This window comes from Camelus bactrianus, chromosome 11 (genome assembly GCF_048773025.1).
Source record: "Camelus bactrianus isolate YW-2024 breed Bactrian camel chromosome 11, ASM4877302v1, whole genome shotgun sequence".
Taxonomy (NCBI): domain Eukaryota; kingdom Metazoa; phylum Chordata; class Mammalia; order Artiodactyla; family Camelidae; genus Camelus; species Camelus bactrianus.
This window is the reverse complement of record NC_133549.1, coordinates 2,365,150-2,437,238: the sequence shown is the minus strand read 5'-3', so window position 1 is coordinate 2,437,238 and position 72,089 is coordinate 2,365,150.

Genomic DNA, 72,089 nt, shown 5'->3' with positions numbered 1-72,089 from the left:
TTGGAGCTAGTACCTCCCCATATATATGTATGGAGTGTAGTTTGCAACTGAAAAGGAACTTTGTGTTCCCAACAATCTAGTTGAAGGACGGCTTTCACACACACTTATCTCTCAGAACTGAGCATGTGGAGAGACGTTCGTTCATCTAGCACAAAGGGAACGGGTTGCAGGAGAAACTTTTACTCTAGTTTCTCAGTGTGTTTCCTAGTGCCGGTTTGAAGTTCCTGCAGTTTTCACTGTAAAACCGAGTTGGAGCTAGTACCTCCCCATATATATGTATGGAGTGTAGTTTGCAACTGAAAAGGAACTTTGTGTTCCCAACAATCTAGTTGAAGGACGGCTTTCACACACACTTATCTCTCAGAACTGAGCATGTGGAGAGACGTTCGTTCATGTAGCACAAAGGGAACGGGTTGCAGGAGAAACTTTTACTCTAGTTTTTCAGTGTGTTTCCTAGTGCCGGTTTGAATTTCCTGCAGTTTTCACTGTAAAACCGAGTTGGAGCTAGTACCTCCCCATATACATGTATGGAGTGTAGTTTGCAACTGAAAAGGAACTTTGTGTTCCCAACAATCTAGTTGAAGGACGGCTTTCACACACACTTAACTCTCAGAACTGAGCATGTGGAGAGACGTTCGTTCATCTAGCACAAAGGGAACGGTTTGCAGGAGAAACTTTTACTCTAGTTTCTCAGTGTGTTTCCTAGTGCCGGTTTGAAGTTCCTGCAGTTTTCACTGTAAAACCGAGTTGGAGCTAGTACCTCCCCATATATATGTATGGAGTGTAGTTTGCAACTGAAAAGGAACTTTGTGTTCCCAACAATCTAGTTGAAGGACGGCTTTCACACACACTTATCTCTCAGAACTGAGCATGTGGAGAGACGTTCGTTCATCTAGCACAAAGGGAACGGGTTGCAGGAGAAACTTTTACTCTAGTTTCTCAGTGTGTTTCCTAGTGCCGGTTTGAAGTTCCTGCAGTTTTCACTGTAAAACCGAGTTGGAGCTAGTACCTCCCCATATATATGTATGGAGTGTAGTTTGCAACTGAAAAGGAACTTTGTGTTCCCAACAATCTAGTTGAAGGACGGCTTTCACACACACTTATCTCTCAGAACTGAGCATGTGGAGAGACGTTCGTTCATCTAGCACAAAGGGAACGGTTTGCAAGAGAAACTTTTACTCTAGTTTTTCAGTGTGTTTCCTAGTGCCGGTTTGAAGTTCCTGCAGTTTTCACTGTAAAACCGAGTTGGGGCTAGTACCTCCCCATATATATGTATGGAGTGTAGTTTGCAACTGAAAAGGAACTTTGTGTTCCCAACAATCTAGTTGAAGGACGGCTTTCACACACACTTATCTCTCAGAACTGAGCATGTGGAGAGACGTTCGTTCATCTAGCACAAAGGGAACGGGTTGCAGGAGAAACTTTTACTCTAGTTTTTCAGTGTGTTTCCTAGTGCCGGTTTGAAGTTCCTGCAGTTTTCACTGTAAAACCGAGTTGGAGCTAGTACCTCCCCATATATATGTATGGAGTGTAGTTTGCAACTGAAAAGGAACTTTGTGTTCCCAACAATCTAGTTGAAGGACGGCTTTCACACACACTTATCTCTCAGAACTGAGCATGTGGAGAGACGTTCGTTCATCTAGCACAAAGGGAACGGGTTGCAGGAGAAACTTTTACTCTAGTTTCTCAGTGTGTTTCCTAGTGCCGGTTTGAAGTTCCTGCAGTTTTCACTGTAAAACCGAGTTGGGGCTAGTACCTCCCCATATATATGTATGGAGTGTAGTTTGCAACTGAAAAGGAACTTTGTGTTCCCAACAGTCTAGTTGAAGAACGGCTTTCACACACACTTATCTCTCAGAACTGAGCATGTGGAGAGACGTTCGTTCATCTAGCACAAAGGGAACGGGTTGCAGGAGAAACTTTTACTCTAGTTTTTCAGTGTGTTTCCTAGTGCCGGTTTGAAGTTCCTGCAGTTTTCACTGTAAAACCGAGTTGGAGCTAGTACCTCCCCATATATATGTATGGAGTGTAGTTTGCAACTGAAAAGGAACTTTTTGTTCCCAACAATCTAGTTGAAGGACGGCTTTCACACACACTTATCTCTCAGAACTGAGCATGTGGAGAGACGTTCGTTCATCTAGCACAAAGGGAACGGGTTGCAGGAGAAACTTTTACTCTAGTTTCTCAGTGTGTTTCCTAGTGCCGGTTTGAAGTTCCTGCAGTTTTCACTGTAAAACCGAGTTGGGGCTAGTACCTCCCCATATATATATATGGAGTGTAGTTTGCAACTGAAAAGGAACTTTGTGTTCCCAACAATCTAGTTGAAGGACGGCTTTCACACACACTTATCTCTCAGAACTGAGCATGTGGAGAGACGTTCGTTCATCTAGCACAAAGGGAACGGGTTGCAGGAGAAACTTTTACTCTAGTTTCTCAGTGTGTTTCCTAGTGCCGGTTTGAAGTTCCTGCAGTTTTCACTGTAAAACCGAGTTGGAGCTAGTACCTCCCCATATATATGTATGGAGTGTAGTTTGCAACTGAAAAGGAACTTTGTGTTCCCAACAATCTAGTTGAAGGACGGCTTTCACACACACTTATCTCTCAGAACTGAGCATGTGGAGAGACGTTCGTTCATCTAGCACAAAGGGAACGGTTTGCAAGAGAAACTTTTACTCTAGTTTTTCAGTGTGTTTCCTAGTGCCGGTTTGAAGTTCCTGCAGTTTTCACTGTAAAACCGAGTTGGGGCTAGTACCTCCCCATATATATGTATGGAGTGTAGTTTGCAACTGAAAAGGAACTTTGTGTTCCCAACAATCTAGTTGAAGAACGGCTTTCACACACACTTATCTCTCAGAACTGAGCATGTGGAGAGACGTTCGTTCATCTAGCACAAAGGGAACGGGTTGCAGGAGAAACTTTTACTCTAGTTTCTCAGTGTGTTTCCTAGTGCCGGTTTGAAGTTCCTGCAGTTTTCACTGTAAAACCGAGTTGGAGCTAGTACCTCCCCATATATATGTATGGAGTGTAGTTTGCAACTGAAAAGGAACTTTGTGTTCCCAACAATCTAGTTGAAGGACGGCTTTCACACACACTTATCTCTGAGAACTGAGCATGTGGAGAGACGTTCGTTCATCTAGCACAAAGGGAACGGGTTGCAGGAGAAACTTTTACTCTAGTTTCTCAGTGTGTTTCCTAGTGCCGGTTTGAAGTTCCTGCAGTTTTCACTGTAAAACCGAGTTGGGGCTAGTACCTCCCCATATATATATATGGAGTGTAGTTTGCAACTGAAAAGGAACTTTGTGTTCCCAACAATCTAGTTGAAGGACGGCTTTCACACACACTTATCTCTCAGAACTGAGCATGTGGAGAGACGTTCGTTCATCTAGCACAAAGGGAACGGGTTGCAGGAGAAACTTTTACTCTAGTTTCTCAGTGTGTTTCCTAGTGCCGGTTTGAAGTTCCTGCAGTTTTCACTGTAAAACCGAGTTGGAGCTAGTACCTCCCCATATATATATATGGAGTGTAGTTTGCAACTGAAAAGGAACTTTGTGTTCCCAACAATCTAGTTGAAGGACGGCTTTCACACACACTTATCTCTCAGAACTGAGCATGTGGAGAGACGTTCGTTCATCTAGCACAAAGGGAACGGTTTGCAGGAGAAACTTTTACTCTAGATTTTCAGTGTGTTTCCTAGTGCCGGTTTGAAGTTCCTGCAGTTTTCACTGTAAAACCGAGTTGGAGCTAGTACCACCCCATATATATGTATGGAGTGTAGTTTGCAACTGAAAAGGAACTTTGTGTTCCCAACAATCTAGTTGAAGGACGGCTTTCACACACACTTATCTCTCAGAACTGAGCATGTGGAGAGACGTTCGTTCATCTAGCAAAAAGGGAACGGGTTGCAGGAGAAACTTTTACTCTAGTTTTTCAGTGTGTTTCCTAGTGCCGGTTTGAAGTTCCTGCCGTTTTCACTGTAAAACCGAGTTGGAGCTAGTACCTCCCCATATATATGTATGGATTGTAGTTTGCAACTGAAAAGGAACTTTGTGTTCCCAACAATCTAGTTGAAGGACGGCTTTCACACACAATTATCTCTCAGAACTGAGCATGTGGAGAGACGTTCGTTCATCTAGCACAAAGGGAACGGGTTGCAGGAGAAACTTTTACTCTAGTTTTTCAGTGTGTTTCCTAGTGCCGGTTTGAAGTTCCTGCAGTTCTCACTGTAAAACCGAGTTGGAGCTAGTACCTCCCCATATATATGTATGAAGTGTAGTTTGCAACTGAAAAGGAACTTTGTGTTCCCAACAATCTAGTTGAAGGACGGCTTTCACACACACTTATCTCTCAGAACTGAGCATGTGGAGAGACGTTCGTTCATCTAGCACAAAGGGAACGGGTTGCAGGAGAAACTTTTACTCTAGTTTCTCAGTGTGTTTCCTAGTGCCGGTTTGAAGTTCCTGCAGTTTTCACTGTAAAACCGAGTTGGAGCTAGTACCTCCCCATATATATATATGGAGTGTAGTTTGCAACTGAAAAGGAACTTTGTGTTCCCAACAATCTAGTTGAAGGACGGCTTTCACACACACTTATCTCTCAGAACTGAGCATGTGGAGAGACGTTCGTTCATCTAGCAAAAAGGGAACGGGTTGCAGGAGAAACTTTTACTCTAGTTTTTCAGTGTGTTTCCTAGTGCCGGTTTGAAGTTCCTGCCGTTTTCACTGTAAAACCGAGTTGGAGCTAGTACCTCCCCATATATATGTATGGATTGTAGTTTGCAACTGAAAAGGAACTTTGTGTTCCCAACAATCTAGTTGAAGGACGGCTTTCACACACAATTATCTCTCAGAACTGAGCATGTGGAGAGACGTTCGTTCATCTAGCACAAAGGGAACGGGTTGCAGGAGAAACTTTTACTCTAGTTTTTCAGTGTGTTTCCTAGTGCCGGTTTGAAGTTCCTGCAGTTCTCACTGTAAAACCGAGTTGGAGCTAGTACCTCCCCATATATATGTATGAAGTGTAGTTTGCAACTGAAAAGGAACTTTGTGTTCCCAACAATCTAGTTGAAGGACGGCTTTCACACACACTTATCTCTCAGAACTGAGCATGTGGAGAGACGTTCGTTCATCTAGCACAAAGGGAACGGGTTGCAGGAGAAACTTTTACTCTAGTTTCTCAGTGTGTTTCCTAGTGCCGGTTTGAAGTTCCTGCAGTTTTCACTGTAAAACCGAGATGGAGCTAGTACCTCCCCATATATATGTATGGATTGTAGTTTGCAACTGAAAAGGAACTTTGTGTTCCCAACAATCTAGTTGAAGGACGGCTTTCACACACACTTATCTCTCAGAACTGAGCATGTGGAGAGACGTTCGTTCATCTAGCACAAAGGGAACGGGTTGCAGGAGAAACTTTTACTCTAGTTTCTCAGTGTGTTTCCTAGTGCCGGTTTGAAGTTCCTGCAGTTTTCACTGTAAAACCGAGTTGGAGCTAGTACCTCCCCATATATATGTATGGAGTGTAGTTTGCAACTGAAAAGGAACTTTGTGTTCCCAACAATCTAGTTGAAGGACGGCTTTCACACACACTTATCTCTCAGAACTGAGCATGTGGAGAGACGTTCGTTCATCTAGCACAAAGGGAACGGGTTGCAGGAGAAACTTTTACTCTAGTTTCTCAGTGTGTTTCCTAGTGCCGGTTTGAAGTTCCTGCAGTTTTCACTGTAAAACCGAGTTGGAGCTAGTACCTCCCCATATATATGTATGGAGTGTAGTTTGCAACTGAAAAGGAACTTTGTGTTCCCAACAATCTAGTTGAAGGACGGCTTTCACACACACTTATCTCTCAGAACTGAGCATGTGGAGAGACCTTCGTTCATGTAGCACAAAGGGAACTGGTTGCAGGAGAAACATTTACTCTAGTTTTTCAGTGTGTTTCCTAGTGCCGGTTTGAATTTCCTGCAGTTTTCACTGTAAAACCGAGTTGGAGCTAGTACCTCCCCATATACATGTATGGATTGTAGTTTGCAACTGAAAAGGAACTTTGTGTTCCCAACAATCTAGTTGAAGGACGGCTTTCACACACACTTAACTCTCAGAACTGAGCATGTGGAGAGACGTTCGTTCATCTAGCACAAAGGGAACGGTTTGCAGGAGAATCTTTTACTCTAGTTTCTCAGTGTGTTTCCTAGTGCCGGTTTTAAATTCCTGCAGTTTTCACTGTAAAACCGAGTTGGAGCTAGTACCTCCCCATATATATGTATGGAGTGTAGTTTGCAACTGAAAAGGAACTTTGTGTTCCCAACAATCTAGTTGAAGGACGGCTTTCACACACACTTATCTCTCAGAACTGAGCATGTGGAGAGACGTTCGTTCATCTAGCACAAAGGGAACGGGTTGCAGGAGAAACTTTTACTCTAGTTTCTCAGTGTGTTTCCTAGTGCCGGTTTGAAGTTCCTGCAGTTTTCACTGTAAAACCGAGTTGGAGCTAGTACCTCCCCATATATATGTATGGAGTGTAGTTTGCAACTGAAAAGGAACTTTGTGTTCCCAACAATCTAGTTGAAGGACGGCTTTCACACACACTTATCTCTCAGAACTGAGCATGTGGAGAGACGTTCGTTCATCTAGCACAAAGGGAACGGTTTGCAAGAGAAACTTTTACTCTAGTTTTTCAGTGTGTTTCCTAGTGCCGGTTTGAAGTTCCTGCAGTTTTCACTGTAAAACCGAGTTGGAGCTAGTACCTCCCCATATATATGTATGGAGTGTAGTTTGCAACTGAAAAGGAACTTTGTGTTCCCAACAATCTAGTTGAAGGACGGCTTTCACACACACTTATCTCTCAGAACTGAGCATGTGGAGAGACGTTCGTTCATCTAGCACAAAGGGAACGGGTTGCAGGAGAAACTTTTACTCTAGTTTTTCAGTGTGTTTCCTAGTGCCGGTTTGAAGTTCCTGCAGTTTTCACTGTAAAACCGAGTTGGAGCTAGTACCTCCCCATATATATGTATGGAGTGTAGTTTGCAACTGAAAAGGAACTTTGTGTTCCCAACAATCTAGTTGAAGGACGGCTTTCACACACACTTATCTCTCAGAACTGAGCATGTGGAGAGACGTTCGTTCATCTAGCACAAAGGGAACGGGTTGCAGGAGAAACTTTTACTCTAGTTTTTTAGTGTGTTTCCTAGTGCCGGTTTGAAGTTCCTGCAGTTTTCACTGTAAACCCGAGTTGGAGCTAGTACCACCCCATATATATGTATGGAGTGTAGTTTGCAACTGAAAAGGAACTTTGTGTTCCCAACAATCTAGTTGAAGGACGGCTTTCACACACACTTATCTCTCAGAACTGAGCATGTGGAGAGACGTTCGTTCATCTAGCACAAAGGGAACGGGTTGCAGGAGAAACTTTTACTCTAGTTTCTCAGTGTGTTTCCTAGTGCCGGTTTGAAGTTCCTGCAGTTTTCACTGTAAAACCGAGTTGGAGCTAGTACCTCCCCATATATATGTATGGAGTGTAGTTTGCAACTGAAAAGGAACTTTGTGTTCCCAACAATCTAGTTGAAGGACGGCTTTCACACACACTTATCTCTCAGAACTGAGCATGTGGAGAGACGTTCGTTCATCTAGCACAAAGGGAACGGGTTGCAGGAGAAACTTTTACTCTAGTTTCTCAGTGTGTTTCCTAGTGCCGGTTTGAAGTTCCTGCAGTTTTCACTGTAAAACCGAGTTGGAGCTAGTACCTCCCCATATATATGTATGGAGTGTAGTTTGCAACTGAAAAGGAACTTTGTGTTCCCAACAATCTAGTTGAAGGACGGCTTTCACACACACTTATCTCTCAGAACTGAGCATGTGGAGAGACGTTCGTTCATGTAGCACAAAGGGAACTGGTTGCAGGAGAAACATTTACTCTAGTTTTTCAGTGTGTTTCCTAGTGCCGGTTTGAATTTCCTGCAGTTTTCACTGTAAAACCGAGTTGGAGCTAGTACCTCCCCATATACATGTATGGATTGTAGTTTGCAACTGAAAAGGAACTTTGTGTTCCCAACAATCTAGTTGAAGGACGGCTTTCACACACACTTAACTCTCAGAACTGAGCATGTGGAGAGACGTTCGTTCATCTAGCACAAAGGGAACGGTTTGCAGGAGAATCTTTTACTCTAGTTTCTCAGTGTGTTTCCTAGTGCCGGTTTTAAATTCCTGCAGTTTTCACTGTAAAACCGAGTTGGAGCTAGTACCTCCCCATATATATGTATGGAGTGTAGTTTGCAACTGAAAAGGAACTTTGTGTTCCCAACAATCTAGTTGAAGGACGGCTTTCACACACACTTATCTCTCAGAACTGAGCATGTGGAGAGACGTTCGTTCATCTAGCACAAAGGGAACGGGTTGCAGGAGAAACTTTTACTCTAGTTTCTCAGTGTGTTTCCTAGTGCCGGTTTGAAGTTCCTGCAGTTTTCACTGTAAAACCGAGTTGGAGCTAGTACCTCCCCATATATATGTATGGAGTGTAGTTTGCAACTGAAAAGGAACTTTGTGTTCCCAACAATCTAGTTGAAGGACGGCTTTCACACACACTTATCTCTCAGAACTGAGCATGTGGAGAGACGTTCGTTCATCTAGCACAAAGGGAACGGTTTGCAAGAGAAACTTTTACTCTAGTTTTTCAGTGTGTTTCCTAGTGCCGGTTTGAAGTTCCTGCAGTTTTCACTGTAAAACCGAGTTGGAGCTAGTACCTCCCCATATATATGTATGGAGTGTAGTTTGCAACTGAAAAGGAACTTTGTGTTCCCAACAATCTAGTTGAAGGACGGCTTTCACACACACTTATCTCTCAGAACTGAGCATGTGGAGAGACGTTCGTTCATCTAGCACAAAGGGAACGGGTTGCAGGAGAAACTTTTACTCTAGTTTTTCAGTGTGTTTCCTAGTGCCGGTTTGAAGTTCCTGCAGTTTTCACTGTAAAACCGAGTTGGAGCTAGTACCTCCCCATATATATGTATGGAGTGTAGTTTGCAACTGAAAAGGAACTTTGTGTTCCCAACAATCTAGTTGAAGGACGGCTTTCACACACACTTATCTCTCAGAACTGAGCATGTGGAGAGACGTTCGTTCATCTAGCACAAAGGGAACGGGTTGCAGGAGAAACTTTTACTCTAGTTTTTTAGTGTGTTTCCTAGTGCCGGTTTGAAGTTCCTGCAGTTTTCACTGTAAACCCGAGTTGGAGCTAGTACCACCCCATATATATGTATGGAGTGTAGTTTGCAACTGAAAAGGAACTTTGTGTTCCCAACAATCTAGTTGAAGGACGGCTTTCACACACACTTATCTCTCAGAACTGAGCATGTGGAGAGACGTTCGTTCATCTAGCACAAAGGGAACGGGTTGCAGGAGAAACTTTTACTCTAGTTTCTCAGTGTGTTTCCTAGTGCCGGTTTGAAGTTCCTGCAGTTTTCACTGTAAAACCGAGTTGGAGCTAGTACCTCCCCATATATATGTATGGAGTGTAGTTTGCAACTGAAAAGGAACTTTGTGTTCCCAACAATCTAGTTGAAGGACGGCTTTCACACACAATTATCTCTCAGAACTGAGCATGTGGAGAGACGTTCGTTCATCTAGCACAAAGGGAACGGGTTGCAGGAGAATCTTTTACTCTAGTTTTTCAGTGTGTTTCCTAGTGCCGGTTTGAAGTTCCTGCAGTTTTCACTGTAAAACCGAGTTGGAGCTAGTACCTCCCCATATATATGTATGGAGTGTAGTTTGCAACTGAAAAGGAACTTTGTGTTCCCAACAATCTAGTTGAAGGACGGCTTTCACACACACTTATCTCTCAGAACTGAGCATGTGGAGAGACGTTCGTTCATCTAGCACAAAGGGAACGGGTTGAAGGAGAAACTTTTACTCTAGTTTCTCAGTGTGTTTCCTAGTGCCGGTTTGAAGTTCCTGCAGTTTTCACTGTAAAACCGAGATGGAGCTAGTACCTCCCCATATATATGTATGGATTGTAGTTTGCAACTGAAAAGGAACTTTGTGTTCCCAACAATCTAGTTGAAGGACGGCTTTCACACACACTTATCTCTCAGAACTGAGCATGTGGAGAGACTTTCGTTCATCTAGCACAAAGGGAACGGGTTGCAGGAGAAACTTTTACTCTAGTTTTTCAGTGTGTTTCCTAGTGCCGGTTTGATGTTCCTGCAGTTTTCACTGTAAAACCGAGTTGGAGCTAGTACCTCCCCATATATATGTATGGAGTGTAGTTTGCAACTGAAAAGGAACTTTGTGTTCCCAACAATCTAGTTGAAGGACGGCTTTCACACACACTTATCTCTCAGAACTGAGCATGTGGAGAGACGTTCGTTCATCTAGCACAAGGGGAACGGGTTGCAGGAGAAACTTTTACTCTAGTATTTCAGTGTGTTTCCTAGTGCCGGTTTGAAGTTCCTGCAGTTTTCACTGTAAAACCGAGTTGGAGCTAGTACCTCCCCATATATATGTATGGAGTGTAGTTTGCAACTGAAAAGGAACTTTGTGTTCCCAACAATCTAGTTGAAGGACGGCTTTCACACACACTTATCTCTCAGAACTGAGCATGTGGAGAGACGTTCGTTCATCTAGCACAAAGGGAAAGGGTTGCAGGAGAAATTTTTACTCTAGTTTTTCAGTGTGTTTCCTAGTGCCGGTTTGAAGTTCCTGCAGTTTTCACTGTAAAACCGAGTTGGAGCTAGTACCTCCCCATATATATGTATGGAGTGTAGTTTGCAAGTGAAAAGGAACTTTGTGTTCCCAAGAATCTAGTTGAAGGACGGCTTTCACACACACTTATCTCTCAGAACTGAGCATGTGGAGAGACGTTCGTTCATCTTGCACAAAGGGAACTGGTTGCAGGAGAAACTTTTACTGTAGTTTCTCAGTGTGTTTCCTAGTGCCGGTTTGAAGTTCCTGCAGTTTTCACTGTAAAACCGAGTTGGAGCTAGTACCTCCCCATATATATGTATGGAGTGTAGTTTGCAACTGAAAAGGAACTTTGTGTTCCCAACAATCTAGTTGAAGGACGGCTTTCACACACACTTATCTCTCAGAACTGAGCATGTGGAGAGACGTTCGTTCATCTAGCACAAAGGGAACGGGTTGCAGGAGAAATTTTACTCCAGATTTTCAGTGTGTTTCCTAGTGCCGGTTTGAAGTTCCTGCAGTTTTCACTGTAAAACCGAGTTGGAGCTAGTACCTCCCCATATATATGTATGGAGTGTAGTTTGCAACTGAAAAGGAACTTTGTGTTCCCAACAATGTAGTTGAAGGACGGCTTTCACACACAATTATCTCTCAGAACTGAGCATGTGGAGAGACGTTCGTTCATCTAGCACAAAGGGAACGGGTTGCAGGAGAAACTTTTACTCTAGTTTCTCAGTGTGTTTCCTAGTGCCGGTTTGAAGTTCCTGCAGTTTTCACTGTAAAACCGAGTTGGAGCTAGTACCTCCCCATATATATGTATGGAGTGTAGTTTGCAACTGAAAAGGAACTTTGTGTTCCCAACAATCTAGTTGAAGGACGGCTTTCACACACACTTATCTCTCAGAACTGAGCATGTGGAGAGACGTTCGTTCATCTAGCACAAAGACAACGGGTTGCAGGAGAAACTTTTACTCTAGTTTCTCAGTGTGTTTCCTAGTGCCGGTTTGAAGTTCCTGCAGTTTTCACTGTAAAACAGAGTTGGAGCTAGTACCTCCCCATATATATGTATGGAGTGTAGTTTGCAACTGAAAAGGAACTTTGTGTTCCCAACAATCTAGTTGAAGGACGGCTTTCACACACACTTATCTCTCAGAACTGAGCATGTGGAGAGACGTTCGTTCATCTAGCACAAAGGGAACGGGTTGCAGGAGAAACTTTTACTCTAGTTTCTCAGTGTGTTTCCTAGTGCCGGTTTGAAGTTCCTGCAGTTTTCACTGTAAAACCGAGTTGGAGCTAGTACCTCCCCATATATATGTATGGAGTGTAGTTTGCAACTGAAAAGGAACTTTGTGTTCCCAACAATCTAGTTGAAGGACGGCTTTCACACACACTTATCTCTCAGAACTGAGCATGTGGAGAGACGTTCGTTCATCTAGCACAAAGGGAACGGGTTGCAGGAGAAACTTTTACTCTAGTTTCTCAGTGTGTTTCCTAGTGCCGGTTTGAAGTTCCTGCAGTTTTCACTGTAAAACCGAGTTGGAGCTAGTACCTCCCCATATATATGTATGGAGTGTAGTTTGCAACTGAAAAGGAACTTTGTGTTCCCAACAATCTAGTTGAAGGACGGCTTTCACACACACTTATCTCTCAGAACTGAACATGTGGAGAGACGTTCGTTCATCTAGCACAAAGGGAACAGGTTGCAGGAGAAACTTTTACTCTAGTTTCTCAGTGTGTTTCCTAGTGCCGGTTTGAAGTTCCTGCAGTTTTCACTGTAAAACCGAGTTGGAGCTAGTACCTCCCCATATATATGTATGGAGTGTAGTTTGCAACTGAAAAGGAACTTTGTGTTCCCAACAATCTAGTTGAAGGACGGCTTTCACACACACTTATCTCTCAGAACTGAGCATGTGGAGAGACTTTCGTTCATCTAGCACAAAGGGAACGGGTTGCAGGAGAAACTTTTACTCTAGTTTCTCAGTGTCTTTCCTAGTGCCGGTTTGAAGTTCCTGCAGTTTTCACTGTAAAACCGAGTTGGAGCTAGTACCTCCCCATATATATGTATGGAGTGTAGTTTGCAACTGAAAAGGAACTTTGTGTTCCCAACAATCTAGTTGAAGGACGGCTTTCACACACACTTATCTCTCAGAACTGAGCATGTGGAGAGACGTTCGTTCATCTAGCACAAAGGGAACGGGTTGCAGGAGAAACTTTTACTCTAGTTTCTCAGTGTGTTTCCTAGTGCCGGTTTGAATTTCCTGCAGTTTTCACTGTAAAACCGAGTTGGAGCTAGTACCTCCCCATATATATGTATGGAGTGTAGTTTGCAACTGAAAAGGAACTTTGTGTTCCCAACAATCTAGTTGAAGGACGGCTTTCACACACACTTATCTCTCAGAACTGAGCATGTGGAGAGACGTTCGTTCATCTAGCACAAAGGGAACGGGTTGCAGGAGAAACTTTTACTCTAGTTTCTCAGTGTGTTTCCTAGTGCCGGTTTGAAGTTCCAGCAGTTTTCACTGTAAAACCGAGTTGGAGCTAGTACCTCCCCATATATATGTATGGAGTGTAGTTTGCAACTGAAAAGGAACTTTGTGTTCCCAAGAATCTAGTTGAAGGACAGCTTTCACACACACTTATCTCTCAGAACTGAGCATGTGGAGAGACGTTCGTTCATCTAGCACAAAGGGAACGGGTTGCAGGAGAAACTTTTACTCTAGTTTTTCAGTGTGTTTCCTAGTGCCGGTTTGAAGTTCCTGCAGTTTTCACTGTAAAACCGAGTTGGAGCTAGTACCTCCCCATATATATCTATGGAGTGTAGTTTGCAACTGAAAAGGAACTTTTGTGTTCCCAACAATCTAGTTGAAGGACGGCTTTCACACACACTTATCTCTCAGAACTGAGCATGTGGAGAGACGTTCGTTCATCTAGCACAAAGGGAACGGGTTGCAGGAGAAACTTTTACTCTAGTTTTTCAGTGTGTTTCCTAGTGCCGGTTTGAAGTTCCTGCAGTTTTCACTGTAAAACCGAGTTGGAGCTAGTACCTCCCCATATATATGTATGGAGTGTAGTTTGCAAGTGAAAAGGAACTTTGTGTTCCCAACAATCTAGTTGAAGGACGGCTTTCACACACACTTATCTCTCAGAACTGAGCATGTGGAGAGACGTTCGTTCATCTTGCACAAAGGGAACGGGTTGCAGGAGAAACTTTTACTCTAGATTCTCAGTGTGTTTCCTAGTGCCGGTTTGATGTTCCTGCAGTTTTCACTGTAAAACCGAGTTGGAGCTAGTACCTCCCCATATATATGTATGGAGTGTAGTTTGCAACTGAAAAGGAACTTTGTGTTCCCAACAATCTAGTTGAAGGACGGCTTTCACACACACTTATCTCTCAGAACTGAGCATGTGGAGAGACGTTCGTTCATCTAGCACAAAGGGAACGGGTTGCAGGAGAAACTTTTACTCTAGTTTTTCAGTGTGTTTCCTAGTGCCGGTTTGAAGTTCCTGCAGTTTTCACTGTAAAACCGAGTTGGAGCTAGTACCTCCCCATATATATGTATGGAGTGTAGTTTGCAACTGAAAAGGAACTTTGTGTTCCCAACAATCTAGTTGAAGGACGGCTTTCACACACACATATCTCTCAGAACTGAGCATGTGGAGAGACGTTCGTTCATCTTGCACAAAGGGAACGGGTTGCAGGAGAAACTGTTACTCTAGATTCTCAGTGTGTTTCCTAGTGCCGGTTTGAATTTCCTGCAGTTTTCACTGTAAAACCGAGTTGGAGCTAGTACCTCCCCATATATATGTATGGAGTGTAGTTTGCAACTGAAAAGGAACTTTGTGTTCCCAACAATCTAGTTGAAGGACGGCTTTCACACACACTTATCTCTCAGAACTGAGCATGTGGAGAGACTTTCGTTCATCTAGCACAAAGGGAACGGGTTGCAGGAGAAACTTTTACTCTAGTTTCTCAGTGTGTTTCCTAGTGCCGGTTTGAAGTTCCTGCAGTTTTCACTGTTAAACCGAGTTGGAGCTAGTACATCCCCATATATATGTATGGAGTGTAGTTTGCAATTGAAAAGGAACTTTGTGTTCCCAACAATCTAGTTGAAGGGCGGCTTTCACACACACTTATCTCTCAGAACTGAGCATGTGGAGAGACGTTCGTTCATCTAGCACAAAGGGAACGGGTTGCAGGAGAAACTTTTACTCTAGTTTCTCAGTGTCTTTCCTAGTGCCGGTTTGAAGTTCCTGCAGTTTTCACTGTAAAACCGAGTTGGAGCTAGTACCTCCGCATATATATGTATGGAGTGCAGTTTGCAAGTGAAAAGGAACTTTGTGTTCCCAAGAATCTAGTTGAAGGACGGCTTTCACACACACTTATCTCTCAGAACTGAGCATGTGGAGAGACGTTCGTTCATCTAGCACAAAGGGAACGGGTTGCAGGAGAAACTTTTACTCTAGTTTCTCAGTGTGTTTCCTAGTGCCGGTTTGAAGTTCCTGCAGTTTTCACTGTAAAACCGAGTTGGAGCTAGTACCTCCCCATATATATGTATGGAGTGTAGTTTGCAACTGAAAAGGAACTTTGTGTTCCCAACAATCTAGTTGAAGGACGGCTTTCACACACACTTATCTCTCAGAACTGAGCATGTGGAGAGACGTTCGTTCATCTAGCACAAAGGGAACGGATTGTAGGAGAAACTTTTACTCTAGTTTCTCAGTGTGTTTCCTAGTGCCGGTTTGAAGTTCCTGCAGTTTTCACTGTAAAACCGAGTTGGAGCTAGTACCTCCCCATATATATGTATGGAGTGTAGTTTGCAACTGAAAAGGAACTTTGTGTTCCCAACAATCTAGTTGAAGGACAGCTTTCACACACACTTATCTCTCAGAACTGAGCATGTGGAGAGACGTTCGTTCATCTAGCACAAAGGGAACGGGTTGCAGGAGAAACTTTTACTCTAGTTTCTCAGTGTGTTTCCTAGTGCCGGTTTGAATTTCCTGCAGTTTTCACTGTAAAACCGAGTTGGAGCTAGTACCTCCCCATATATATGTATGGAGTGTAGTTTGCAACTGAAAAGGAACTTTGTGTTCCCAACAATCTAGTTGAAGGACGGCTTTCACACACACTTTTCTCTCAGAAATGAGCATGTGGAGAGACGTTCGTTCATCTAGCACAAAGGGAACGGGTTGCAGGAGAAACTTTTACTCTAGTTTCTCAGTGTGTTTCCTAGTGCCGGTTTGAAGTTCCTGCAGTTTTCACTGTAAAACCGAGTTGGAGCTAGTACCTACCCATATATATGTATGGAGTGTAGTTTGCAACTGAAAAGGAACTTTGTGTTCCCAACAATCTAGTTGAAGGACAGCTTTCACACACACTTATCTCTCAGAACTGAGCATGTGGAGAGACGTTCGTTCATCTAGCACAAAGGGAACGGGTTGCAGGAGAAACTTTTACTCTAGTTTTTCAGTGTGTTTCCTAGTGCCGGTTTGAAGTTCCTGCAGTTTTCACTGTAAAACCGAGTTGGAGCTAGTACCTCCCCATATATATGTATGGAGTGTAGTTTGCAATTGAAAAGGAACTTTGTGTTCCCAACAATCTAGTTGAAGGGCGGCTTTCACACACACTTATCTCTCAGAACTGAGCATGTGGAGAGACGTTCGTTCATCTAGCACAAAGGGAACGGGTTGCAGGAGAAACTTTTACTCTAGTTTCTCAGTGTGTTTCCTAGTGCCGGTTTGAAGTTCCTGCAGTTTTCACTGTAAAACCGAGTTGGAGCTAGTACCTCCCCATATATTTGTATGGAGTGTAGTTTGCAAGTGAAAAGGAACTTTGTGTTCCCAAGAATCTAGTTGAAGGACGGCTTTCACACACACTTATCTCTCAGAACTGAGCATGTGGAGAGACGTTCGTTCATCTAGCACAAAGGGAACGGGTTGCAGGAGAAACTTTTACTCTAGTTTCTCAGTGTGTTTCCTAGTGCCGGTTTGAAGTTCCTGCAGTTTTCACTGTAAAACCGAGTTGGAGCTAGTACCTCCCCATATATATGTATGGAGTGTAGTTTGCAACTGAAAAGGAACTTTGTGTTCCCAACAATCTAGTTGAAGGACGGCTTTCACACACACTTATCTCTCAGAACTGAGCATGTGGAGAGACGTTCGTTCATCTAGCACAAAGGGAACGGATTGTAGGAGAAACTTTTACTCTAGTTTCTCAGTGTGTTTCCTAGTGCCGGTTTGAAGTTCCTGCAGTTTTCACTGTAAAACCGAGTTGGAGCTAGTACCTCCCCATATATATGTATGGAGTGTAGTTTGCAACTGAAAAGGAACTTTGTGTTCCCAACAATCTAGTTGAAGGACAGCTTTCACACACACTTATCTCTCAGAACTGAGCATGTGGAGAGACGTTCGTTCATCTAGCACAAAGGGAACGGGTTGCAGGAGAAACTTTTACTCTAGTTTTTCAGTGTGTTTCCTAGTGCCGGTTTGAAGTTCCTGCAGTTTTCACTGTAAAACCGAGTTGGAGCTTGTACCTCCCCATATATATGTATGGAGTGTAGTTTGCAACTGAAAAGGAACTTTGTGTTCCCAACAATCTAGTTGAAGGACGGCTTTCACACACACTTATCTCTCAGAACTGAGCATGTGGAGAGACGTTCGTTCATCTAGCACAAAGGGAATGGGTTGCAGGAGAAACTTTTACTCTAATTTTTCAGTGTGTTTCATAGTGCCGGTTTGAAGTTCCTGCAGTTTTCACTGTAAAACCGAGTTGGAGCTAGTACCTCCCCATATATATGTATGGAGTGTAGTTTGCAATTGAAAAGGAACTTTGTGTTCCCAACAATCTAGTTGAAGGACGGCTTTCACACTCACTTATCTCTCAGAACTGAGCATGTGGAGAGACGTTCGTTCATCTAGCACAAAGGGAACGGGTTGCAGGAGAAACTTTTACTCTAGTTTCTCAGTGTGTTTCCTAGTGCCGGTTTGAAGTTCCTGCAGTTTTCACTGTAAAACCGAGTTGGAGCTAGTACCTCCCCATATATATGTATGGAGTGTAGTTTGCAACTGAAAAGGAACTTTGTGTTCCCAACAATCTAGTTGAAGGACGGCTTTCACACACACTTATCTCTCAGAACTGAGCATGTGGAGAGACGTTCGTTCATCTAGCACAAAGGGAACGGGTTGCAGGAGAAACTTTTACTCTCGATTCTCAGTGTGTTTCCTAGTGCCGGTTTTAAGTTCCTGCAGTTTTCACTGTAAAACCGAGTTGGAGCTAGTACCTCCCCATATATATGTATGGAGTGTAGTTTGCAACTGAAAAGGTACTTTGTGTTCCCAACAATCTAGTTGAAGGACGGCTTTCACACACACGTATCTCTCAGAACTGAGCATGTGGAGAGACGTTCGTTCATCTAGCACAAAGGGAACGGGTTGCAGGAGAAACTTTTACTCTAGTTTCTCAGTGTGTTTCCTAGTGCCGGTTTGAAGTTCCTGCAGTTTTCACTGTAAAACCGAGTTGGAGCTAGTACCTCCCCATATATATGTATGGAGTGTAGTTTGCAACTGAAAAGGTACTTTGTGTTCCCAACAATCTAGTTGAAGGACGGCTTTCACACACACGTATCTCTCAGAACTGAGCATGTGGAGAGACGTTCGTTCATCTTGCACAAAGGGAACAGGTTGCAGGAGAAACTTTTACTCTAGATTCTCAGTGTGTTTCCTAGTGCCGGTTTGATGTTCCTGCAGTTTTCACTGTAAAACCGAGTTGGAGCTAGTACCTCCCCATATATATGTATGGAGTGTAGTTTGCAACTGAAAAGGAACTTTGTGTTCCCAACAATCTAGTTGAAGGACGGCTTTCACACACACTTATCTCTCAGAACTGAGCATGTGGAGAGACGTTCGTTCATCTAGCACAAAGGGAACGGGTTGCAGGAGAAACTTTTACTCTAGTTTTTCAGTGTGTTTCCTAGTGCCGGTTTGAAGTTCCTGCAGTTTTCACTGTAAAACCGAGTTGGAGCTAGTACCTCCCCATATATATGTATGGAGTGTAGTTTGCAACTGAAAAGGAACTTTGTGTTCCCAAAAATCTAGTTGAAGGACGGCTTTCACACACACTTATCTCTCAGAACTGAGCAAGTGGAGAGACGTTCGTTCAACTAGCACAAAGGGAACGGGTTGCAGGAGAAACTTTTACTCTAGTTTCTCAGTGTGTTTCCTAGTGCCGGTTTGAAGTTCCTGCAGTTTTCACTGTAAAACCGAGTTGGAGCTAGTACCTCCCCATATATATGTATGGAGTGTAGTTTGCAACTGAAAAGGAACTTTGTGTTCCCAACAATCTAGTTGAAGGACGGCTTTCACACACACTTATCTCTCAGAACTGAGCATGTGGAGAGACGTTCGTTCATCTAGCACAAAGGGAACGGGTTGCAGGAGAAACTTTTACTCTAGTTTCTCAGTGTGTTTCCTAGTGCCGGTTTGAAGTTCCTGCAGTTTTCACTGTAAAACCGAGTTGGAGCTAGTACCTCCCCATATATATGTATGGAGTGTAGTTTGCAATTGAAAAGGAACTTTGTGTTCCCAACAATCTAGTTGAAGGGCGGCTTTCACACACACTTATCTCTCAGAACTGAGCATGTGGAGAGACGTTCGTTCATCTAGCACAAAGGGAACGGGTTGCAGGAGAAACTTTTACTCTAGTTTCTCAGTGTGTTTCCTAGTGCCGGTTTGAAGTTCCTGCAGTTTTCACTGTAAAACCGAGTTGGAGCTAGTACCTCCCCATATATTTGTATGGAGTGTAGTTTGCAAGTGAAAAGGAACTTTGTGTTCCCAAGAATCTAGTTGAAGGACGGCTTTCACACACACTTATCTCTCAGAACTGAGCATGTGGAGAGACGTTCGTTCATCTAGCACAAAGGGAACGGATTGTAGGAGAAACTTTTACTCTAGTTTCTCAGTGTGTTTCCTAGTGCCGGTTTGAAGTTCCTGCAGTTTTCACTGTAAAACCGAGTTGGAGCTAGTACCTCCCCATATATATGTATGGAGTGTAGTTTGCAACTGAAAAGGAACTTTGTGTTCCCAACAATCTAGTTGAAGGACAGCTTTCACACACACTTATCTCTCAGAACTGAGCATGTGGAGAGACATTCGTTCATCTAGCACAAAGGGAACGGGTTGCAGGAGAAACTTTTACTCTAGTTTTTCAGTGTGTTTCCTAGTGCCGGTTTGAAGTTCCTGCAGTTTTCACTGTAAAACCGAGTTGGAGCTAGTACCTCCCCATATATATGTATGGAGTGTAGTTTGCAACTGAAAAGGAACTTTGTGTTCCCAACAATCTAGTTGAAGTACGGCTTTCACACACACTTATCTCTCAGAACTGAGCATGTGGAGAGACGTTCGTTCATCTAGCACAAAGGGAATGGGTTGCAGGAGAAACTTTTACTCTAATTTTTCAGTGTGTTTCATAGTGCCGGTTTGAAGTTCCTGCAGTTTTCACTGTAAAACCGAGTTGGAGCTAGTACCTCCCCATATATATGTATGGAGTGTAGTTTGCAATTGAAAAGGAACTTTGTGTTCCCAACAATCTAGTTGAAGGACGGCTTTCACACACACTTATCTCTCAGAACTGAGCATGTGGAGAGACGTTCGTTCATCTAGCACAAAGGGAACGGGTTGCAGGAGAAACTTTTACTCTAGTTTTTCAGTGTGTTTCCTAGTGCCGGTTTGAAGTTCCTGCAGTTTTCACTGTAAAACCGAGTTGGAACTAGTACCTCCCCATATATATGTATGGAGTGTAGTTTGCAACTGAAAAGGAACTTTGTGTTCTCAACAATCTAGTTGAAGGACGGCTTTCACACACACTTATCTCTCAGAACTGAGCATGTGGAGAGACGTTCGTTCATGTAGCACAAAGGGAACGGGTTGCAGGAGAAACTTTTACTCTAGTTTTTCAGTGTGTTTCCTAGTGCCGGTTTGAAGTTCCTGCAGTTTTCACTGTAAAACCGAGTTGGAGCTAGTACCTCCCCATATATATGTATGGAGTGTAGTTTGCAACTGAAAAGGAACTTTGTGTTCCCAACAATCTAGTTGAAGGACGGCTTTCACACACACTTATCTCTCAGAACTGAGCATGTGGAGAGACGTTCGTTCATCTAGCACAAAGGGAACGGGTTGCAGGAGAAACTTTTACTCTAGTTTTTCAGTGTGTTTCCTAGTGCCGGTTTGAAGTTCCTGCAGTTTTCACTGTAAAACCGAGTTGGAGCTTGTACCTCCCCATATATATGTATGGAGTGTAGTTTGCAACTGAAAAGGAACTTTGTGTTCCCAACAATCTAGTTGAAGGACGGCTTTCACACACACTTATCTCTCAGAACTGAGCATGTGGAGAGACGTTCGTTCATCTAGCACAAAGGGAACGGGTTGCAGGAGAAACTTTTACTCTAGTTTTTCAGTGTGTTTCCTAGTGCCGGTTTGAAGTTCCTGCAGTTTTCACTGTAAAACCGAGTTGGAGCTAGTACCTCCCCATATAAATATATGGAGAGTAGTTTGCAACTGAAAAGGAACTTTGTGTTCCCAACAATCTAGTTGAAGGACGGCTTTCACACACACTTATCTCTCAGAACTGAGCATGTGGAGAGACGTTCGTTCATCTAGCACAAAGGGAACGGGTTGCAGGAGAAACTTTTACTCTAGTTTCTCAGTGTGTTTCCTAGTGCCGGTTTGAAGTTCCTGCAGTTTTCACTGTAAAACCGAGTTGGAGCTAGTACCTCCCCATATATATGTATGGAGTGTAGTTTGCAACTGAAAAGGAACTTTGTGTTCCCAACAATCTAGTTGAAGGACGGCTTTCACACACACTTATCTCTCAGAACTGAGCATGTGGAGAGACGTTCGTTCATCTAGCACAAAGGGAACGGGTTGCAGGAGAAACTTTTACTCTAGTTTTTCAGTGTGTTTCCTAGTGCCGGTTTGAAGTTCCTGCAGTTTTCACTGTAAAACCGAGTTGGAGCTAGTACCTCCTCATATATATGTATGGAGTGTAGTTTGCAACTGAAAAGGAACTTTGTGTTCCCAACAATCTAGTTGAAGGACGGCTTTCACACACACTTATCTCTCAGAACTGAGCATGTGGAGAGACGTTCGTTCATCTAGCAAAAAGGGAACGGGTTGCAGGAGAAACTTTTACTCTAGTTTTTCAGTGTGTTTCCTAGTGCCGGTTTGAAGTTCCTGCAGTTTTCACTGTAAAACCGAGTTGGAGCTAGTACCTCCTCATATATATGTATGGAGTGTAGTTTGCAACTGAAAAGGAACTTTGTGTTCCCAACAATCTAGTTGAAGGACGGCTTTCACACACACTTATCTCTCAGAACTGAGCATGTGGAGAGACGTTCGTTCCTCTAGCACAAAGGGAACGGGTTGCAGGACAAACTTTTACTCTAGTTTTTCAGTGTGTTTCCTAGTGCCGGTTTGAAGTTCCTGCAGTTTTCACTGTAAAACCGAGTTGGAGCTAGTACCTCCCCATATATATGTATGGAGTGTAGTTTGCAACTGAAAAGGAACTTTGTGTTCCCAACAATCTAGTTGAAGGACGGCTTTCACACACACTTATCTCTCAGAACTGAGCATGTGGAGAGACGTTCGTTCATCTAGCACAAAGGGAACGGGTTGCAGGAGAAACTTTTACTCTAGATTCTCAGTGTGTTTCCTAGTGCCGGTTTGAAGTTCCTGCAGTTTTCACTGTAAAACCGAGTTGGAGCTAGTACCTCCCCATATATATGTAGGGAGTGTAGTTTGCAACTGAAAAGGAACTTTGTGTTCCCAACAATCTAGTTGAAGGACGGCTTTCACACACACTTATCTCTCAGAACTGAGCATGTGGAGAGACGTTCGTTCATCTAGCACAAAGGGAACGGGTTGCAGGAAAAACTTTTACTCTAGTTTCTCAGTGTGTTTCCTAGTGCCGGTTTGAAGTTCCTGCAGTTTTCACTGTAAAACCGAGTTGGAGCTAGTACCTCCCCATATATATGTATGGAGTGTAGTTTGCAACTGAAAAGGAACTTTGTGTTCCCAACAATCTAGTTGAAGGACGGCTTTCACACACACTTATCTCTCAGAACTGAGCATGTGGAGAGACGTTCGTACATCTAGCACAAAGGGAACGGGTTGCAGGAGAAACTTTTACTCTAGTTTCTCAGTGTGTTTCCTAGTGCCGGTTTGAAGTTCCTGCAGTTTTCACTGTAAAACCGAGTTGGAGCTAGTACCTCCCCATATATATGTATGGAGTGTAGTTTGCAACTGAAAAGGAACTTTGTTTTCCCAACAATCTAGTTGAAGAACGGCTTTCACACACACTTATCTCTCAGAACTGAGCATGTGGAGAGACGTTCGTTCATCTAGCACAAAGGGAACGGGTTGCAGGAGAAACTTTTACTCTTGTTTTTCAGTGTGTTTCCTAGTGCCGGTTTGAAGTTCCTGCAGTTTTCACTGTAAAACCGAGTTGGAGCTAGTACCTCCCCATATATATGTATGGAGTGTAGTTTGCAACTGAAAAGGAACTTTGTGTTCCCAACAATCTAGTTGAAGGATGGCTTTCACACACACTTATCTCTCAGAACTGAGCATGTGGAGAGACGTTCGTTCATCTAGCACAAAGGGAACGGGTTGCAGGAGAAACTTTTACTCTAGATTTTCAGTGTGTTTCTTAGTGCCGGTTTGAAGTTCCTGCAGTTTTCACTGTAAAACCGAGTTGGAGCTAGTACCTCCCCATATATATGTATGGAGTGTAGTTTGCAACTGAAAAGGAACTTTGTGTTCCCAACAATCTAGTTGAAGGACGGCTTTCACACACACTTATCTCTCAGAACTGAGCATGTGGAGAGACGTTCGTTCATCTAGCACAAAGGGAACGGGTTGCAGGAGAAACTTTTACTCTAGTTTCTCAGTGTGTTTCCTTGTGCCGGTTTGAAGTTCCTGCAGTTTTCACTGTAAAACCGAGTTGGAGCTAGTACCTCCCCATATATATGTATGGAGTGTAGTTTGCAACTGAAAAGGAACTTTGTGTTCCCAACAATCTAGTTGAAGGACGGCTTTCACACACACTTATCTCTCAGAACTTAGCATGTGGAGAGACGTTCGTTCATCTAGCACAAAGGGAACGGGTTGCAGGAGAAACTTTTACTCTAGTTTTTCAGTGTGTTTCCTAGTGCCGGTTTGAAGTTCCTGCAGTTTTCACTGTAAAACCGAGTTGGAGCTAGTACCTCCCCATATATATGTATGGAGTGTAGTTTGCAACTGAAAAGCAACTTTGTGTTCCCAACAATCTAGTTGAAGGACGGCTTTCACACACACTTAACTCTCAGAACTGAGCATGTGGAGAGACGTTCGTTCATCTAGCACAAAGGGAACGGGTTGCAGGAGAAACTTTTACTCTAGTTTCTCAGTGTGTTTCCTAGTGCCGGTTTGAAGTTCCTGCAGTTTTCACTGTAAAACCGAGTTGGAGCTAGTACCTCCCCATATATATGTATGGAGTGTAGTTTGCAACTGAAAAGGAACTTTGTGTTCCCAACAATCTAGTTGAAGGACGGCTTTCACACACACTTATCTCTCAGAACTGAGCATGTGGAGAGACGTTCGTTCATCTAGCACAAATAGAACGGGTTGCAGGAGAAACTTTTACTCTAGATTTTCAGTGTGTTTCTTAGTGCCGGTTTGAAGTTCCTGCAGTTTTCACTGTAAAACCGAGTTGGAGCTAGTACCTCCCCATATATATGTATGGAGTGTAGTTTGCAACTGAAAAAGAACTTTGTGTTCCCAACAATCTAGTTGAAGGACGGCTTTCACACACACTTATCTCTCAGAACTGAGCATGTGGAGAGACGTTCGTTCATCTAGCACAAAAGGAACGGGTTGCAGGAGAAACTTTTACTCTAGTTTCTCTGTGTGTTTCCTAGTGCCTTTTTGAAGTTCCTGCAGTTTTCACTGTAAAACCGAGTTGGAGCTAGTACCTCCCCATATATATGTATGGAGTGTAGTTTGCAACTGAAAAGGAACTTTGTGTTCCCAACAATCTAGTTGAAGGACGGCTTTCACACACACTTATCTCTCAGAACTGAGCATGTGGAGAGACGTTCGTTCATCTAGCACAAAGGGAACGGGTTGCAGGAGAAACTTTTACTCTAGTTTTTCAGTGTGTTTCCTAGTGCCGGTTTGAAGTTCCTGCAGTTTTCACTGTAAAACCGAGTTGGAGCTAGTACCTCCCCATATATATGTATGGAGTGTAGTTTGCAACTGAAAAGGAACTTTGTGTTCCCAACAATCTAGTTGAAGGACGGCTTTCACACACACTTATCTCTGAGAACTGAGCATGTGGAGAGACGTTCGTTCATCTAGCACAAAGGGAACGGGTTGCAGGACAAACTTTTACTCTAGTTTCTCAGTGTGTTTCCTAGTGCCGGTTTGAAGTTCCTGCAGTTTTCACTGTAAAACCGAGTTGGAGCTAGTACCTCCCCATATATATGTATGGAGTGTAGTTTGCAACTGAAAAGGAACTTTGTGTTCCCAACAATCTAGTTGAAGGACGGCTTTCACACACACTTATCTCTCAGAACTGAGCATGTGGAGAGACGTTCGTTCATCTAGCACAAAGGGAACGGGTTGCAGGAGAAACTTTTACTCTAGTTTTTCAGTGTGTTTCCTAGTGCCGGTTTGAAGTTCCTGCAGTTTTCACTGTAAAACCGAGTTGGAGCTAGTACCTCCCCATATATATGTATGGAGTGTAGATTGCAACTGAAAAGGAACTTTGTGTTCCCAACAATCTAGTTGAAGGACGGCTTTCACACACACTTATCTCTCAGAACTGAGCATGTGGAGAGACGTTCGTTCATCTAGCACAAAGGGAACGGGTTGCAGGAGAAACTTTTACTCTAGTTTCTCAGTGTGTTTCCTAGTGCCGGTTTGAAGTTCCTGCAGTTTTCACTGTAAAACCGAGTTGGAGCTAGTACCTCCCCATATATATGTATGGAGTGTAGTTTGCAACTGAAAAGGAACTTTGTGTTCCCAACAATCTAGTTGAAGGACGGCTTTCACACACACTTATCTCTCAGAACTGAGCATGTGGAGAGACGTTCGTTCATCTAGCACAAAGGGAACGGGTTGCAGGAGAAACTTTTACTCTAGTTTCTCAGTGTGTTTCCTAGTGCCGGTTTGAAGTTCCTGCAGTTTTCACTGTAAAACCGTGTTGGAGCTAGTACCTCCCCATATATATGTATGGAGTGTAGTTTGCAACTGAAAAGGAACTTTGTGTTCCCAACAATCTAGTTGAAGGACGGCTTTCACACACACTTATCTCTCAGAACTGAGCATGTGGAGAGACGTTCGTTCATCTAGCACAAAGGGAACGGGTTGCAGGACATACTTTTACTCTACTTTTTCAGTGTGTTTCCTAGTGCCGGTTTGAAGTTCCTGCAGTTTTCACTGTAAAACCGAGTTGGAGCTAGTACCTCCCCATATATATGTATGGAGTGTAGTTTGCAAATGAAAAGGAACTTTGTGTTCCCAACAATCTAGTTGAAGGACGGCTTTCACACACACTTATCTCTCAGAACTGAGCATGTGGAGAGACGTTCGTTCATCTAGCACAAAGGGACAGGATTGCAGGAGAAACTTTTACTCTAGTTTCTCAGTGTGTTTCCTAGTGCCGGTTTGAAGTTCCTGCAGTTTTCACTGTAAAACCGAGTTGGAGCTAGTATCTCCCCATATATATGTATGGAGTGTAGTTTGCAACTGAAAAGGAACTTTGTGTTCCCAACAATCTAGTTGAAGGACGGCTTTCACACACACTTATCTCTCAGAACTGAGCATGTGGAGAGACGTTCATTCATCTAGCACAAAGGGAACGGGTTGCAGGAGAAACTTTTACTCTAGTTTCTCAGTGTGTTTCCTAGTGCCGGTTTGAAGTTCCTGCAGTTTTCACTGTAAAACCGAGTTGGAGCTAGTACCTCCCCATATATATGTATGGATTGTAGTTTGCAACTGAAAAGGAACTTTGTGTTCCCAACAATCTAGTTGAAGGACGGCTTTCACACACACTTATCTCTCAGAACTGAGCATGTGGAGAGACGTTCGTTCATCTAGCACAAAGGGAACCGGTTGCAGGACAAACTTTTACTCTAGTTTTTCAGTGTGTTTCCTAGTGCCGGTTTGAAGTTCCTGCAGTTTTCACTGTAAAACCGAGTTGGAGCTAGTACCTCCCCATATATATGTATGGAGTGTAGTTTGCAACTGAAAAGGAACTTTGTGTTCCCAACAATCTAGTTGAAGGACGGCTTTCACACACACTTATCTCTCAGAACTGAGTATGTGGAGAGACGTTCGTTCATGTAGCACAAAGGGAACGGGTTGCAGGAGAAACTTTTACTCTAGTTTTTCAGTGTGTTTCCTAGTGCCGGTTTGAAGTTCCTGCAGTTTTCACTGTAAAACCGAGTTGGAGCTAGTACCTCCCCATATATATGTATGGAGTGTAGTTTGCAACTGAAAAGGAACTTTGTGTTCCCAACAATCTAGTTGAAGGACGGCTTTCACACACACTTATCTCTCAGAACTGAGCATGTGGAGAGACGTTCGTTCATCTAGCACAAAGGGAACGGGTTGCAGGACAAACTTTTACTCTAGTTTTTCAGTGTGTTTCCTAGTGCCGGTTTGAAGTTCCTGCAGTTTTCACTGTAAAACCGAGTTGGAGCTAGTACCTCCCCATATATATGTATGGAGTGTAGTTTGCAACTGAAAAGGAACTTTGTGTTCCCAACAATCTAGTTGAAGGACGGCTTTCACACACACTTATCTCTCAGAACTGAGCATGTGGAGAGACGTTCGTTCATCTAGCACAAAGGGAACGGGTTGCAGGAGAAACTTTTACTCTAGATTCTCAGTGTGTTTCCTAGTGCCGGTTTGAAGTTCCTGCAGTTTTCACTGTAAAACCGAGTTGGAGCTAGTACCTCCCCATATATATGTATGGAGTGTAGTTTGCAACTGAAAAGGAACTTTGTGTTCCCAACAATCTAGTTGAAGGACGGCTTTCACACACACTTATCTCTCAGAAATGAGCATGTGGAGAGACGTTCGTTCATCTAGCACAAAGGGAACGGGTTGCAGGAGAAACTTTTACTCTAGTTTCTCAGTGTGTTTCCTAGTGCCGGTTTGAAGTTCCTGCAGTTTTCACTGTAAAACCGAGTTGGAGCTAGTACCTCCCCATATATATGTATGGAGTGTAGTTTGCAACTGAAAAGGAACTTTGTGTTCCCAACAATCTAGTTGAAGGACGGCTTTCACACACACTTATCTCTCAGAACTGAGCATGTGGAGAGACGTTCGTTCATCTAGCACAAAGGGAACGGGTTGCAGGAGAAACTTTTACTCTAGTTTTTCAGTGTGTTTCCTAGTGCCGGTTTGAAGTTCCTGCAGTTTTCACTGTAAAACCGAGTTGGAGCTAGTACCTCCCCATATATATGTATGGAGTGTAGTTTGCAACTGAAAAGGAACTTTGTGTTCCCAACAATCTAGTTGAAGGACGGCTTTCACACACACTTATCTCTCAGAACTGAGCATGTGGAGAGACGTTCGTTCATCTAGCACAAAGGGATCGGGTTGCAGGAGAAACTTTTACTCTTGTTTTTCAGTGTGTTTCCTAGTGCCGGTTTGAAGTTCCTGCAGTTTTCACTGTAAAACCGAGTTGGAGCTAGTACCTCCCCATATATATGTATGGAGTGTAGTTTGCAACTGAAAAGGAACTTTGTGTTCCCAACAATCTAGTTGAAGGACGGCTTTCACACACACTTATCTCTCAGAACTGAGCATGTGGAGAGACGTTCGTTCATCTAGCACAAAGGGAACGGGTTGCAGGACAAACTTTTACTCTAGATTTTCAGTGTGTTTCTTAGTGCCGGTTTGAAGTTCCTGCAGTTTTCACTGTAAAACCGAGTTGGAGCTAGTACCTCCCCATATATATGTATGGAGTGTAGTTTGCAACTGAAAAGGAACTTTGTGTTCCCAACAATCTAGTTGAAGGACGGCTTTCACACACACTTATCTCTCAGAACTGAGCATGTGGAGAGACGTTCGTTCATCTAGCACAAAGGGAACGGGTTGCAGGAGAAACTTTTACTGTAGTTTCTCAGTGTGTTTCCTAGTGCCGGTTTGAAGTTCCTGCAGTTTTCACTGTAAAACCGAGTTGGAGCTAGTACCTCCCCATATATATGTATGGATTGTAGTTTGCAACTGAAAAGGAACTTTGTGTTCCCAACAATCTAGTTGAAGGACGGCTTTCACACACAATTATCTCTCAGAACTGAGCATGTGGAGAGACGTTCGTTCATCTAGCACAAAGGGAACGGGTTGCAGGAGAAACTTTTACTCTAGTTTTTCAGTGTGTTTCCTAGTGCCGGTTTTAAGTTCCTGCAGTTTTCACTGTAAAACCGTGTTGGAGCTAGTACCTCCCCATATATATGTATGGAGTGTAGTTTGCAACTGAAAAGGAACTTTGTGTTCCCAACAATCTAGTTGAAGGACGGCTTTCACACACACTTATCTCTCAGAACTGAGCATGTGGAGAGACGTTCGTTCATCTAGCACAAATGGAACGTTTTGCAGGAGAAACTTTTACTCTAGTTTTTCAGTGTGTTTCCTAGTGCCGGTTTGAAGTTCCTGCAGTTTTCACTGTAAAACCGAGTTGGAGCTAGTACCTCCCCATATATATGTATGGAGTGTAGTTTGCAACTGAAAAGGAACTTTGTGTTCCCAACAATCTAGTTGAAGGACGGCTTTCACACACAATTATCTCTCAGAAATGAGCATGTGGAGAGACGTTCGTTCATCTAGCACAAAGGGAACGGGTTGCAGGAGAAACTTTTACTCTAGTTTCTCAGTGTGTTTCCTAGTGCCGGTTAGAAGTTCCTGCAGTTTTCACTGTAAAACCGAGTTGGAGCTAGTACCTCCCCATATATATGTATGGAGTGTAGTTTGCAACTGAAAAGGAACTTTGTGTTCCCAACAATCTAGTTGAAGGACGGCTTTCACACACACTTATCTCTCAGAACTGAGCATGTGGAGAGACGTTCGTTCATTTAGCACAAAGGGAACGGGTTGCAGGAGAAACTTTTACTCTAGTTTTTCATTGTGTTTCCTAGTGCCGGTTTGAAGTTCCTGCAGTTTTCACTGTAAAACCGAGTTGGAGCTAGTACCTCCCCATATATATGTATGGAGTGTAGTTTGCAACTGAAAAGGAACTTTGTGTTCCCAACAATCTAGTTGAAGGACGGCTTTCACACACACTTATCCCTCAGAACTGAGCATGTGGAGAGACGTTCGTTCATCTAGCACAAAGGGAACGGGTTGCAGGAGAAACTTTTACTCTAGTTTCTCAGTGTGTTTCCTAGTGCCGGTTTGAAGTTCCTGCAGTTTTCACTGTAAAACCGAGTTGGAGCTAGTACCTCCCCATATATATGTATGGAGTGTAGTTTGCAACTGAAAAGGAACTTTGTGTTCCCAACAATCTAGTTGAAGGACGGCTTTCACACACACTTATCTCTCAGAACTGAGCATGTGGAGAGACGTTCGTTCATCTAGCACAAAGGGAACGGGTTGCAGGAGAAACTTTTACTCTAGTTTTTCAGTGTGTTTCCTAGTGCCGGTTTGAAGTTCCTGCAGTTTTCACTGTAAAACCGAGTTGGAGCTAGTACCTCCCCATATATATGTATGGAGTGTAGTTTGCAACTGAAAAGGAACTTTGTGTTCCCAACAATCTAGTTGAAGGACGGCTTTCACACACACTTATCTCTCAGAACTGAGCATGTGGAGAGACGTTCGTTCATCTAGCACAAAGGGAACGGGTTGCAGGAGAAACTTTTACTCTAGTTTCTCAGTGTGTTTCCTAGTGCCGGTTTGAAGTTCCTGCAGTTTTCACTGTAAAACCGAGTTGGAGCTAGTACCTCCCCATATATATGTATGGAGTGTAGTTTGCAACTGAAAAGGAACTTTGTGTTCCCAACAATCTAGTTGAAGGACGGCTTTCACACACACTTATCTCTCAGAAATGAGCATGTGGAGAGACGTTCGTTCATCTAGCACAAAGGGAACGGGTTGCAGGAGAAACTTTTACTCTAGTTTTTCAGTGTGTTTCCTAGTGCCGGTTTGAAGTTCCTGCAGTTTTCACTGTAAAACCGAGTTGATGCCAGTACCTCCCCATATATATGTATGGAGTGTAGTTTGCAACTGAAAAGGAACTTTGTGTTCCCAACATTCTAGTTGAAGGACGGCTTTCACACACACTTATCTCTCAGAACGGAGCATGTGGAGAGACTTTCGTTCATCTAGCACAAAGGGAACATGTTGCAGGAGAAACTTTTACTCTAGTTTTTCAGTGTGTTTCCTAGTGCCGGTTTGAAGTTCCTGCAGTTTTCACTGTAAAACCGAGTTGGAGCTAGTACCTCCCCATATATATGTATGGAGTGTAGTTTGCAACTGAAAAGGAACTTTGTGTTCCCAACAATCTAGTTGAAGGACGGCTTTCACACACACTTATCTCTCAGAACTGAGCATGTGGAGAGACGTTCGTTCATCTAGCACAAAGGGAACGGGTTGCAGGAGAAACTTTTCTCTAGTTTCTCAGTGTGTTTCCTAGTGCCGGTTTGAAGTTCCTGCAGTTTTCACTGTAAAACCGAGTTGGAGCTAGTACCTCCCCATTTATATGTATGGAGTGTAGTTTGCAACTGAAAAGGAACTTTGTGTTCCCAACAATCTAGTTGAAGGACGGCTTTCACACACACTTATCTCTCAGAACTGAGCATGTGGAGAGACGTTCGTTCATCTAGCACAAAGGGAACGGTTTGCAGGAGAAACTTTTACTCTAGTTTCTCAGTGTGTTTCCTAGTGCCGGTTTGAAGTTCCTGCAGTTTTCACTGTAAAACCGAGTTGGAGCTAGTACCTCCCCATATATATGTATGGAGTGTAGTTTGCAACTGAAAAGGAACTTTGTGTTCCCAACAATCTAGTTGAAGGACGGCTTTCACACACACTTATCTCTCAGAACTGAGAATGTGGAGAGACGTTCGTTCATCTAGCACAAAGGGAACGGGTTGCAGGAGAAACTTTTACTCTAGTTTCTCAGTGTGTTTCCTAGTGCCGGTTTGAAGTTCCTGCAGTTTTCACTGTAAAACCGAGTTGGAGCTAGTACCTCCCCATATATATGTATGGAGTGTAGTTTGCAACTGAAAAGGAACTTTGTGTTCCCAACAATCTAGTTGAAGGACGGCTTTCACACACACTTATCTCTCAGAACTGAGCATGTGGAGAGACGTTCGTTCATCTAGCACAAAGGGAACGGGTTGCAGGAGAAACTTTTACTCTAGTTTTTCAGTGTGTTTCCTAGTGCCGGTTTGAAGTTCCTGCAGTTTTCACTGTAAAACCGAGTTGGAGCTAGTACCTCCCCATATATATGTATGGAGTGTAGTTTGCAACTGAAAAGGAACTTTGTGTTCCCAACAATCTAGTTGAAGGACGGCTTTCACACACACTTATCTCTGAGAACTGAGCATGTGGAGAGACGTTCGTTCATCTAGCACAAAGGGAACGGGTTGCAGGACAAACTTTTACTCTAGTTTCTCAGTGTGTTTCCTAGTGCCGGTTTGAAGTTCCTGCAGTTTTCACTGTAAAACCGAGTTGGAGCTAGTACCTCCCCATATATATGTATGGAGTGTAGTTTGCAACTGAAAAGGAACTTTGTGTTCCCAACAATCTAGTTGAAGGACGGCTTTCACACACACTTATCTCTCAGAACTGAGCATGTGGAGAGACGTTCGTTCATCTAGCACAAAGGGAACGGGTTGCAGGAGAAACTTTTACTCTAGTTTTTCAGTGTGTTTCCTAGTGCCGGTTTGAAGTTCCTGCAGTTTTCACTGTAAAACCGTGTTGGAGCTAGTACCTCCCCATATATATGTATGGAGTGTAGATTGCAACTGAAAAGGAACTTTGTGTTCCCAACAATCTAGTTGAAGGACGGCTTTCACACACACTTATCTCTCAGAACTGAGCATGTGGAGAGACGTTCGTTCATCTAGCACAAAGGGAACGGGTTGCAGGAGAAACTTTTACTCTAGTTTCTCAGTGTGTTTCCTAGTGCCGGTTTGAAGTTCCTGCAGTTTTCACTGTAAAACCGAGTTGGAGCTAGTACCTCCCCATATATATGTATGGAGTGTAGTTTGCAACTGAAAAGGAACTTTGTGTTCCCAACAATCTAGTTGAAGGACGGCTTTCACACACACTTATCTCTCAGAACTGAGCATGTGGAGAGACGTTCGTTCATCTAGCACAAAGGGAACGGGTTGCAGGAGAAACTTTTACTCTAGTTTCTCAGTGTGTTTCCTAGTGCCGGTTTGAAGTTCCTGCAGTTTTCACTGTAAAACCGTGTTGGAGCTAGTACCTCCCCATATATATGTATGGAGTGTAGTTTGCAACTGAAAAGGAACTTTGTGTTCCCAACAATCTAGTTGAAGGACGGCTTTCACACACACTTATCTCTCAGAACTGAGCATGTGGAGAGACGTTCGTTCATCTAGCACAAAGGGAACGGGTTGCAGGACATACTTTTACTCTAGTTTTTCAGTGTGTTTCCTAGTGCCGGTTTGAAGTTCCTGCAGTTTTCACTGTAAAACCGAGTTGGAGCTAGTACCTCCCCATATATATGTATGGAGTGTAGTTTGCAAATGAAAAGGAACTTTGTGTTCTCAACAATCTAGTTGAAGGACGGCTTTCACACACACTTATCTCTCAGAACTGAGCATGTGGAGAGACGTTCGTTCATCTAGCACAAAGGGACAGGATTGCAGGAGAAACTTTTACTCTAGTTTCTCAGTGTGTTTCCTAGTGCCGGTTTGAAGTTCCTGCAGTTTTCACTGTAAAACCGAGTTGGAGCTAGTATCTCCCCATATATATGTATGGAGTGTAGTTTGCAACTGAAAAGGAACTTTGTGTTCCCAACAATCTAGTTGAAGGACGGCTTTCACACACACTTATCTCTCAGAACTGAGCATGTGGAGAGACGTTCATTCATCTAGCACAAAGGGAACGGGTTGCAGGAGAAACTTTTACTCTAGTTTCTCAGTGTGTTTCCTAGTGCCGGTTTGAAGTTCCTGCAGTTTTCACTGTAAAACCGAGTTGGAGCTAGTACCTCCCCATATATATGTATGGATTGTAGTTTGCAACTGAAAAGGAACTTTGTGTTCCCAACAATCTAGTTGAAGGACGGCTTTCACACACACTTATCTCTCAGAACTGAGCATGTGGAGAGACGTTCGTTCATCTAGCACAAAGGGAACGGGTTGCAGGACAAACTTTTACTCTAGTTTTTCAGTGTGTTTCCTAGTGCCGGTTTGAAGTTCCTGCAGTTTTCACTGTAAAACCGAGTTGGAGCTAGTACCTCCCCATATATATGTATGGAGTGTAGTTTGCAACTGAAAAGGAACTTTGTGTTCCCAACAATCTAGTTGAAGGACGGCTTTCACACACACTTATCTCTCAGAACTGAGCATGTGGAGAGACGTTCGTTCATCTAGCACAAAGGGAACGGGTTGCAGGAGAAACTTTTACTCTAGTTTCTCAGTGTGTTTCCTAGTGCCGGTTTGAAGTTCCTGCAGTTTTCACTGTAAAACCGAGTTGGAGCTAGTACCTCCCCATATATATGTATGGAGTGTAGTTTGCAACTGAAAAGGAACTTTGTGTTCCCAACAATCTAGTTGAAGGACGGCTTTCACACACACTTATCTCTCAGAACTGAGTATGTGGAGAGACGTTCGTTCATGTAGCACAAAGGGAACGGGTTGCAGGAGAAACTTTTACTCTAGTTTTTCAGTGTGTTTCCTAGTGCCGGTTTGAAGTTCCTGCAGTTTTCACTGTAAAACCGAGTTGGAGCTAGTACCTCCCCATATATATGTATGGAGTGTAGTTTGCAACTGAAAAGGAACTTTGTGTTCCCAACAATCTAGTTGAAGGACGGCTTTCACACACACTTATCTCTCAGAACTGAGCATGTGGAGAGACGTTCGTTCATCTAGCACAAAGGGAACGGGTTGCAGGACAAACTTTTACTCTAGTTTTTCAGTGTGTTTCCTAGTGCCGGTTTGAAGTTCCTGCAGTTTTCACTGTAAAACCGAGTTGGAGCTAGTACCTCCCCATATATATGTATGGAGTGTAGTTTGCAACTGAAAAGGAACTTTGTGTTCCCAACAATCTAGTTGAAGGACGGCTTTCACACACACTTATCTCTCAGAACTGAGCATGTGGAGAGACGTTCGTTCATCTAGCACAAAGGGAACGGGTTGCAGGAGAAACTTTTACTCTAGATTCTCAGTGTGTTTCCTAGTGCCGGTTTGAAGTTCCTGCAGTTTTCACTGTAAAACCGAGTTGGAGCTAGTACCTCCCCATATATATGTATGGAGTGTAGTTTGCAACTGAAAAGGAACTTTGTGTTCCCAACAATCTAGTTGAAGGACGGCTTTCACACACACTTATCTCTCAGAAATGAGCATGTGGAGAGACGTTCGTTCATCTAGCACAAAGGGAACGGGTTGCAGGAGAAACTTTTACTCTAGTTTCTCAGTGTGTTTCCTAGTGCCGGTTTGAAGTTCCTGCAGTTTTCACTGTAAAACCGAGTTGGAGCTAGTACCTCCCCATATATATGTATGGAGTGTAGTTTGCAACTGAAAAGGAACTTTGTGTTCCCAACAATCTAGTTGAAGGACGGCTTTCACACACACTTATCTCTCAGAAATGAGCATGTGGAGAGACGTTCGTTCATCTAGCACAAAGGGAACGGGTTGCAGGAGAAACTTTTACTCTAGTTTCTCAGTGTGTTTCCTAGTGCCGGTTTGAAGTTCCTGCAGTTTTCACTGTAAAACCGAGTTGGAGCTAGTACCTCCCCATATATATGTATGGAGTGTAGTTTGCAACTGAAAAGGAACTTTGTGTTCCCAACAATCTAGTTGAAGGACGGCTTTCACACACACTTATCTCTCAGAACTGAGCATGTGGAGAGACGTTCGTTCATCTAGCACAAAGGGATCGGGTTGCAGGAGAAACTTTTACTCTTGTTTTTCAGTGTGTTTCCTAGTGCCGGTTTGAAGTTCCTGCAGTTTTCACTGTAAAACCGAGTTGGAGCTAGTACCTCCCCATATATATGTATGGAGTGTAGTTTGCAACTGAAAAGGAACTTTGTGTTCCCAACAATCTAGTTGAAGGACGGCTTTCACACACACTTATCTCTCAGAACTGAGCATGTGGAGAGACGTTCGTTCATCTAGCACAAAGGGAACGGGTTGCAGGACAAACTTTTACTCTAGATTTTCAGTGTGTTTCTTAGTGCCGGTTTGAAGTTCCTGCAGTTTTCACTGTAAAACCGAGTTGGAGCTAGTACCTCCCCATATATATGTATGGAGTGTAGTTTGCAACTGAAAAGGAACTTTGTGTTCCCAACAATCTAGTTGAAGGACGGCTTTCACACACACTTATCTCTCAGAACTGAGCATGTGGAGAGACGTTCGTTCATCTAGCACAAAGGGAACGGGTTGCAGGAGAAACTTTTACTGTAGTTTCTCAGTGTGTTTCCTAGTGCCGGTTTGAAGTTCCTGCAGTTTTCACTGTAAAACCGAGTTGGAGCTAGTACCTCCCCATATATATGTATGGATTGTAGTTTGCAACTGAAAAGGAACTTTGTGTTCCCAACAATCTAGTTGAAGGACGGCTTTCACACACAATTATCTCTCAGAACTGAGCATGTGGAGAGACGTTCGTTCATCTAGCACAAAGGGAACGGGTTGCAGGAGAAACTTTTACTCTAGTTTTTCAGTGTGTTTCCTAGTGCCGGTTTTAAGTTCCTGCAGTTTTCACTGTAAAACCGTGTTGGAGCTAGTACCTCCCCATATATATGTATGGAGTGTAGTTTGCAACTGAAAAGGAACTTTGTGTTCCCAACAATCTAGTTGAAGGACGGCTTTCACACACACTTATCTCTCAGAACTGAGCATGTGGAGAGACGTTCGTTCATCTAGCACAAAGGGAACGGGTTGCAGGAGAAACTTTTACTCTAGTTTTTCAGTGTGTTTCCTAGTGCCGGTTTGAAGTTCCTGCAGTTTTCACTGTAAAACCGAGTTGGAGCTAGTACCTCCCCATATATATGTATGGAGTGTAGTTTGCAACTGAAAAGGAACTTTGTGTTCCCAACAATCTAGTTGAAGGACGGCTTTCACACACAATTATCTCTCAGAACTGAGCATGTGGAGAGACGTTCGTTCATCTAGCACAAAGGGAACGGGTTGCAGGAGAAACTTTTACTCTAGTTTCTCAGTGTGTTTCCTAGTGCCGGTTTGAAGTTCCTGCAGTTTTCACTGTAAAACCGAGTTGGAGCTAGTACCTCCCCATATATATGTATGGAGTGTAGTTTGCAACTGAAAAGGAACTTTGTGTTCCCAACAATCTAGTTGAAGGACGGCTTTCACACACACTTATCTCTCAGAACTGAGCATGTGGAGAGACGTTCGTTCATGTAGCACAAAGGGAACGGGTTGCAGGAGAAACTTTTACTCTAGTTTTTCAGTGTGTTTCCTAGTGCCGGTTTGAAGTTCCTGCAGTTTTCACTGTAAAACCGAGTTGGAGCTAGTACCTCCCCATATATATGTATGGAGTGTAGTTTGCAACTGAAAAGGAACTTTGTGTTCCCAACAATCTAGTTGAAGGACGGCTTTCACACACACTTATCTCTCAGAACTGAGCATGTGGAGAGACGTTCGTTCATCTAGCACAAAGGGAACGGGTTGCAGGACAAACTTTTACTCTAGTTTTTCAGTGTGTTTCCTAGTGCCGGTTTGAAGTTCCTGCAGTTTTCACTGTAAAACCGAGTTGGAGCTAGTACCTCCCCATATATATGTATGGAGTGTAGTTTGCAACTGAAAAGGAACTTTGTGTTCCCAACAATCTAGTTGAAGGACGGCTTTCACACACACTTATCTCTCAGAACTGAGCATGTGGAGAGACGTTCGTTCATCTAGCACAAAGGGAACGGGTTGCAGGAGAAACTTTTACTCTAGATTCTCAGTGTGTTTCCTAGTGCCGGTTTGAAGTTCCTGCAGTTTTCACTGTAAAACCGAGTTGGAGCTAGTACCTCCCCATATATATGTATGGAGTGTAGTTTGCAACAGAAAAGGAACTTTGTGTTCCCAACAATCTAGTTGAAGGACGGCTTTCACACACACTTATCTCTCAGAAATGAGCATGTGGAGAGACGTTCGTTCATCTAGCACAAAGGGAACGGGTTGCAGGAGAAACTTTTACTCTAGTTTCTCAGTGTGTTTCCTAGTGCCGGTTTGAAGTTCCTGCAGTTTTCACTGTAAAACCGAGTTGGAGCTAGTACCTCCCCATATATATGTATGGAGTGTAGTTTGCAACTGAAAAGGAACTTTGTGTTCCCAACAATCTAGTTGAAGGACGGCTTTCACACACACTTATCTCTCAGAAATGAGCATGTGGAGAGACGTTCGTTCATCTAGCACAAAGGGAACGGGTTGCAGGAGAAACTTTTACTCTAGTTTCTCAGTGTGTTTCCTAGTGCCGGTTTGAAGTTCCTGCAGTTTTCACTGTAAAACCGAGTTGGAGCTAGTACCTCCCCATATATATGTATGGAGTGTAGTTTGCAACTGAAAAGGAACTTTGTGTTCCCAACAATCTAGTTGAAGGACGGCTTTCACACACACTTATCTCTCAGAACTGAGCATGTGGAGAGACGTTCGTTCATCTAGCACAAAGGGATCGGGTTGCAGGAGAAACTTTTACTCTTGTTTTTCAGTGTGTTTCCTAGTGCCGGTTTGAAGTTCCTGCAGTTTTCACTGTAAAACCGAGTTGGAGCTAGTACCTCCCCATATATATGTATGGAGTGTAGTTTGCAACTGAAAAGGAACTTTGTGTTCCCAACAATCTAGTTGAAGGACGGCTTTCACACACACTTATCTCTCAGAACTGAGCATGTGGAGAGACGTTCGTTCATCTAGCACAAAGGGAACGGGTTGCAGGACAAACTTTTACTCTAGATTTTCAGTGTGTTTCTTAGTGCCGGTTTGAAGTTCCTGCAGTTTTCACTGTAAAACCGAGTTGGAGCTAGTACCTCCCCATATATATGTATGGAGTGTAGTTTGCAACTGAAAAGGAACTTTGTGTTCCCAACAATCTAGTTGAAGGACGGCTTTCACACACACTTATCTCTCAGAACTGAGCATGTGGAGAGACGTTCGTTCATCTAGCACAAAGGGAACGGGTTGCAGGAGAAACTTTTACTGTAGTTTCTCAGTGTGTTTCCTAGTGCCGGTTTGAAGTTCCTGCAGTTTTCACTGTAAAACCGAGTTGGAGCTAGTACCTCCCCATATATATGTATGGATTGTAGTTTGCAACTGAAAAGGAACTTTGTGTTCCCAACAATCTAGTTGAAGGACGGCTTTCACACACAATTATCTCTCAGAACTGAGCATGTGGAGAGACGTTCGTTCATCTAGCACAAAGGGAACGGGTTGCAGGAGAAACTTTTACTCTAGTTTTTCAGTGTGTTTCCTAGTGCCGGTTTTAAGTTCCTGCAGTTTTCACTGTAAAACCGTGTTGGAGCTAGTACCTCCCCATATATATGTATGGAGTGTAGTTTGCAACTGAAAAGGAACTTTGTGTTCCCAACAATCTAGTTGAAGGACGGCTTTCACACACACTTATCTCTCAGAACTGAGCATGTGGAGAGACGTTCGTTCATCTAGCACAAAGGGAACGGGTTGCAGGAGAAACTTTTACTCTAGTTTTTCAGTGTGTTTCCTAGTGCCGGTTTGAAGTTCCTGCAGTTTTCACTGTAAAACCGAGTTGGAGCTAGTACCTCCCCATATATATGTATGGAGTGTAGTTTGCAACTGAAAAGGAACTTTGTGTTCCCAACAATCTAGTTGAAGGACGGCTTTCACACACAATTATCTCTCAGAAATGAGCATGTGGAGAGACGTTCGTTCATCTAGCACAAAGGGAACGGGTTGCAGGAGAAACTTTTACTCTAGTTTCTCAGTGTGTTTCCTAGTGCCGGTTAGAAGTTCCTGCAGTTTTCACTGTAAAACCGAGTTGGAGCTAGTACCTCCCCATATATATGTATGGAGTGTAGTTTGCAACTGAAAAGGAACTTTGTGTTCCCAACAATCTAGTTGAAGGACGGCTTTCACACACACTTATCTCTCAGAACTGAGCATGTGGAGAGACGTTCGTTCATTTAGCACAAAGGGAACGGGTTGCAGGAGAAACTTATACTCTAGTTTTTCAGTGTGTTTCCTAGTGCCGGTTTGAAGTTCCTGCAGTTTTCACTGTAAAACCGAGTTGGAGCTAGTACCTCCCCATATATATGTATGGAGTGTAGTTTGCAACTGAAAAGGAACTTTGTGTTCCCAACAATCTAGTTGAAGGACGGCTTTCACACACACTTATCCCTCAGAACTGAGCATGTGGAGAGACGTTCGTTCATCTAGCACAAAGGGAACGGGTTGAAGGAGAAACTTTTACTCTAGTTTCTCAGTGTGTTTCCTAGTGCCGGTTTGAAGTTCCTGCAGTTTTCACTGTAAAACCGAGTTGGAGCTAGTACCTCCCCATATATATGTATGGAGTGTAGTTTGCAACTGAAAAGGAACTTTGTGTTCCCAACAATCTAGTTGAAGGACGGCTTTCACACACACTTATCTCTCAGAACTGAGCATGTGGAGAGACGTTCGTTCATCTAGCACAAAGGGAACGGGTTGCAGGAGAAACTTTTACTCTAGTTTTTCAGTGTGTTTCCTAGTGCCGGTTTGAAGTTCCTGCAGTTTTCACTGTAAAACCGAGTTGGAGCTAGTACCTCCCCATATATATGTATGGAGTGTAGTTTGCAACTGAAAAGGAACTTTGTGTTCCCAACAATCTAGTTGAAGGACGGCTTTCACACACACTTATCTCTCAGAACTGAGCATGTGGAGAGACGTTCGTTCATCTAGCACAAAGGGAACGGGTTGCAGGAGAAACTTTTACTCTAGTTTCTCAGTGTGTTTCCTAGTGCCGGTTTGAAGTTCCTGCAGTTTTCACTGTAAAACCGAGTTGGAGCTAGTACCTCCCCATATATATGTATGGAGTGTAGTTTGCAACTGAAAAGGAACTTTGTGTTCCCAACAATCTAGTTGAAGGACGGCTTTCACACACACTTATCTCTCAGAAATGAGCATGTGGAGAGACGTTCGTTCATCTAGCACAAAGGGAACGGGTTGCAGGAGAAACTTTTACTCTAGTTTTTCAGTGTGTTTCCTAGTGCCGGTTTGAAGTTCCTGCAGTTTTCACTGTTAAACCGAGTTGATGCCAGTACCTCCCCATATATATGTATGGAGTGTAGTTTGCAACTGAAAAGGAACTTTGTGTTCCCAACATTCTAGTTGAAGGACGGCTTTCACACACACTTATCTCTCAGAACGGAGCATGTGGAGAGACTTTCGTTCATCTAGCACAAAGGGAACAGGTTGCAGGAGAAACTTTTACTCTAGTTTTTCAGTGTGTTTCCTAGTGCCGGTTTGAAGTTCCTGCAGTTTTCACTGTAAAACCGAGTTGGAGCTAGTACCTCCCCATATATATGTATGGAGTGTAGTTTGCAACTGAAAAGGAACTTTGTGTTCCCAACAATCTAGTTGAAGGACGGCTTTCACACACACTTATCTCTCAGAACTGAGCATGTGGAGAGACGTTCGTTCATCTAGCACAAATGGAACGGGTTGCAGGAGGAACTTTTCTCTAGTTTCTCAGTGTGTTTCCTAGTGCCGGTTTGAAGTTCCTGCAGTTTTCACTGTAAAACCGAGTTGGAGCTAGTACCTCCCCATTTATATGTATGGAGTGTAGTTTGCAACTGAAAAGGAACTTTGTGTTCCCAACAATCTAGTTGAAGGACGGCTTTCACACACACTTATCTCTCAGAACTGAGCATGTGGAGAGACGTTCGTTCATCTAGCACAAAGGGAACGGTTTGCAGGAGAAACTTTTACTCTAGTTTCTCAGTGTGTTTCCTAGTGCCGGTTTGAAGTTCCTGCAGTTTTCACTGTAAAACCGAGTTGGAGCTAGTACCTCCCCATATATATGTATGGAGTGTAGTTTGCAACTGAAAAGGAACTTTGTGTTCCCAACAATCTAGTTGAAGGACGGCTTTCACACACACTTATCTCTCAGAACTGAGAATGTGGAGAGACGTTCGTTCATCTAGCACAAAGGGAACGGGTTGCAGGAGAAACTTTTACTCTAGTTTCTCAGTGTGTTTCCTAGTGCCGGTTTGAAGTTCCTGCAGTTTTCACTGTAAAACCGAGTTGGAGCTAGTACCTCCCCATATATATGTATGGAGTGTAGTTTGCAACTGAAAAGGAACTTTGTGTTCCCAACAATCTAGTTGAAGGACGGCTTTCACACACACTTATCTCTCAGAACTGAGCATGTGGAGAGACGTTCGTTCATCTAGCACAAAGGGAACGGGTTGCAGGAGAAACTTTTACTCTAGTTTTTCAGTGTGTTTCCTAGTGCCGGTTTGAAGTTCCTGCAGTTTTCACTGTAAAACCGAGTTGGAGCTAGTACCTCCCCATATATATGTATGGAGTGTAGTTTGCAACTGAAAAGGAACTTTGTGTTCCCAACAATCTAGTTGAAGGACGGCTTTCACACACACATATCTCTCAGAACTGAGCATGTGGAGAGACGTTCGTTCATCTAGCACAAAGGGAACGGGTTGCAGGAGAAACTTTTACTCTAGTTTTTCAGTGTGTTTCCTAGTGCCGGTTTGAAGTTCCTGCAGTTTTCACTGTAAAACCGAGTTGGAGCTTCTACCTCCCCATATATATGTATGGAGTGTAGTTTGCAACTGAAAAGGAACTTTGTGTTCTCAACAATCTAGTTGAAGGACGGCTTTCACACACACTTATCTCTCAGAACTGAGCATGTGGAGAGACGTTCGTTCATCTAGCACAAAGGGAACGGGCTGCAGGAGAAACTTTTACTCTAGTTTTTCAGTGTGTTTCCTAGTGCCGGTTTGAAGTTCCTGCAGTTTTCACTGTAAAACCGAGTTGGAGCTAGTACCTCCCCATATATATGTATGGAGTGTAGTTTGCAACTGAAAAGGAACTTTGTGTTCCCAACAATCTAGTTGAAGGACGGCTTTCACACACACTTATCTCTCAGAACTGAGCATGTGGAGAGACGTTCGTTCATCTAGCACAAAGGGAACGGGTTGCAGGAGAAACTTTTACTCTAGTTTCTCAGTGTGTTTCCTAGTGCCGGTTTGAAGTTCCTGCAGTTTTCACTGTAAAACCGAGTTGGAGCTAGTACCTCCCCATATATATGTATGGAGTGTAGTTTGCAACTGAAAAGGAACTTTGTGTTCCCAACAATCTAGTTGAAGGACGGCTTTCACACACACTTATCTCTCAGAACTGAGCATGTGGAGAGACGTTCGTTCATCTAGCACAAAGGGAACGGGTTGCAGAGAAAATTTTACTCAAGTTTTTCAGTGTGTTTCCTAGTGCCGGTTTGAAGTTCCTGCAGTTTTCACTGTAAAACCGAGTTGGAGCTAGTACCTCCCCATATATATGTATGGAGTGTAGTTTGCAACTGAAAAGGAACTTTGTGTTCCCAACAATCTAGTTGAAGGACGGCTTTCACACACACTTATCTCTCAGAAATGAGCATGTGGAGAGACGTTCGTTCATCTAGCACAAAGGGAACGGGTTGCAGGAGAAACTTTTACTCTAGTTTCTCAGTGTGTTTCCTAGTGCCGGTTTGAAGTTCCTGCAGTTATCACTGTGAAACCGAGTTGGAGCTAGTACCTCCCCATATATATGTATGGAGTGTAGTTTGCAACTGAAAAGGAACTTTGTGTTCCCAACAATCTATTTGAAGGACGGCTTTCACACACACTTATCTCTCAGAACTGAGCATGTGGAGAGACGTTCGTTCATCTAGCACAAAGGGAACGGGTTGCAGGAGAAACTTTTACTCTAGTTTCTCAGTGTGTTTCCTAGTGCCGGTTTGAAGTTCCTGCAGTTTTCAGTGTAAAACCGAGTTGGAGCTAGTACCTCCCCATATATATGTATGGAGTGTAGTTTGCAACTGAAAAGGAACTTTGTGTTCCCAACAATCTAGTTGAAGGACGGCTTTCACACACACTTATCTCTCAGAACTGAGCATGTGGAGAGACGTTCGTTCATCTAGCACAAAGGGAACGGGTTGCAGGAGAAACTTTTACTCTAGTTTCTCAGTGTGTTTCCTAGTGCCGGTTTGAAGTTCCTGCAGTTTTCACTGTAAAACCGAGTTGGAGCTAGTACCTCCCCATATATATGTATGGAGTGTAGTTTGCAACTGAAAAGGAACTTTGTGTTCCCAACAATCTAGTTGAAGGACGGCTTTCACACACAGTTATCTCTCAGAACTGAGCATGTGGAGAGACGTTCGTTCATCTAGCACAAAGGGAACGGGTTGCAGGAGAAACTTTTACTCTAGTTTCTCAGTGTGTTTCCTAGTGCCGGTTTGAAGTTCCTGCAGTTTTCACTGTAAAACCGAGTTGGAGCTAGTACCTCCCCATATATATGTATGGAGTGTAGTTTGCAACTGAAAAGGAACTTTGTGTTCCCAACAATCTAGTTGAAGGACGGCTTTCACACACACTTATCTCTCAGAACTGAGCATGTAGAGAGACGTTCGTTCATCTAGCACAAAGGGAACGGGTTGCAGGAGAAACTTTTACTCTAGTTTCTCAGTGTGTTTCCTAGTGCCGGTTTGAAGTTCCTGCAGTTTTCACTGTAAAACCGAGTTGGAGCTAGTACCTCCCCATATATATGTATGGAGTGTAGTTTGCAACTGAAAAGGAACTTTGTGTTCCCAACAATCTAGTTGAAGGACGGCTTTCACACACTCTTATCTCTCAGAAATGAGCATGTGGAGAGACGTTCGTTCATCTAGCACAAAGGGAACGGGTTGCAGGAGAAACTTTTACTCTAGTTTTTCAGTGTGTTTCCTAGTGCCGGTTTGAAGTTCCTGCAGTTTTCACTGTAAAAACGAGTTGGAGCTAGTACCTCCCCATATATACGTATGGAGTGTAGTTTGCAACTGAAAAGGAACTTTGTGTTCCCAACAATCAAGTTGAAGGACGGCTTTCACACACACTTAACTCTCAGAACTGAGCATGTGGAGAGACGTTCGTTCATCTAGCACAAAGGGAACGGGTTGCAGGAGAAACTTTTACTCTAGTTTCTCAGTGTGTTTCCTAGTGCCGGTTTGAAGTTCCTGCAGTTTTCACTGTAAAACCGAGTTGGAGCTAGTACCTCCCCATATATATGTATGGAGTGTAGTTTGCAACTGAAAAGGAACTTTGTGTTCCCAACAATCTAGTTGAAGGACGGCTTTCATACACACTTATCTCTCAGAACTGAGCATGTGGAGAGACGTTCGTTCATCTAGCACAAAGGGAACGGGTTGCAGGAGAAACTTTTACTCTAGTTTCTCAGTGTGTTTCCTAGTGCCGGTTTGAAGTTCCTGCAGTTTTCACTGTAAAACAGAGTTGGAGCTAGTACCTCCCCATATATATGTATGGAGTGTAGTTTGCAACTGAAAAGGAACTTTGTGTTCCCAACAATCTAGTTGAAGGACGGCTTTCACACACACTTATCTCTCAGAAATGAGCATGTGGAGAGACGTTCGTTCATCTAGCACAAAGGGAACGGGTTGCAGGAGAAACTTTTACACTAGTTTTTCAGTGTGTTTCCTAGTGCCGGTTTGAAGTTCCTGCAGTTTTCACTGTAAAACCGAGTTGGAACTAGTACCTCCCCATATATATGTATGGTGTGTAGTTTGCAACTGAAAAGGAACTTTGTGTTCCCAACAATCTAGTTGAAGGACGGATTGCACACACACTTATCTCTCAGAAATGAGCATGTGGAGAGACGTTCGTTCATCTAGCACAAAGGGAACGGGTTGCAGGAGAAACTTTTACTCTAGTTTCTCAGTGTGTTTCCTAGTGCCGGTTTGAAGTTCCTGCAGTTTTCACTGTAAAACCGAGTTGGAGCTAGTACCTCCCCATATATATGTATGGAATGTAGTTTGCAACTGAAAAGGAACTTTGTGTTCCCAACAATCTAGTTGAAGGACGGCTTTCACACACACTTATCTCTCAGAACTGAGCATGTGGAGAGACGTTCGTTCATCTAGCACAGAGGGAACGGGTTGCAGGAGAAACTTTTACTCTAGTTTCTCAGTGTGTTTCCTAGTGCCGGTTTGAAGTTCCTGCAGTTTTCACTGTAAAACCGAGTTGGAGCTAGTACCTCCCCATATATATGTATGGAGTGTAGTTTGCAACTGAAAAGGAACTTTGTGTTCCCAACAATCTAGTTGAAGGACGGCTTTCACACACACTTATCTCTCAGAAATGAGCATGTGGAGAGACGTTCGTTCATCTAGCACAAAGGGAACGGGTTGCAGGAGAAACTTTTACTCTAGTTTTTCAGTGTGTTTCCTAGTGCCGGTTTGAAGTTCCTGCCGTTTTCACTGTAAAACCGAGTTGGAGCTAGTACCTCCCCATATATATGTATGGATTGTAGTTTGCAACTGAAAAGGAACTTTGTGTTCCCAACAATCTAGTTGAAGGACGGCTTTCACACACACTTATCTCTCAGAACTGAGCATGTGGAGAGACGTTCGTTCATCTAGCACAAAGGGAACGGGTTGCAGGAGAAACTTTTACTCTAGTTTCTCAGTGTGTTTCCTAGTGCCGGTTTGAAGTTCCTGCAGTTTTCACTGTAAAACCGAGTTGGAGCTAGTACCTCCCCATATATATGTATGGAGTGTAGTTTGCAACTGAAAAGGAACTTTATGTTCCCAACAATCTAGTTGAAGGACGGCTTTCACACACACTTATCTCTCAGAACTGAGCATGTGGAGAGACGTTCGTTCATCTAGCACAAAGGGAACGGGTTGCAGGAGAACTTTTACTCTAGATTTTCAGTGTGTTTCCTAGTGCCGGTTTGAAGTTCCTGCAGTTTTCACTGTAAAACCGAGTTGGAGCTAGTACCTCCCCATATATATGTATGGAGTGTAGATTGCAACTGAAAAGGAACTTTGTGTTCCCAACAATCTAGTTGAAGGACGGCTTTCACACACACTTATCTCTCAGAACTGAGCATGTGGAGAGACGTTCGTTCATCTAGCACAAAGGGAACGGGTTGCAGGAGAAACTTTTACTCTAGTTTCTCAGTGTGTTTCCTAGTGCCGGTTTGAAGTTCCGGCAGTTTTCACTGTAAAACAGAGTTGGAGCTAGTACCTCCCCATATATATGTATGGAGTGTAGTTTGCAACTGAAAAGGAACTTTGTGTTCCCAACAATCTAGTTGAAGGACGGCTTTCACACACAGGTATCTCTCAGAACTGAGCATGTGGAGAGACGTTCGTTCATCTAGCACAAAGGGAACGGGTTGCAGGAGAAACTTTTACTCTAGTTTCTCAGTGTGTTTCCTAGTGCCGGTTTGAAGTTCCTGCAGTTTTCACTGTAAAACCGAGTTGGAGCTAGTACCTCCCCATATATATGCATGGAGTGTAGTTTGCAACTGAAAAGGAACTTTGTGTTCCCAACAATCTAGTTGAAGGACGGCTTTCACACACACGTATCTCTCAGAACTGAGCATGTGGAGAGACGTTCGTTCATCTAGCACAAAGGGAACGGGTTGCAGGAGAAACTTTTACTCTAGTTTCTCAGTGTGTTTCCTAGTGCCGGTTTGAAGTTCCTGCAGTTTTCACTGTAAAACCGAGTTGGAGCTAGTACCTCCCCATATATATGTATGGAGTGTAGTTTGCAACTGAAAAGGAACTTTGTGTTCCCAACAATCTAGTTGAAGGACGGCTTTCACACACACTTATCTCTCAGAACTGAGCATGTGGAGAGACGTTCGTTCATCTAGCACAAAGGGAACGGGTTGCAGGAGAAACTTTTACTCTAGTTTCTCAGTGTGTTTCCTAGTGCCGGTTTGAAGTTCCTGCAGTTTTCACTGTAAAACCGAGTTGGAGCTAGTACCTCCCCATATATATGTATGGAGTGTAGTTTGCAACTGAAAAGGAACTTTGTGTTCCCAACAATCTAGTTGAAGGACGGCTTTCACACACACTTATCTCTCAGAACTGAGCATGTGGAGAGACGTTCGTTCATCTAGCACAAAGGGAACGGGTTGCAGGAGAAACTTTTACTCTAGTTTCTCAGTGTGTTTCCTAGTGCCGGTTTGAAGTTCCTGCAGTTTTCACTGTAAAACCGAGTTGGAGCTAGTACCTCCCCATATATATGTATGGAGTGTAGTTTGCAACTGAAAAGGAACTTTGTGTTCCCAACAATCTAGTTGAAGGACGGCTTTCAAACACACTTATCTCTCAGAACTGAGCATGTGGAGGGACGTTCGTTCATCTAGCACAAAGGGAACGGGTTGCAGGAGAAACATTTACTCTAGTTTTTCAGTGTGTTTCCTAGTGCCGGTTTGAAGTTCCTGCAGTTTTCACTGTAAAACCGAGTTGGAGCTAGTACCTCCCCATATATATGTATGGAGTGTAGTTTGCAACTGAAAAGGAACTTTGTGTTCCCAACAATCTAGTTGAAGGACGGCTTTCACACACACTTATCTCTCAGAACTGAGCATGTGGAGAGACGTTCGTTCATCTAGCACAAAGGGAACGGGTTGCAGGAGAAACTTTTACTCTAGTTTCTCAGTGTGTTTCCTAGTGCCGGTTTGAAGTTCCTGCAGTTTTCACTGTAAAACCGAGTTGGAGCTAGTACCTCCCCATATATATGTATGGAGTGTAGTTTGCAACTGAAAAGGAACTTTGTGTTCCCAACAATCTAGTTGAAGGACGGCTTTCACACACACTTATCTCTCAGAACTGAGCATGTGGAGAGACTTTCGTTCATCTAGCACAAAGGGAACGGGTTGCAGGAGAAACTTTTACTCTAGTTTCTCAGTGTGTTTCCTAGTGCCGGTTTGAAGTTCCTGCAGTTTTCACTGTAAAACCGAGTTGGAGCTAGTACCTCCCCATATATATGTATGGAGTGTAGTTTGCAACTGAAAAGGAACTTTGTGTTCCCAACAATTTAGGTGAAGGACGGCTTTCACACACAGTTATCTCTCAGAACTGAGCATGTGGAGAGACTTTCGTTCATCTAGCACAAAGGGAACGGGTTGCAGGAGAAACTTTTACTCTAGTTTTTCAGTGTGTTTCCTAGTGCCGGTTTGAAGTTCCTGCAGTTTTCACTGTAAAACCGAGTTGGAGCTAGTACCTCCCCATGTATATGTATGGAGTGTAGTTTGCAACTGAAAAGGAACTTTGTGTTCCCAACAATCTAGTTGAAGGACGGCTTTCACACACAGGTATCTCTCAGAACTGAGCATGTGGAGAGACGTTCGTTCATCTAGCACAAAGGGAACGGGTTGCAGGAGAAACTTTTACTCTAGTTTCTCAGTGTGTTTCCTAGTGCCGGTTTGAAGTTCCTGCAGTTTTCACTGTAAAACCGAGTTGGAGCTAGTACCTCCCCATATATATGTATGGAGTGTAGTTTGCAACTGAAAAGGAACTTTGTGTTCCCAACAATCTAGTTGAAGGATGGCTTTCACACACACTTATCTCTCAGAACTGAGCATGTGGAGAGACGTTCGTTCATCTAGCACAAAGGGAACGGGTTGCAGGAGAAACTTTTACTCTAGTTTTTCAGTGTGTTTCCTAGTGCCGGTTTGAAGTTCCTGCAGTTTTCACTGTAAAACCGAGTTGGAGCTAGTACCTCCCCATATATATGTATGGAGTGTAGTTTGCAACTGAAAAGGAACTTTGTGTTCCCAACAATCTAGTTGAAGGACGGCTTTCACACACACTTATCTCTCAGAACTGAGCATGTGGAGAGACGTTCGTTCATCTAGCACAAAGGGAACGGGTTGCAGGTGAAACTTTTACTCTAGTTGCTCAGTGTGTTTCCTAGTGCCGTTTTGAAGTTCCTGCAGTTTTCACTGTAAAACCGAGTTGGAGCTAGTACCTCCCCATATATATGTATGGAGTGTAGTTTGCAACTGAAAAGGAACTTTGTGTTCCCAACAATCTAGTTGAAGGACGGCTTTCACACACACTTATCTCTCAGAACTGAGCATGTGGAGAGACGTTCGTTCATCTAACACAAAGGGAACGGGTTGCAGGAGAAACTTTTACTCTAGTTTCTCAGTGTGTTTCCTAGTGCCGGTTTGAAGTTCCTGCAGTTTTCACTGTAAAACCGAGTTGGAGCTAGTACCTCCCCATATATATGTATGGAGTGTAGTTTGCAACTGAAAAGGAACTTTGTGTTCCCAACAATCTAGTTGAAGGACGGCTTTCACACACACTTATCTCTCAGAACTGAGCATGTGGAGAGACGTTCGTTCATCTAGCACAAAGGGAACGGGTTGCAGGAGAAACTTTTACTCTAGTTTCTCAGTGTGTTTCCTAGTGCCGGTTTGAAGTTCCTGCAGTTTTCACTGTAAAACCGAGTTGGAGCTAGTACCTCCCCATATATACGTATGGAGTGTAGTTTGCAACTGAAAAGGAACTTTGTGTTCCCAACAATCTAGTTGAAGGACGGCTTTCACACACACTTATCTCTCAGAACTGAGCATGTGGAGAGACGTTCGTTCATCTAGCACAAAGGGAACGGGTTGCAGGAGAAACTTTTACTCTAGTTTCTCAGTGTGTTTCCTAGTGCCGGTTTGAAGTTCCTGCAGTTTTCACTGTAAAACCGAGTTGGAGCTAGTACCTCCCCATATATATGTATGGAGTGTAGTTTGCAACTGAAAAGGAACTTTGTGTTCCCAACAATCTAGTTGAAGGACGGCTTTCACACACACTTATCTCTCAGAACTGAGCATGTGGAGAGACGTTCGTTCATCTAGCACAAAGGGAACGGGTTGCAGGAGAAACTTTTACTCTAGTTTCTCAGTGTGTTTCCTAGTGCCGGTTTGAAGTTCCTGCAGTTTTCACTGTAAAACCGAGTTGGAGCTAGTACATCCCCATATATATGTATGGAGTGTAGTTTGCAACTGAAAAGGAACTTTGTGTTCCCAACAATCTAGTTGAAGGACGGCTTTCACACACACTTATCTCTCAGAACTGAGCATGTGGAGAGACGTTCGTTCATCTAGCACAAAGGGAACGGGTTGCAGGAGAAACTTTTACTCTAGTTTCTCAGTGTGTTTCCTAGTGCCGGTTTGAAGTTCCTGCAGTTTTCACTGTAAAACAGAGTTGGAGCTAGTACCTCCCCATATATATGTATGGAGTGTAGTTTGCAACTGAAAAGGAACTTTGTGTTCCCAACAATCTAGTTGAAGGACGGCTTTCACACACACTTATCTCTCAGAAATGAGCATGTGGAGAGACGTTCGTTCATCTAGCACAAAGGGAACGGGTTGCAGGAGAAACTTTTACACTAGTTTTTCAGTGTGTTTCCTAGTGCCGGTTTGAAGTTCCTGCAGTTTTCACTGTAAAACCGAGTTGGAGCTAGTACCTCCCCATATATATTTATGGTGTGTAGTTTGCAACTGAAAAGGAACTTTGTGTTCCCAACAATCTAGTTGAAGGACGGCTTTCACACACACTTATCTCTCAGAACTGAGCATGTGGAGAGACGTTCGTTCATCTAGCACAAAGGGAACGGGTTGCAGGAGAAACTTTTACTCTAGTTTCTCAGTGTGTTTCCTAGTGCCGGTTTGAAGTTCCTGCAGTTTTCACTGTAAAACCGAGTTGGAGCTAGTACCTCCCCATATATATGTATGGAGTGTAGTTTGCAACTGAAAAGGAACTTTGTGTTCCCAACAATCTAGTTGAAGGACGGCTTTCACACACACTTATCTCTCAGAACTGAGCATGTGGAGAGACGTTCGTTCATCTAGCACAAAGGGAAAGGGTTGCAGGAGAAACTTTTACTCTAGTTTTTCAGTGTGTTTCCTAGTGCCGGTTTGAAGTTCCTGCAGTTTTCACTGTAAAACCGAGTTGGAGCTAGTACCTCCCCATATATATGTATGGAGTGTAGTTTGCAACTGAAAAGGAACTTTGTGTTCCCAACAATCTAGTTGAAGGACGGCTTTCACACACACTTAACTCTCAGAACTGAGCATGTGGAGAGACGTTCGTTCATCTAGCACAAAGGGAACGGGTTGCAGGAGAAACTTTTACTCTAGTTTCTCAGTGTGTTTCCTAGTGCCGGTTTGAAGTTCCTGCAGTTTTCACTGTAAAACCGAGTTGGAGCTAGTACCTCCCCATATATATTTATGGAGTGTAGTTTGCAACTGAAAAGGAACTTTGTGTTCCCAACAATCTAGTTGAAGGCCGGCTTTCACACACACTTATCTCTCAGAACTGAGCATGTGGAGAGACGTTCGTTCATCTAGCACAAAGGGAACGGGTTGCAGGAGAAACTTTTACTCTAGTTTCTCAGTGTGTTTCCTAGTGCCGGTTTGAAGTTCCTGCAGTTTTCACTGTAAAACCGAGTTGGAGCTAGTACATCCCCATATATATGTATGGAGTGTAGTTTGCAACTGGAAAGGAACTTTGTGTTCCCAACAATCTAGTTGAAGGACGGCTTTCACACACACTTATCTCTCAGAACTGAGCATGTGGAGAGACGTTCGTTCATCTAGCACAAAGGGAACGGGTTGCAGGAGAAACTTTTACTCTAGTTTCTCAGTGTGTTTCCTAGTGCCGGTTTGAAGTTCCTGCAGTTTTCACTGTAAAACAGAGTTGGAGCTAGTACCTCCCCATATATATGTATGGAGTGTAGTTTGCAACTGAAAAGGAACTTTGTGTTCCCAACAATCTAGTTGAAGGACGGCTTTCACACACACTTATCTCTCAGAAATGAGCATGTGGAGAGACGTTCGTTCATCTAGCACAAAGGGAACGGGTTGCAGGAGAAACTTTTACACTAGTTTTTCAGTGTGTTTCTTAGTGCCGGTTTGAAGTTCCTGCAGTTTTCACTGTAAAACCGAGTTGGAGCTAGTACCTCCCCATATATATGTATGGAGTGTAGTTTGCAACTGAAAAGGAACTTTGTGTTCCCAACAATCTAGTTGAAGGACGGCTTTCACACACACTTATCTCTCAGAACTGAGCATGTGGAGAGACGTTCTTTCATCTAGCACAAAGGGAACGGGTTGCAGGAGAAACTTTTACTCTAGTTTTTCAGTGTGTTTCCTAGTGCCGGTTTGAAGTTCCTGCCGTTTTCACTGTAAAACCGTGTTGGAGCTAGTACCTCCCCATATATATGAATGGATTGTAGTTTGCAACTGAAAAGGAACTTTGTGTTCCCAACAATCTAGTTGAAGGACGGCTTTCACACACACTTATCTCTCAGAACTGAGCATGTGGAGAGACGTTCGTTCATCTAGCACAAAGGGAACGGGTTGCAGGAGAAACTTTTACTCTAGTTTTTCAGTGTGTTTCCTAGTGCCGGTTTGAAGTTCCTGCAGTTTTCACTGTAAAACCGAGTTGGAGCTAGTACCTCCCCATATATATGTATGGATTGTAGTTTGCAACTGAAAAGGAACTTTGTGTTCACAACAATCTAGTTGAAGGACGGCTTTCACACACACTTATCTCTCAGAACTGAGCATGTGGAGAGACGTTCGTTCATCTAGCACAAAGGGAACGGGTTGCAGGAGAAACTTTTACTCTAGTTTCTCAGTGTGTTTCCTAGTGCCGGTTTGAAGTTCCTGCAGTTTTCACTGTAAAACCGAGTTGGAGCTAGTACCTCCCCATATATATGTATGGAGTTGTGTTTGCAACTGAAAAGGAACTTTGTGTTCCCAACAATCTAGTTGAAGGACGGCTTTCACACACACTTATCTCTCAGAACTGAGCATGTGGAGAGACGTTCGTTCATCTAGCACAAAGGGAACGGGTTGCAGGAGAAACTTTTACTCTAGATTTTCAGTGTGTTTCCTAGTGCCGGTTTGAAGTTCCTGCAGTTTTCACTGTAAAACCGAGTTGGAGCTAGTACCTCCCCATATATATGTATGGAGTGTAGTTTGCAACTGAAAAGGAACTTTGTGTTCCCAACAATCTAGTTGAAGGACGGCTTTCACACACACTTATCTCTCAGAACTGAGCATGTGGAGAGACGTTCGTTCATCTAGCACAAAGGGAACGGGTTGCAGGAGAAACTTTTACTCTAGATTTTCAGTGTGTTTCCTAGTGCCGGTTTGAAGTTCCTGCAGTTTTCACTGTAAAACCGAGTTGGAGCTAGTACCTCCCCATATATATTTATGGAGTGTAGTTTGCAACTGAAAAGGAACTTTGTGTTCCCAACAATCTAGTTGAATGACGGCTTTCACACACACTTATCTCTCAGAACTGAGCATGTGGAGAGACGTTCGTTCATCTAGCACAAAGGGAACGGGTTGCAGGAGAAACTTTTACTCTAGTTTCTCAGTGTGTTTCCTAGTGCCGGTTTGAAGTTCCTGCAGTTTTCACTGTAAAACCGAGTTGGAGCTAGTACCTCCCCATATATATGCATGGAGTGTAGTTTGCAACTGAAAAGGAACTTTGTGTTCCCAACAATCTAGTTGAAGGACGGCTTTCACACACACTTATCTCTCAGAACTGAGCATGTGGAGAGACGTTCGTTCATCTAGCACAGAGGGAACGGGTTGCAGGAGAAACTTTTACTCTAGTTTCTCAGTGTGTTTCCTAGTGCCGGTTTGAAGTTCCTGCAGTTTTCACTGTAAAACCGAGTTGGAGCTAGTACCTCCCCATATATATGTATGGAGTGTAGTTTGCAACTGAAAAGGAACTTTGTGTTCCCAACAATCTAGTTGAAGGACGGCTTTCACACACACTTATCTCTCAGAACTGAGCATGTGGAGAGACGTTCGTTCATCTAGCACAAAGGGAACGGGTTGCAGGAGAAACTTTTACTCTAGTTTTTCAGTGTGTTTCCTAGTGCCGGTTTGAAGTTCCTGCCGTTTTCACTGTAAAACCGAGTTGGAGCTAGTACCTCCCCATATATATGTATGGATTGTAGTTTGCAACTGAAAAGGAACTTTGTGTTCCCAACAATCTAGTTGAAGGACGGCTTTCACACACACTTATCTCTCAGAACTGAGCATGTGGAGAGACGTTCGTTCATCTAGCACAAAGGGAACGGGTTGCAAGAGAATCTTTTACTCTAGTTTTTCAGTGTGTTTCCTAGTGCCGGTTTGAAGTTCCTGCAGTTTTCACTGTAAAACCGAGTTGGAGCTAGTACCTCCCCATATATATGTATGGAGTGTAGTTTGCAACTGAAAAGGAACTTTGTGTTCCCAACAATCTAGTTGAAGGACGGCTTTCACACACACTTATCTCTCAGAACTGAGCATGTGGAGAGACGTTCGTTCATCTAGCACAAAGGGAACGGGTTGCAGGAGAAACTTTTACTCTAGTTTTTCAGTGTGTTTCCTAGTGCCGGTTTGAAGTTCCTGCAGTTTTCACTGTAAAACAGAGTTGGAGCTAGTACCTCCCCATATATATGTATGGAGTGTAGTTTGCAACTGAAAAGGAACTTTGTGTTCCCAACAATCTAGTTGAAGGACGGCTTTCACACACACTTATCTCTCAGAACTGAGCATGTGGAGAGACGTTCGTTCATCTAGCACAAAGGGAACGGGTTGCAGGAGAAACTTTTACTCTAGTTTCTCAGTGTGTTTCCTAGTGCCGGTTTGAAGTTCCTGCAGTTTTCACTGTAAAACCGAGTTGGAGCTAGTACCTCCCCATATATATGTATGGAGTGTAGTTTGCAACTGAAAAGGAACTTTGTGTTCCCAACAATCTAGTTGAAGGACGGCTTTCACACACACTTATCTCTCAGAACTGAGCATGTGGAGAGACGTTCGTTCATCTAGCACAAAGGGAACGGGTTGCAGGAGAAACTTTTACTCTAGTTTTTCAGTGTGTTTCCTAGTGCCGGTTTGAAGTTCCTGCAGTTTTCACTGTAAAACCGAGTTGGAGCTAGTACCTCCCCATATATATGTATGGAGTGTAGTTTGCAACTGAAAAGGAACTTTGTGTTCCCAACAATCTAGTTGAAGGACGGCTTTCACACACACTTATCTCTCAGAACTGAGCATGTGGAGAGACGTTCGTTCATCTAGCACAAAGGGAACGGGTTGCAGGAGAAACTTTTACTCTAGTTTTTCAGTGTGTTTCCTAGTGCCGGTTTGAAGTTCCTGCAGTTTTCACTGTAAAACCGAGTTGGAGCTAGTACCTCCCCATATATATGTATGGAGTGTAGTTGGCAAATGAAAAGGAACTTTGTGTTCCCAACAATCTAGTTGAAGGCCGGCTTTCACACACACTTATCTCTCAGAACTGAGCATGTGGAGAGACGTTCGTTCATCTAGCACAAAAGGAACGGGTTGCAGGAGAAACTTTTACTCTAGTTTCTCAGTGTGTTTCCTAGTGCCGGTATGAAGTTCCTGCAGTTTTCACTGTAAAACCGAGTTGGAGCTAGTACCTCCCCATATATATGTATGGAGTGTAGTTTGCAACTGAAAAGGAACTTTGTGTTCCCAACAATCTAGTTGAAGGACTTCTTTCACACACACTTATCTCTCAGAACTGAGCATGTGGAGAGACGTTCGTTCATCTAGCACAAAGGGAACGGGTTGCAGGAGAAACTTTTACTCTAGATTTTCAGTGTGTTTCCTAGTGCCGGTTTGAAGTTCCTGCACTTTTCACTGTAAAACCGAGTTGGAGCTAGTACCTCCCCATATATATTTATGGAGTGTAGTTTGCAACTGAAAAGGAACTTTGTGTTCCCAACAATCTAGTTGAAGGACGGCTTTCACACACAATTATCTCTCAGAACTGAGCATGTGGAGAGACGTTCGTTCATCTAGCACAAAGGGAACGGGTTGCAGGAGAAACTTTTACTCTAGTTTCTCAGTGTGTTTCCTAGTGCCGGTTTGAAGTTCCTGCAGTTTTCACTGTAAAACCGAGTTGGAGCTAGTACCTCCCCATATATATGTATGGAGTGTAGTTTGCAACTGAAAAGGAACTTTGTGTTCCCAACAATCTAGTTGAAGGACGGCTTTCACACACACTTATCTCTCAGAACTGAGCATGTGGAGAGACGTTCGTTCATCTAGCACAAAGGGAACGGGTTGCAGGAGAAACTTTTACTCTAGTTTCTCAGTGTGTTTCCTAGTGCCGGTTTGAAGTTCCTGCAGTTTTCACTGTAAAACCGAGTTGGAGCTAGTACCTCCCCATATATATGTATGGAGTGTAGTTTGCAACTGAAAAGGAACTTTGTGTTCCCAACAATCTAGTTGAAGGACGGCTTTCACACACACTTATCTCTCAGAACTGAGCATGTGGAGAGACGTTCGTTCATCTAGCACAAAGGGAACGGGTTGCAGGAGAAACTTTTACTCTAGTTTCTCAGTGTGTTTCCTAGTGCCGGTTTGAAGTTCCTGCAGTTTTCACTGTAAAACCGAGTTGGAGCTAGTACCTCCCCATATATATGCATGGAGTGTAGTTTGCAACTGAAAAGGAACTTTGTGTTCCCAACAATCTAGTTGAAGGACGGCTTTCACACACACTTATCTCTCAGAACTGAGCATGTGGAGAGACGTTCGTTCATCTAGCACAAAGGGAACGGGTTGCAGGAGAAACTTTTTCTCTAGTTTCTCAGTGTGTTTCCTAGTGCCGGTTTGAAGTTCCTGCAGTTTTCACTGTAAAACCGAGTTGGAGCTATTACCTCCCCATATATATGTATGGAGTGTAGTTTGCAACTGAAAAGGAACTTTGTGTTCCCAACAATCTAGTTGAAGGACGGCTTTCACACACACTTATCTCTCAGAACTGAGCATGTGGAGAGACGTTCGTTCATCTAGCACAAAGGGAACGGGTTGCAGGAGAAACTTTTACTCTAGTTTCTCAGTGTGTTTCCTAGTGCCGGTTTGAAGTTCCTGCAGTTTTCACTGTAAAACCGAGTTGGAGCTAGTACCTCCCCATATATATGTATGGAGTGTAGTTTGCAACTGAAAAGGAACTTTGTGTTCCCAACAATCTAGTTGAAGGACGGCTTTCACACACACTTATCTCTCAGAACTGAGCATGTGGAGAGACGTTCGTTCATCTAGCACAAAGGGAACGGGTTGCAGGAGAAACTTTTACTCTAGTTTTTCAGTGTGTTTCCTAGTGCCGGTTTGAAGTTCCTGCAGTTTTCACTGTAAAACCGAGTTGGAGCTAGTACCTCCCCATATATATGTATGGAGTGTAGTTTGCAACTGAAAAGGAACTTTGTGTTCCCAACAATCTAGTTGAAGGACGGCTTTCACACACACTTATCTCTCAGAACTGAGCATGTGGAGAGACGTTCGTTCATCTAGCACAAAGGGAACGGGTTGCAGGAGAAACTTTTACTCTAGTTTTTCAGTGTGTTTCCTAGTGCCGGTTTGAAGTTCCTGCAGTTTTCACTGTAAAACCGAGTTGGAGCTAGTACCTACCCATATATATGTATGGAGTGTAGTTTGCAACTGAAAAGGAACTTTGTGTTCCCAACAATCTAGTTGAAGGACGGCTTTCACACACACTTATCTCTCAGAACTGAGCATGTGGAGAGACGTTCGTTCATCTAGCACAAAGGGAACGGGTTGCAGGAGAAACTTTTACTCTAGTTTTTCAGTGTGTTTCCTAGTGCCTTTTTGAAGTTCCTGCAGTTTTCACTGTAAAACCGAGTTGGAGCTAGTACCTCCCCATATATATGTATGGAGTGTAGTTGGCAAGTGAAAAGGAACTTTGTGTTCCCAACAATCTAGTTGAAGGCCGGCTTTCACACACACTTATCTCTCAGAACTGAGCATGTGGAGAGACGTTCGTTCATCTAGCACAAAGGGAAAGGGTTGCAGGAGAAACTTTTACTCTAGTTTCTCAGTGTGTTTCCTAGTGCCGGTATGAAGTTCCTGCAGTTTTCACTGTAAAACCGAGTTGGAGCTAGTACCTCCCCATATATATGTATGGAGTGTAGTTTGCAACTGAAAAGGAACTTTGTGTTCCCAACAATCTAGTTGAAGGACGGCTTTCACACACAATTATCTCTCAGAACTGAGCATGTGGAGAGACGTTCGTTCATCTAGCACAAAGGGAACGGGTTGCAGGAGAAACTTTTACTCTAGATTTTCAGTGTGTTTCCTAGTGCCGGTTTGAAGTTCCTGCAGTTTTCACTGTAAAACCGAGTTGGAGCTAGTACCTCCCCATATATATTTATGGAGTGTAGTTTGCAACTGAAAAGGAACTTTGTGTTCCCAACAATCTAGTTGAAGGACGGCTTTCACACACACTTATCTCTCAGAACTGAGCATGTGGAGAGACGTTCGTTCATCTAGCACAAAGGGAACGGGTTGCAGGAGAAACTTTTACTCTAGTTTCTCAGTGTGTTTCCTAGTGCCGGTTTGAAGTTCCTGCAGTTTTCACTGTAAAACAGAGTTGGAGCTAGTACCTCCCCATATATATGTATGGAGTGTAGTTTGCAACTGAAAAGGAACTTTATGTTCCCAACAATCTAGTTGAAGGACGGCTTTCACACACACTTATCTCTCAGAACTGAGCATGTGGAGAGACGTTCGTTCATCTAGCACAAAGGGAACGGGTTGCAGGAGAAACTTTTGCTCTAGTTTCTCAGTGTGTTTCCTAGTGCCGGTTTGAAGTTCCTGCAGTTTTCACTGTAAAACCGAGTTGGAGCTAGTACCTCCCCATATATATGTATGGAGTGTAGTTTGCAACTGAAAAGGAACTTTGTGTTCCCAACAATCTAGTTGAAGGACGGCTTTCACACACACTTATCTCTCAGAACTGAGCATGTGGAGAGACGTTCGTTCATCTAGCACAAAGGGAACGGGTTGCAGGAGAAACTTTTACTCTAGTTTCTCAGTGTGTTTCCTAGTGCCGGTTTGAAGTTCCTGCAGTTTTCACTGTAAAACCGAGTTGGAGCTAGTACCTCCCCATATATATGTATGGAGTGTAGTTTGCAACTGAAAAGGAACTTTGTGTTCCCAACAATCTAGTTGAAGGACGGCTTTCACACACACTTAACTCTGAGAACTGAGCATGTGGAGAGACGTTCGTTCATCTAGCACAAAGGGAACGGGTTGCAGGAGAAACTTTTTCTCTAGTTTCTCAGTGTGTTTCCTAGTGCCGGTTTGAAGTTCCTGCAGTTTTCACTGTAAAACCGAGTTGGAGCTAGTACCTCCCCATATATATGTATGGAGTGTAGTTTGCAACTGAAAAGGAACTTTGTGTTCCCAACAATCTAGTTGAAGGACGGCTTTCACACACACTTATCTCTCAGAACTGAGCATGTGGAGAGACGTTCGTTCAACTAGCACAAAGGGAACGGGTTGCAGGGGAAACTTTTACTCTAGTTTCTCAGTGTGTTTCCTAGTGCCGGTTTGAAGTTCCTGCAGTTTTCACTGTAAAACCGAGTTGGAGCTAGTACCTCCCCATATATATGTATGGAGTGTAGTTTGCAACTGAAAAGGAACTTTGTGTTCCCAACAATCTAGTTGAAGGACGGCTTTCACACACACTTATCTCTCAGAACTGAGCATGTGGAGAGACGTTCGTTCATCTAGCACAAAGGGAACGGGTTGCAGGAGAAACTTTTACTCTAGTTTTTCAGTGTGTTTCCTAGTGCCGGTTTGAAGTTCCTGCAGTTTTCACTGTAAAACCGAGTTGGAACTAGTACCTCCCCATATATATGTATGGAGTGTAGTTTGCAACTGAAAAGGAACTTTGTGTTCCCAACAATCTAGTTGAAGGACGGCTTTCACACACACTTATCTCTCAGAACTGAGCATGTGGAGAGACGTTCGTTCATCTAGCACAAAGGGAACGGGTTGCAGGAGAAACTTTTCTCTAGATTTTCAGTGTGTTTCCTAGTGCCGGTTTGAAGTTCCTGCAGTTTTCACTGTAAAACCGAGTTGGAGCTAGTACCTCCCCATATATATGTATGGAGTGTAGTTGGCAAATGAAAAGGAACTTTGTGTTCCCAACAATCTAGTTGAAGGACGGCTTTCACACACACTTATCTCTCAGAACTGAGCATGTGGAGAGACGTTCGTTCATCTAGCACAAAGGGAACGGGTTGCAGGAGAAACTTTTACTCTAGTTTCTCAGTGTGTTTCCTAGTGCCGGTATGAAGTTCCTGCAGTTTTCACTGTAAAACCGAGTTGGAGCTGGTACCTCCCCATATATATGTATGGAGTGTAGTTTGCAACTGAAAAGGAACTTTGTGTTCCCAACAATCTAGTTGAAGGACGGCTTTCACACACACTTATCTCTCAGAACTGAGCATGTGGAGAGACGTTCGTTCATCTAGCACAAAGGGAACGGGTTGCAGGAGAAACTTTTACTCTAGATTTTCAGTGTGTTTCCTAGTGCCGGTTTGAAGTTCCTGCAGTTTTCACTGTAAAACCGAGTTGGAGCTAGTACCTCCCCATATATATTTATGGAGTGTAGTTTGCAACTGAAAAGGAACTTTGTGTTCCCAACAATCTAGTTGAAGGACGGCTTTCACACACAATTATCTCTCAGAACTGAGCATGTGGAGAGACGTTCGTTCATCTAGCACAAAGGGAACGGGTTGCAGGAGAAACTTTTACTCTAGTTTCTCAGTGTGTTTCCTAGTGCCGGTTTGAAGTTCCTGCAGTTTTCACTGTAAAACCGAGTTGGAGCTAGTACCTCCCCATATATATGTATGGAGTGTAGTTTGCAACTGAAAAGGAACTTTATGTTCCCAACAATCTAGTTGAAGGACGGCTTTCACACACACTTATCTCTCAGAACTGAGCATGTGGAGAGACGTTCGTTCATCTAGCACAAAGGGAACGGGTTGCAGGAGAAACTTTTACTCTAGTTTTTCAGTGTGTTTCCTAGTGCCGGTTTGAAGTTCCTGCAGTTTTCACTGTAAAACCGAGTTGGAGCTAGTACCTCCCCATATATATGTATGGAGTGTAGTTTGCAACTGAAAAGGAACTTTGTGTTCCCAACAATCTAGTTGAAGGACGGCTTTCACACACACTTATCTCTCAGAACTGAGCATGTGGAGAGACGTTCGTTCATCTAGCACAAAGGGAACGGGTTGCAGGAGAAACTTTTACTCTAGTTTCTCAGTGTGTTTCCTAGTGCCGGTTTGAAGTTCCTGCAGTTTTCACTGTAAAACCGAGTTGGAGCTAGTACCTCCCCATATATATTTATGGAGTGTAGTTTGCAACTGAAAAGGAACTTTGTGTTCCCAACAATCTAGTTGAAGGACGGCTTTCACACACACTTATCTCTCAGAACTTAGCATGTGGAGAGACGTTCGTTCATCTAGCACAAATGGAACGGGTTGCAGGAGAAACTTTTACTCTAGTTTCTCAGTGTGTTTCCTAGTGCCGGTTTGAAGTTCCTGCAGTTTTCACTGTAAAACCGAGTTGGAGCTAGTACCTCCCCATATATATGTATGGAGTGTAGTTTGCAACTGAAAAGGAACTTTATGTTCCCAACAATCTAGTTGAAGGACGGCTTTCACACACACTTATCTCTCAGAACTGAGCATGTGGAGAGACGTTCGTTCATCTAGCACAAAGGGAACGGGTTGCAGGAGAAACTTTTACTCTAGTTTCTCAGTGTGTTTCCTAGTGCCGGTTTGAAGTTCCTGCAGTTTTCACTGTAAAACCGAGTTGGAGCTAGTACCTCCCCATATATATGTATGGAGTGTAGTTTGCAACTGAAAAGGAACTTTATGTTCCCAACAATCTAGTTGAAGGACGGCTTTCACACACACTTATCTCTCAGAACTGAGCATGTGGAGAGACGTTCGTTCATCTAGCACAAAGGGAACGGGTTGCAGGAGAAACTTTTACTCTAGTTTTTCAGTGTGTTTCCTAGTGCCGGTTTGAAGTTCCTGCAGTTTTCACTGTAAAACCGAGTTGGAGCTAGTACCTCCCCATATATATGTATGGAGTGTAGTTTGCAACTGAAAAGGAACTTTGTGTTCCCAACAATCTAGTTGAAGGACGGCTTTCACACACACTTATCTCTCAGAACTGAGCATGTGGAGAGACGTTCGTTCATCTAGCACAACGGGAACGGGTTGCAGGAGAAACTTTTACTCTAGATTTTCAGTGTGTTTCCTAGTGCCGGTTTGAAGTTCCTGCAGTTTTCACTGTAAAACCGAGTTGGAGCTAGTACCTCCCCATATATATTTATGGAGTGTAGTTTGCAACTGAAAAGGAACTTTGTGTTCCCAACAATCTAGTTGAAGGACGGCTTTCACACACAATTATCTCTCAGAACTGAGCATGTGGAGAGACGTTCGTTCATCTAGCACAAAGGGAACGGGTTGCAGGAGAAACTTTTACTCTAGTTTCTCAGTGTGTTTCCTAGTGCCGGTTTGAAGTTCCTGCAGTTTTCACTGTAAAACCGAGTTGGAGCTAGTACCTACCCATATATATGTATGGAGTGTAGTTTGCAACTGAAAAGGAACTTTATGTTCCCAACAATCTAGTTGAAGGACGGCTTTCACACACACTTATCTCTCAGAACTGAGCATGTGGAGAGACGTTCGTTCATCTAGCACAAAGGGAACGGGTTGCAGGAGAAACTTTTACTCTAGTTTTTCAGTGTGTTTCCTAGTGCCGGTTTGAAGTTCCTGCAGTTTTCACTGTAAAACCGAGTTGGAGCTAGTACCTCCCCATATATATGTATGGAGTGTAGTTTGCAACTGAAAAGGAACTTTGTGTTCCCAACAATCTAGTTGAAGGACGGCTTTCACACACACTTATCTCTCAGAACTGAGCATGTGGAGAGACGTTCGTTCATCTAGCACAAAGGGAACGGGTTGCAGGAGAAACTTTTACTCTAGTTTCTCAGTGTGTTTCCTAGTGCCGGTTTGAAGTTCCTGCAGTTTTCACTGTAAAACCGAGTTGGAGCTAGTACCTCCCCATATATATGCATGGAGTGTAGTTTGCAACTGAAAAGGAACTTTGTGTTCCCAACAATCTAGTTGAAGGACGGCTTTCACACACACTTATCTCTCAGAACTGAGCATGTGGAGAGACGTTCGTTCATCTAGCACAAAGGGAACGGGTTGCAGGAGAAACTTTTACTCTAGTTTCTCAGTGTGTTTCCTAGTGCCGGTTTGAAGTTCCTGCAGTTTTCACTGTAAAACCGAGTTGGAGCTAGTACCTCCCCATATATATGCATGGAGTGTAGTTTGCAACTGAAAAGGAACTTTGTGTTCCCAACAATCTAGTTGAAGGACGGCTTTCACACACACTTATCTCTCAGAACTGAGCATGTGGAGAGACGTTCGTTCATCTAGCACAAAGGGAACGGGTTGCAGGAGAAACTTTTACTCTAGTTTCTCAGTGTGTTTCCTAGTGCCGGTTTGAAGTTCCTGCAGTTTTCACTGTAAAACCGAGTTGGAGCTAGTACCTCCCCATATATATGTATGGAGTGTAGTTGGCAAATGAAAAGGAACTTTGTGTTCCCAACAATCTAGTTGAAGGACGGCTTTCACACACACTTATCTCTCAGAACTGAGCATGTGGAGAGACGTTCGTTCATCTAGCACAAAGGGAACGGGTTGCAGGAGAAACTTTTACTCTAGTTTCTCAGTGTGTTTCCTAGTGCCGGTATGAAGTTCCTGCAGTTTTCACTGTAAAACCGAGTTGGAGCTGGTACCTCCCCATATATATGTATGGAGTGTAGTTTGCAACTGAAAAGGAACTTTGTGTTCCCAACAATCTAGTTGAAGGACGGCTTTCACACACACTTATCTCTCAGAACTGAGCATGTGGAGAGACGTTCGTTCATCTAGCACAAAGGGAACGGGTTGCAGGAGAAACTTTTACTCTAGATTTTCAGTGTGTTTCCTAGTGCCGTTTTGAAGTTCCTGCAGTTTTCACTGTAAAACCGAGTTGGAGCTAGTACCTCCCCATATATATTTATGGAGTGTAGTTTGCAACTGAAAAGGAACTTTGTGTTCCCAACAATCTAGTTGAAGGACGGCTTTCACACACAATTATCTCTCAGAACTGAGCATGTGGAGAGACGTTCGTTCATCTAGCACAAAGGGAACGGGTTGCAGGAGAAACTTTTACTCTAGTTTTTCAGTGTGTTTCCTAGTGCCGGTTTGAAGTTCCTGCAGTTTTCACTGTAAAACCGAGTTGGAGCTAGTACCTCCCCATATATATGTATGGAGTGTAGTTTGCAACTGAAAAGGAACTTTGTGTTCCCAACAATCTAGTTGAAGGACGGCTTTCACACACACTTATCTCTCAGAACTGAGCATGTGGAGAGACGTTCGTTCATCTAGCACAACGGGAACGGGTTGCAGGAGAAACTTTTACTCTAGATTTTCAGTGTGTTTCCTAGTGCCGGTTTGAAGTTCCTGCAGTTTTCACTGTAAAACCGAGTTGGAGCTAGTACCTCCCCATATATATTTATGGAGTGTAGTTTGCAACTGAAAAGGAACTTTGTGTTCCCAACAATCTAGTTGAAGGACGGCTTTCACACACAATTATCTCTCAGAACTGAGCATGTGGAGAGACGTTCGTTCATCTAGCACAAAGGGAACGGGTTGCAGGAGAAACTTTTACTCTAGTTTCTCAGTGTGTTTCCTAGTGCCGGTTTGAAGTTCCTGCAGTTTTCACTGTAAAACCGAGTTGGAGCTAGTACCTACCCATATATATGTATGGAGTGTAGTTTGCAACTGAAAAGGAACTTTATGTTCCCAACAATCTAGTTGAAGGACGGCTTTCACACACACTTATCTCTCAGAACTGAGCATGTGGAGAGACGTTCGTTCATCTAGCACAAAGGGAACGGGTTGCAGGAGAAACTTTTACTCTAGTTTCTCAGTGTGTTTCCTAGTGCCGGTTTGAAGTTCCTGCAGTTTTCACTGTAAAACCGAGTTGGAGCTAGTACCTCCCCATATATATGTATGGAGTGTAGTTTGCAACTGAAAAGGAACTTTGTGTTCCCAACAATCTAGTTGAAGGACGGCTTTCACACACACTTATCTCTCAGAACTGAGCATGTGGAGAGACGTTCGTTCATCTAGCACAAAGGGAACGGGTTGCAGGAGAAACTTTTACTCTAGTTTCTCAGTGTGTTTCCTAGTGCCGGTTTGAAGTTCCTGCAGTTTTCACTGTAAAACCGTGTTGGAGCTAGTACCTCCCCATATATATGTATGGAGTGTAGTTTGCAACTGAAAAGGAACTTTGTGTTCCCAACAATCTAGTTGAAGGACGGCTTTCACACACACTTATCTCTCAGAACTGAGCATGTGGAGAGACGTTCGTTCATCTAGCACAAAGGGAACGGGTTGCAGGAGAAACTATTACTCTAGTTTCTCAGTGTGTTTCCTAGTGCCGGTTTGAAGTTCCTGCAGTTTTCACTGTAAAACCGAGTTGGAGCTAGTACCTCCCCATATATATGCATGGAGTGTAGTTTGCAACTGAAAAGGAACTTTGTGTTCCCAACAATCTAGTTGAAGGACGGCTTTCACACACACTTATCTCTCAGAACTGAGCATGTGGAGAGACGTTCGTTCATCTAGCACAAAGGGAACGGGTTGCAGGAGAAACTTTTACTCTAGTTTCTCAGTGTGTTTCCTAGTGCCGGTTTGAAGTTCCTGCAGTTTTCACTGTAAAACCGAGTTGGAGCTAGTACCTCCCCATATATATGTATGGAGTGTAGTTTGCAACTGAAAAGGAACTTTGTGTTCCCAACAATCTAGTTGAAGGACGGCTTTCACACACACTTATCTCTCAGAACTGAGCATGTGGAGAGACGTTCGTTCATCTAGCACAAAGGGAACGGGTTGCAGGAGAAACTTTTACTCTAGTTTTTCAGTGTGTTTCCTAGTGCCGGTTTGAAGTTCCTGCAGTTTTCACTGTAAAACCGAGTTGGAGCTAGTACCTCCCCATATATATGTATGGAGTGTAGTTTGCAACTGAAAAGGAACTTTGTGTTCCCAACAATCTAGTTGAAGGACGGCTTTCACACACACTTATCTCTCAGAACTGAGCATGTGGAGAGACGTTCGTTCATCTAGCACAAAGGGAACGGGTTGCAGGAGAAACTTTTACTCTAGTTTCTCAGTGTGTTTCCTAGTGCCGGTATGAAGTTCCTGCAGTTTTCACTGTAAAACCGAGTTGGAGCTAGTACCTCCCCATATATATGCATGGAGTGTAGTTTGCAACTGAAAAGGAACTTTGTGTTCCCAACAATCTAGTTGAAGGACGGCTTTCACACACACTTATCTCTCAGAACTGAGCATGTGGAGAGACGTTCGTTCATCTAGCACAAAGGGAACGGGTTGCAGGAGAAACTTTTACTCTAGTTTCTCAGTGTGTTTCCTAGTGCCGGTTTGAAGTTCCTGCAGTTTTCACTGTAAAACCGAGTTGGAGCTAGTACCTCCCCATATATATGTATGGAGTGTAGTTTGCAACTGAAAAGGAACTTTGTGTTCCCAACAATCTAGTTGAAGGACGGCTTTCACACACACTTATCTCTCAGAACTGAGCATGTGGAGAGACGTTCGTTCATCTAGCACAAAGGGAACGGGTTGCAGGAGAAACTTTTACTCTAGTTTCTCAGTGTGTTTCCTAGTGCCGGTTTGAAGTTCCTGCAGTTTTCACTGTAAAACCGAGTTGGAGCTAGTACCTCCCCATATATATGTATGGAGTGTAGTTTGCAACTGAAAAGGAACTTTGTGTTCCCAACAATCTAGTTGAAGGACGGCTTTCACACACACTTATCTCTCAGAACTGAGCATGTGGAGAGACGTTCGTTCATCTAGCACAAAGGGAACGGGTTGCAGGAGAAACTTTTACTCTAGTTTTTCAGTGTGTTTCCTAGTGCCGGTTTGAAGTTCCTGCAGTTTTCACTGTAAAACAGAGTTGGAGCTAGTACCTCCCCATATATATGTATGGAGTGTAGTTTGCAACTGAAAAGGAACTTTGTGTTCCCAACAATCTAGTTGAAGGACGGCTTTCACACACACTTATCTCTCAGAAATGAGCATGTGGAGAGACGTTCGTTCATCTAGCACAAAGGGAACGGGTTGCAGGAGAAACTTTTACTCTAGTTTCTCAGTGTGTTTCCTAGTGCCGGTTTGAAGTTCCTGCAGTTTTCACTGTAAAACCGAGTTGGAGCTAGTACCTCCCCATATATATGTATGGAGTGTAGTTTGCAACTGAAAAGGAACTTTGTGTTCCCAACAATCTAGTTGAAGGACGGCTTTCACACACACTTATCTCTCAGAACTGAGCATGTGGAGAGACGTTCGTTCATCTAGCACAAAGGGAACGGGTTGCAGGAGAAACTTTTACTCTAGTTTCTCAGTGTGTTTCCTAGTGCCGGTTTGAAGTTCCTGCAGTTTTCACTGTAAAACCGAGTTGGAGCTAGTACCTCCCCATATATATGTATGGAGTGTAGTTTGCAACTGAAAAGGAACTTTGTGTTCCCAACAATCTAGTTGAAGGACGGCTTTCACACACACTTATCTCTCAGAACTGAGCATGTGGAGAGACGTTCGTTCATCTAGCACAAAGGGAACGGGTTGCAGGAGAAACTTTTACTCTAGTTTCTCAGTGTGTTTCCTAGTGCCGGTTTGAAGTTCCTGCAGTTTTCACTGTAAAACCGAGTTGGAGCTAGTACCTCCCCATATATATGTATGGAGTGTAGTTCGCAACTGAAAAGGAACTTTGTGTTCCCAACAATCTAGTTGAAGGACGGCTTTCACACACACTTATCTCTCAGAACTGAGCATGTGGAGAGACGTTCGTTCATCTAGCACAAAGGGAACGGGTTGCAGGAGAAACTTTTACTCTAGTTTCTCAGTGTGTTTCCTAGTGCCGGTTTGAAGTTCCTGCAGTTTTCACTGTAAAACCGAGTTGGAGCTAGTACCTCCCCATATATATGTATGGAGTGTAGTTTGCAACTGAAAAGGAACTTTGTGTTCCCAACAATCTAGTTGAAGGACGGCTTTCACACACACTTATCTCTCAGAACTGAGCATGTGGAGAGACGTTCGTTCATCTAGCACAAAGGGAACGGGTTGCAGGAGAAACTTTTACTCTAGTTTCTCAGTGTGTTTCCTAGTGCCGGTTTGAAGTTCCTGCAGTTTTCACTGTAAAACCGAGTTGGAGCTAGTACCTCCCCATATATATGTATGGAGTGTAGTTTGCAACTGAAAAGGAACTTTGTGTTCCCAACAATCTAGTTGAAGGCCGGCTTTCACACACACTTATCTCTCAGAACTGAGCATGTGGAGAGACGTTCGTTCATCTAGCACAAAGGGAACGGGTTGCAGGAGAAACTTTTACTCTAGTTTCTCAGTGTGTTTCCTAGTGCCGGTTTGAAGTTCCTGCAGTTTTCACTGTAAAACCGAGTTGGAGCTAGTACCTCCCCATATATATGTATGGAGTGTAGTTTGCAACTGAAAAGGAACTTTGTGTTCCCAACAATCTAGTTGAAGGACGGCTTTCACACACACTTATCTCTCAGAACTGAGCATGTGGAGAGACGTTCGTTCATCTAGCACAAAGGGAACGGGTTGCAGGAGAAACTTTTACTCTAGTTTCTCAGTGTGTTTCCTAGTGCCGGTTTGAAGTTCCTGCAGTTTTCACTGTAAAACCGAGTTGGAGCTAGTACCTCCCCATATATATGTATGGAGTGTAGTTTGCAACTGAAAAGGAACTTTGTGTTCCCAACAATCTAGTTGAAGGACGGCTTTCACACACACTTATCTCTCAGAACTGAGCATGTGGAGAGACGTTCGTTCATCTAGCACAAAGGGAACGGGTTGCAGGAGAAACTTTTACTCTAGTTTCTCAGTGTGTTTCCTAGTGCCGGTTTGAAGTTCCTGCAGTTTTCACTGTAAAACCGAGTTGGAGCTAGTACCTCCCCATATATATGTATGGAGTGTAGTTTGCAACTGAAAAGGAACTTTGTGTTCCCAACAATCTAGTTGAAGGACGGCTTTCACACACACTTATCTCTCAGAACTGAGCATGTGGAGAGACGTTCGTTCATCTAGCACAAAGGGAACGGGTTGCAGGAGAAACTTTTACTCTAGTTTTTCAGTGTGTTTCCTAGTGCCGGTTTGAAGTTCCTGCAGTTTTCACTGTAAAACCGAGTTGGAGCTAGTACCTCCCCATATATATGTATGGAGTGTAGTTTGCAACTGAAAAGGAACTTTGTGTTCCCAACAATCTAGTTGAAGGACGGCTTTCACACACACTTATCTCTCAGAACTGAGCATGTGGAGAGACGTTCGTTCATCTAGCACAAAGGGAACGGGTTACAGGAGAAATTTTACTCTAGTTTCTCAGTGTGTTTCCTAGTGCCGGTATGAAGTTCCTGCAGTTTTCACTGTAAAACCGAGTTGGAGCTAGTACCTACCCATATATATATATGGAGTGTAGTTCGCAACTGAAAAGGAACTTTGTGTTCCCAACAATCTAGTTGAAGGACGGCTTTCACACACACTTATCTCTCAGAACTGAGCATGTGGAGAGACGTTCGTTCATCTAGCACAAAGGGAACGGGTTGCAGGAGAAACTTTTACTCTAGTTTCTCAGTGTGTTTCCTAGTGCCGGTTTGAAGTTCCTGCAGTTTTCACTGTAAAACCGAGTTGGAGCTAGTACCTCCCCATATATATGTATGGAGTGTAGTTCGCAACTGAAAAGGAACTTTGTGTTCCCAACAATCTAGTTGAAGGACGGCTTTCACACACACTTATCTCTCAGAACTGAGCATGTGGAGAGACGTTCGTTCATCTAGCACAAAGGGAACGGGTTGCAGGAGAAACTTTTACTCTAGTTTCTCAGTGTGTTTCATAGTGCCGGTTTGAAGTTCCTGCAGTTTTCACTGTAAAACCGAGTTGGAGCTAGTACCTCCCCATATATATGTATGGAGTGTAGTTTGCAACTGAAAAGGAACTTTGTGTTCCCAACAATCTAGTTGAAGGACGGCTTTCACACACACTTATCTCTCAGAACTGAGCATGTGGAGAGACGTTCGTTCATCTAGCACAAAGGGAACGGGTTGCAGGAGAAACTTTTACTCTAGTTTCTCAGTGTGTTTCCTAGTGCCGGTTTGAAGTTCCTGCAGTTTTCACTGTAAAACCGAGTTGGAGCTAGTACCTCCCCATATATATGTATGGAGTGTAGTTTGCAACTGAAAAGGAACTTTGTGTTCCCAACAATCTAGTTGAAGGACGGCTTTCACACACACTTAACTCTCAGAACTGAGCATGTGGAGAGACGTTCGTTCATCTAGCACAAAGGGAACGGGTTGCAGGAGAAACTTTTACTCTAGTTTCTCAGTGTGTTTCCTAGTGCCGGTTTGAAGTTCCTGCAGTTTTCACTGTAAAACCGAGTTGGAGTTAGTACATCCCCATATATATGTATGGAGTGTAGTTTGCAACTGAAAAGGAACTTTGTGTTCCCAACAATCTAGTTGAAGGACGGCTTTCACACACACTTATCTCTCAGAACTGAGCATGTGGAGAGACGTTCATTCATCTAGCACAAAGGGAACGGGTTGCAGGAGAAACTTTTACTCTGGATTCTCAGTGTGTTTCCTAGTGCCGGTTTGAAGTTCCTGCAGGTTTCACTGTAAAACCGAGTTGGAGCTACTACCTCCCCATGTATATGTATGGAGTGTAGTTCGCAACTGAAAAGGAACTTTGTGTTCCCAACAATCTAGTTGAAGGACGGCTTTCACACACACTTATCTCTCAGAACTGAGCATGTGGAGAGACGTTCGTTCATCTAGCACAGAGGGAACGGGTTGCAGGAGAAACTTTTACTCTAGTTGCTCAGTGTGTTTCCTAGTGCCGGTTTGAAGTTCCTGCAGTTTTCACTGTAAAACCGAGTTGGAGCTAGTACCTCCCCATATATATGTATGGAGTGTAGTTTGCAACTGAAAAGGAACTTTGTGTTCCCAACAATCTAGTTGAAGGACGGCTTTCACACACACTTATCTCTCAGAACTGAGCATGTGGAGAGACGTTCGTTCATCTAGCACAAAGGGAACGGGTTGCAGGAGAAACATTTACTCTAGTTTTTCAGTGTGTTTCCTAGTGCCGGTTTGAAGTTCCTGCAGTTTTCACTGTAAAACCGAGTTGGAGCTAGTACCTCCCCATATATATGTATGGATTGTAGTTTGCAACTGAAAAAGAACTTTGTGTTCCCAACAATCTAGTTGAAGGACGGCTTTCACACACACTTATCTCTCAGAACTGAGGATGTGGAGAGA